Source organism: Henckelia pumila, chromosome 1 (genome assembly GCF_033568475.1).
Source record: "Henckelia pumila isolate YLH828 chromosome 1, ASM3356847v2, whole genome shotgun sequence".
NCBI lineage: Eukaryota > Viridiplantae > Streptophyta > Magnoliopsida > Lamiales > Gesneriaceae > Henckelia > Henckelia pumila.
Window position 1 is genome coordinate 102930946 of NC_133120.1, and position 72089 is coordinate 103003034.

Genomic DNA, 72089 nt, shown 5'->3' on the forward strand with positions numbered 1-72089 from the left:
TATAGTCACTGTATATTCTAAACTGTTCCTAGTCGATTGAGCCGTCCGATAATAAGGATAATGATCGCTCGAGTTTGAGACTAGCATTTGCGATGCAGAGTACCACGTTTCATGGTAGGGAACATGGAGATGTTCGAAGCATGCAAATGGATATTCATATGATGAATGATCGAACTACCCTATCCGGACTTTCCAAGTGGTTATCACTTATCGAGTGGATAAAGTCCGCGGTTTTGGTTGTACACCATTAGTCCTTACTACTTGAAACATCATGGAGACTCTATATGCTAGTACTGTGCTTTGACTCGTTTACCGACTCTATTGGGGTCATCAGGTGTCGGGATTGGGTGCAGTTACGACACATATAGGAGTCGATGCATTGTTGTCAAGGATTCACCACATACTTGCGAGTGTGGATATCCTATGCGATCTGAGGAGATATTAGTGTGACGAATCTCTGGCCAGAGTACTTGATGTGATTTAAGAAATGGTTTCTTAGTAGCACATGCGATGTCACTAATTTGATCTTCAAGATGTATTGCATAGTTATCGAATCTTGAGCGACTCTCGATATACCAATGGTTGTTGATTCGATCGGGATATATGGATGAAGGGACCGTACTGTACGCTAACCAAAATCTACTGGTTCTTGTAGGCACTATCAGTGATACCTAGGGAATCATGGGGCGATGTTGCTAGGCGCTCTACCATGATTTGATGGGCAAGTCGGAAATTGTTGTTCCGAGTCACAAAGAGTTGTGAGCCCACGGCTAGCTGTATCCCTGAACCATTGAGGGTCACACAGTGTAATGGATTTTTAATTCCCGTTGAGATAGTTAAATTTAAAGAGTTAAATTTAATGAACAAAGAAGTTGGACTTCTTAATTAAGAGTAAGGGAGTAGGATTTCCTAAAATGACATAGAGATGGACATTTTTGGAAACCACTGAATTCGGATTCAGAAAAATTTATCTTGACTTTAAAATGTGCAGAAATGGTTTCTGTGCACATTGGTGAAATCGGTTCATCAATCGAAGTCACGATGAATTTTATATTAATTTCTGAACATGCGGGCTTTGCTTGTCGGGCCTGAACTTATGACTAATGGGCCCTAAGCTGTTAGTGGCCTGCATTATAAATAAGTTATTGCAGTACAGAAATTAGACACAACAGGTCATAATTTGAGAGACTAAAATTTCAAAAACCCTAGCTCTCTCAACCAAGTGGCCGTCGCCCCCTTTCCCTTCTCTGCCTGAGTTTTTCCGGTCTGTGATTTTGAATTGCAGTCAGGATTAGCGAATCAAATTCGTTATTCTCTTCGCAGAAAACTTCTGATAGATTTTCTAGTGCAATCTATCAGAGGGATTAAACCTCTATTCGTGGACCTGATTGAAGGAAAGCTTGTTCATCAGTTCCACGGAGAGACAACAAGAGCAGAGAAATCTGTTGGTGTCCAGAATCTCGATTCGAGATTAAAGGTAAAAATTATATAATTGTTATTTAATTTTTACACACACAAATAATTTAATCGTAAAAGGTTTGATACCCACACTATGGAATCGTTCCATATTTAAAATTTTAAACTTCCGCTGCACCGGGTATCAATCCTGTTTGATCTGAACGCCGCGTGTTTTCCAACAGTGGTATCAAAGCCAGGTTGCTCAGATCAAACGATTAAATTAATCGATTGTACAAAAATTTTTTGAGTCTCGGTTTTTAAAACAAAATAAATATTTTTTAAAATAAAAAAAAAATTTCCGGGCAAAACCCGGGCAGCGATTGGATTGCTGCCCGGTGGGGCAGCGATGGTCGCTGCCCCGGGCGGCACACGGCGCCGCCCAGGGTGGCGCACAGCGCCGCCCACGACGGCGCACGTCGCCGCCTAGGGCAGCGATTGTCGCTGCCCTAGGGGGCAGTCGGGCTGCCCCGGCCCGACCCCACGGGGGTGCGGGCCGGCCCGGGAGTGTCCCGGGCGGCCCGCGGGAAAAATTATTTTTATTTTTAAAATTAATTTTAATATGTTAAAATTTTATTTTTGGTCCGATCGAAAATTGTTTTTGATTGGTTCACGAGGCATCGGATCGAATTGTTCGAGTCCGAAAATTTTAAAATTGATTTTTGGATAAATTTGAATTTTTTGGAAAATTTTAATATTTTATCCTTTAATTGAATTTTGAAATCAATTATTTTGGGTACAATTGATGATAAGATTTGATCTTATGGATATATTAAGTAAAATATGATTTTATCTATAAAATTGGATTCTGTAGATAAAATATGATTTTATTTGATAAAAAGGTAAAATATGATTTTATATGTAAAATAAGATTTTATATATAAAATATGATTTTATCCCTTTTAAATTTATATTGTCATATGCATGTTATCCAATAAATTAATTTTGAATTAAATGTTATTGGATAAGGATGATCGATTGTCATGACCAATTTTGTAGGTGTATGTTAGGAATTTACATTTGTTTTATTGTTGTTGGTTTTATTAATGGGCCTGGTTTATGGCCCAATATGAATGTCATATATAATAAAAGTGGGCTTGGTTTATGGCCCGTTCCCACCCCTAAAAAAAATGTATCCCCTACTTGTCATTGTGATTTATTGTAAATACATTAGATTTAGTGGGAGATCAAGATTTGAAGATGGTGGGCCCAGCAGACAATAAAAACAGAAGAAATGTAAATTGGAAGCTAATGTAATAGGATTGCATTGCATACTGCATATTACCTAGGATTGGACTAAGACTCGTGATTGGCAACCACGGGTCAATTAGAAATGGAATCGATCATCCTATATAATATATGATATTATGATTGTATGCATGTTTTAGACATAATAGTGTGAATCCGGCAAGCATGCAATAATTGAAAAATGATGAGACAAATTTTTATAATTAAAAATCCCTCATTTTAAATATGATTTAAAATTGATATCAAGATAAATAAAGGAAATTTAAATTTGTTTAAATGTTCCTACCTTCCATCAACGATCAATGTATGAGATGCTACCCGCGGATACGGTCTGGCTCATATTATTGGGGGGGCCCGTTCGTCGGAAAGCTGTACATTGGATCGACACATGTTGTAAGTTAGGTGGAACTCCCATGGGATCGGCTCATATTATTGGGGGATCCACATGGCGACCGTCCATCACAACTTAATATTGATGGGTCATTTTGACATGTCACTATAAACGGCGTCATATTATTGGGCCCTTATTGGACATGAGGTAAATACATGGAGGTTGCTTTGGAAGCAATTGGGCTCTACCTTTTGAGAATTATGGTTGGCTGATATTATTCGGGACCATAAGTTTGTCAATTGGACTCCATGTTCTCACTAAGGAAAAAGTTTCCCGTTTTCACTAGAGGGTAGTGAAATCGTTAAAATAGTGGGAGTGAGATTCATAAAATTAAATTTCGCCTATTTTATGTCTTAGTAAATTGCTTAAACATTCATTGATATATGTCTGTTTTTCTTTTCAGTATTTCATAAGATGAATTCGCGTAATCCATTATTCTCAATCCTCGAACAAAACAAGTTGACTGGCGCAAACTATACGGAATGGTTCCGGAAGTTGAAGATTGTCTTGACTTCGGAGAAGATGCTCTACGTGTTAGATAAATCTCCTCCGAAGGAAGCACCAGCTGACGTAAGTCCAGAGGAGTTGGCCAAACTTGATACATGGTGGGACCATGATATCAAGACCAAATTCTATATGCAAGCCTCGATGTCTGATGAACTTCAGAGGCGATTTGAGGACACCGTGAATGCTGCTGACATTCACGCTCAACTCAAGGAACTTTTTGGGGCTCAATCGAGGGCTGAAAGGTTCGCTACTGTCAAGGATCTAATGACGTTTCGCATGCGTGAAGGGACTTCGGTCCGTGATCATGGGGTACGATTGATTTGGCTCATACAGAAGTTGGTAACCCTTGATTTGGTGTTGGAGCATGAACTCAACGTGGACTTACTGCTTCTGTCTCTTCCTTCTTCGTTTGACGGATTTGTGGTAAATTTTAATATGAACAAGATAGAGGCCTCCCTTGAAGAGATGGTTAATATGCTTGTGACATATGAATCCACATTTAAGAAGGAGAAATCGGTTTACTTGGTGGGCTCCTCATCTTCTGCAAAGAAGGGGCCAAGTACGAAGGGTAAGAAACGTTCTGCCCCACCCAAGAAAATCGAACCCGAGAAGAAGCACAAGACAAAGGCTTCAAAAATGGAAAGATCCAAGGATGTTTGCCATTACTGTAAGAAGTCCGGTCATTGGAAGCGCAACTGCAAGGAATATCTAGAGCAGTTGGGAACTGCAAAGGGTATGTTCTATATTGAAATAAACATTTCACTTAATACTACTTCTTGGGTATTGGATATCGGATGTGGATCTTACATTTGAAATGATTTGCAGGTGATGACAAGAAGTCGCAGGCTTAGAATGGGTGAGACCCAGCTGAGGCTCGGGAATGGTTCCAGAGTTGAAGCTACAGCCATAGGAGATGTTTGTTTAATTTTGCAGCACGGTTTTAAGTTACTCTTAAGAGATGTTTTATTTGTTCCAGATTTAATTAAAAACATTATTTCTATTTCTATGCTTGATAGAGATGGTTATTCTTGCAATTTTGTGAATGGGATTTGCAATATTTACAAGAATGAATGTTTGATTGGAAATGGACAACTTGAAAACGATCTATACAGCTTAAAACTAAAAGACGTTCCAATAAATTATGTTGATAAACCGGCAACAACAAACAAAAGGAAAATCGATAGTCAAAACCCGGTGAACCTTTGGCATGCTAGGCTAGGTCATATTTCCTCAAGGAGGATGAACAAGCTAGTGGGAGAGGGCATGTTTGATATATCTGATATTAACTCTCTACCTACTTGTGAATCCTGCCTAAAAGGGAAAATGACTAAATCTCCTTTTAAGGGAAAGCCTGAGCGTAGTCAAAATCTGTTGGATTTGATCCATACAGATGTTTGTGGACCATTTAGAGTTGGGACTCAATATGACCACACCTACTTCATTACCTTTACTGACGATTATTCAAGGTATGGGTATTTATATTTAATGAAATATAAGTCTGAAGCATTTGAAAAGTTCAAAGAATTCAAGGCTGAAGTAGAAAACAAGCTAGGTAAAAGTATTAAAGCACTTCGATCGGATCGAGGTGGAGAATACTTGAGTACCGAGTTTTTGGACTATCTAAAAGAGAATGGGATTCTTTCTCAGTGGACTCCTCCTATGACACCACAGCTTAATGGTGTATCGGAGCGTCGTAATCGAACTTTGTTGGACATGGTTCGATCCATGATGAGCTTCACTAAGCTTCCACCTTCGTTTTGGGGCTATGCGCTTGAAACGGCGGTAATGTTGTTGAACAACGTCCACACTAAAGCAGTGGACAAAACACCATACGAGTTATGGAATGGCAAAGCTCCTAAGTATTCGTACTTAAGGATTTGGGGATGTCCTGCTTACGTGAAGCGGACAGTGGGAGATAAGTTGGATAGTCAATCCAGCTTATGTTATTTTGTAGGGTATCCGAAGAATTCAATCGAATATTATTTCTATTATCCTGCTGAAACAAAAGTGTTTGTTTCAAGGAATGCCACCTTCTTGGAGAAGGAGTTCTTATTGGATAAGAAAGGCGAGATGATGGAACTCGAAGAAATTCGAGAAGAACCCGAAATACAAAATAACGATCCTACACCTCAGGAACCATTGCTGGACACGCCTGTACCTAGAAGATCCGAGAGGACTTCTAGACCTCATATTCGATATGGTCTTCTTCTTGAAGGGGATCAAGATGAACCCGACATTGGATGTGATCCAAGAAACTTCAAGGAAGCAATTTCTGATGCGGATTCAAATTTATGGCTTGAGGCTATGCAGTCAGAATTAGATTCGATGCATACAAACCAAGTTTGGTCTTTAGTAGATCCTCCCGATGGAATTGTTCCAATAGGGTGTAAATGGATCTACAAGAGAAAGCTTGGGCCTGATGGTAAGGTATTGACCTATAAGGCGCGATTGGTGGCGAAAGGTTATACTCAAAGACAAGGAGTTGACTATGATGAAACCTTTTCACCAGTTGCAATGTTCAAGTCCATAAGAATCCTAATTGCTATAGCTGCATGGTATGACTATGAGATATGGCAAATGGATGTGAAGACTGCTTTTCTTAATGGAAACATTAAGGAAGAAATCTATATGAAGCAGCCTGAGGGGTTCACATCCATGGGAAGTGAGCATAAGGTATGCAAGCTTCAGAGATCAATTTATGGTCTAAAACAAGCATCAAGAAGTTGGAACCAGAAATTTGATGAAACAATAAAAGATTTTGGTTTCATCAAGAACCCGGAGGAACCATGCGTGTACAAGAAAGTAGTTAAGGATGCTGTGACATTCTTAGTACTTTATGTTGATGACATCCTACTCATTGGGAATGACGTAAGGATGTTGCAGTCAACAAAGATATGGTTATCAGGTAGATTTTCGATGAAGGATTTGGGTGAGACATCCTATATTCTAGGGATACAGATCTATAGAGATAGATCTAAGAGAATGATAGGACTCACACAATCAACCTACATCGACACCATATTGAAACGGTTTTCAATGGATGGGTCCAAGAGAGGACATCTACCCATGTGTCATGGAGTTTCTCTATCCAAGTCTATGTGTCCCAAGACTGATGAAGAGATAGAGAATATGACACATGTACCATATGCGTCAGCTATAGGTAGTATCATGTATGGGATGATATCTACCAGACCGGATGTAGCATTTGCTCTGAGTGTCACAAGCAGATATCAAGCTAATCCCGGTCAAATGCATTGGAAAGCCGTGAAGGAAATTCTTAAGTACTTACGAAGGACTAAGAATATGTTCATGGTATATGGAGGACGAGAACTGAAATTGGAAGGCTATACCGACTCTAGCTTCCAAAGTGACGTGGATGACTCGAAGTCAGCCTCTGGATTTGTGTTCATGCTCAATGGCGGTGCTGTCTCTTGGAAGAGTTTCAAGCAGGACACCACTGCGGATTCCACCACTGAGGCTGAATACATTGCAGCATCAGCTGCTGCTAAAGAGGCCGTTTGGATGAGGAATTTCGTCCAAGAGTTGGGCGTCATTCCTGAAGTTGTTGGTCCAGTCCCGGTGTACTGTGACAACACGGGTGCCGTTGCTCAAGCAAAGGAACCAAGGTCTCATCAAAGATCCAAACACGTACTGAGGAAATACCACATCATCCGGGAGATTGTGGAAAGAGGAGACATCACTGTCGAACGAGTGGCCACTGCAGACAATATCGCTGATCCACTTACTAAGCCCTTGCCAGGACCATTGTTTGACAAACATCGCAAAGCAATGGGTCTACGTAGTATGACTAGTTGGCTATAGGGCAAGTGGGAGATTGAAAGAGTGGGTGCCCAGTGAGCCAACTTGTGGCTATGGGCTTTGATGACTCTTTGTATAAACAATCTTTTGTTTAATATAATTTACACTTTTATTAAAGGCAATGATTTTATCTTTCTTCATATTGTTATATTATGATATACTATTGTTGTTTTGATAAAGACCTTGAATATACTATAGTGTATGTAAGATGTGGTAGAACATGGGGATGTCTATCATGAAACGCATCTTACAGTCACTGTATATTCTAAACTGTTCCTAGTCGATTGAGCCGTCCGATAATAAGGATAAGGATCGCTCGAGTTTGAGACTAGCATTTGCGATGCAGAGTACCACGTTTCATTGGTAGGGAACATGGAGATGTTCGAAGCATGCAAATGGATATTCATATGATGAATGATCGAACTACCCTATCCGGACTTTCCAAGTGGTTATCACTTATCGAGTGGATGAAGTCCGCGGTTTTGGTTGTACACCATTAGTCCTTACTACTTGAAACATCATGGAGACTCTATATGCTAGTACTGTGCTTTGACTCATTTACCGACTCTATTGGGGTCATCAGGTGTCGGGATTGGGTGCAGTTACGACACATATAGGAGTCGATGCATTGTTGTCAAGGATTCACCACATACTTGCGAGTGTGGATATCCTATGCGATCTGAGGAGATATTAGTGTGACGAATCTCTGGCCAGAGTACTTGATGTGATTTAAGAAATGGTTTCTTAGTAGCACATGCGATGTCACTAATTTGATCTTCAAGATGTATTGCATAGTTATCGAATCTTGAGCGACTCTCGATATACCAATGGTTATTGATTCGATCGGGATATATGGATGAAGGGACCGTACTGTACGCTAACCAAAATCTACTGGTTCTTGTAGGCACTATCAGTGATACCTAGGGAATCATGGGGCGATGTTGCTAGGCGCTCTACCATGATTCGATGGGCAAGTCGGAAATTGTTGTTCCGAGTCACAAGGAGTTGTGAGCCCACGACTAGCTGTATCCCTGAACCATTGAGGGTCACACAGTGTAATGGATTTTTAATCCCCGTTGAGATAGTTAAATTTAAAGAGTTAAATTTAATGAACAAAGAAGTTGGACTTCTTAATTAAGAGTAAGGGAGTAGGATTTCCTAAAATGACATAGGGATGGACATTTTTGGAAACCACTGAATTCGGATTCAGAAAAATTTATCTTGACTTTAAAATGTGCAGAAATGGTTTCTGTGCACATTGGTGAAATCGGTTCATCAATCGGAGTCACGATGAATTTTATATTAATTTCTGAACATGCGGGCTTTGCTTGTCGGGCCTGAACTTATGACTAATGGGCCCTAAGCTGTTAGTGGCCTGCATTATAAATAAGTTATTGCAGTACAGAAATTAGACACAACAGGTCATAATTTGAGAGACTAAAATTTCAAAAACCCTAGCTCTCTCAACCAAGTGGCCGTCGCCCCCTTTCCCTTCTCTGCCTGAGTTTTTCCGGTCTGTGATTTTGAATTGCAGTCAGGATTAGCGAATCAAATTCGTTATTCTCTTCGCAGAAAACTTCTGATAGATTTTCTAGTGCAATCTATCAGAGGGATTAAACCTCTATTCGTGGACCTGATTGAAGGAAAGCTTGTTCATCAGTTCCACGGAGAGACAACAAGAGCAGAGAAATCTGTTGGTGTCCAGAATCTCGATTCGAGATTAAAGGTAAAAATTATATAATTGTTATTTAATTTTTACACACACAAATAATTTAATCGTAAAAGGTTTGATACCCACACTATGGAATCGTTCCATATTTAAAATTTTAAACTTCCGCTGCACCGGGTATCAATCCTGTTTGATCTGAACGCCGCGTGTTTTCCAACAGTGTTTAGAAGTCGATTATGTAATCGAACTCGTTTTGTAATTGTATTGGAACCTAGAATCGATGCATGTACTTCTGTTGAGTTTTGATCAATCTTAGAACTTCATGTATTGTATTGAATAAACTAGACTGAAGCATGTTCCACTAGTTGAGATTGTACAACTCTAGATCGACCTTGTACTCTTTATGCATGTTTTATGAGTTTATAGCATTGTGGAATGAATGTTTTGGACTTGAGCTTTGGCAAGATTTTTGTTGTTTTTCAGCTCTGTGCTGTCATCGCTCGATCGGTAGAGTTTGACCTATCGAGCGATGAACTTTGTGTCAAGTTTCTGTTTTGAAAAATGCTTGCCCGCTCGATCGGTTGAATCTTACCGATCGAGCGGCGATGGTTTCCTCGGGCAGTAAGTTTTCAATTTCTTTCTCGCTCGATTGGTTGAAGTCTACCGATTGAGCGAGGCTCTGTTCATTTCAAAAAAAAAATTCTTTTATTGCTTTTAATCTTGGATCTTGTATGCTTAATTATTGTTTTATTCGAGATTAGATGTTTAGAATCAAGGTCTCACAATGTTAATGGCTCCTTTTGCAGGAGGGGGCGGTCCTTAAGTGTTTTCGGGCTGATTATGCATGGTTCGGGCGTTCAAACTTCCCTCGCAGCGGGTCAGGCCTCCCCTTTTGCTCTGAATGATCGTGACCATCCCGACCCCTTTTAGTTGACCGATATCCTCTTTTTGTCGCACTAGTATATATGTAATCCTTGGGTTTTACTAAATTATTCTCTCTATCTCTTGCTCCAATTGTCGACATTCTGGTAATGTGCCCACATTCCTTGTGAAAGTCACAATGCTTATCTGATTTTGGATTTCGGGGTCTGTGTTCAGTCCATGGAGGTTTCTGTGTAAGTTGTTTATCATTACAGATTTCAAGGAAATTGCCTCAGTAGCTCGGATCGAGGAGGTGGTCCACTTCTCTGAGGCATGACGGCGGGCCTGGCGTTCTTCTGGCTATGGGCTGATCCTTCCTCTTATTAGATCAAGAGGTTTGTATTTATTATAATCACGTATTTTCAGCACGAGCTAGTAACTCGACGTACGTGACGGGTGGTTTTTTGATCAACGATTTGAGAAAATCCTCCGTAGTAAGTCCTTAGATAAAGGCGCTGATGAGTAAATAAGGTGTGGCAACCGGTACCTCGAGGGTCAAAGCACTGAACCTTCAGATATATGCTCGTATACCCTCTTGCTCTCGTTCCTCACAAAACCGTGGCTAATTTAACCACGATTTTATTAAAACCGTGGTTAATCAATCACGGTTTTAATAAAACCGTGGTTAAATTATCCACGATTTGAAAAAACCGTGGTTAATTTTAGCCACGGTTTTCACAAAACCGTGGCTAATCAATCACGATTTTAATAAAATCGTGGTTAAATTAGCCACGGTTTTTTAAAACCGTGATTAAAAACAAGTTGTTCAAAAAAAAATACTTATCGAATATATTATTGTTATTGAGCAATTATTTTATATAATTATTGTCAAAATTATTATTACAAACATTAAATTATTATTATTATTCCTAATTTATTTAATGAAAATGCATGTATCAAAATGTGAAAAATCTTATTAATGAATGTTCCACTGTATTTATTATTTTACGAACATAAAAAATGTTATTCAGACACGTTTTCGCCGTTTACATTAATTAATCTTGTTAAGATCCAATGTTAATTACTCTATCAGTTAACTAGATTTATTAATAATTATTTTAAAGTATTGAATTAAAATATTTAAACCAAATAATTAAATAATGTTTTAAAACATGTATTTGTTATTTCTTCACGTTCTCCAAATTAGTGGGAACAAGGGAATTTTTCATTTTAGTTGGTCAATTTTGTATTAGCAGACATTACTATTTTTTAATAAATATGCAAGATTCATCCCTAAAAAAAACATGTATTTGAAAATATAGATATATAGACAATATTAAAATATATAATTAATTTTTTTGCCCTTTTTATAACACACAAAAATTTATATAAATTGACATTTTCAAATTTCAAACCCAATTAAATAACAAATACAAATACATCATTTCTCCCTCGTTCCCCACCCTCATCTCGCGTCCCTTTTCTCCTTTTTTCTTTTGCATTTTTCGTTCCTTTCACCGCCAATAGCTTCTCCGCTGGTCGTCTGATTTCAAATCCGAGAGTAGTTTTGGAATCCTCGCGACGAAAGCTAGCTATTGGTACCGATTTTTCAAGGTTTTGAGCTCGTTTCTCCGAACCCATTTTCGGCAGCCGTGTCGTTCGTCGCCCCTCACCGCCGCCGTGCGTCGCCTGGGCTTAGGGGAAGGTTTTTCAGGTAATTTGGAACTCTATTTCGTAGCTTTGATGTATATTTCGAATTAGGGTTCGTATTTGGGAATTTTTTGTTGAATTTGAATCTATATAATTGATATGTGATTATTTGTTGGTTGTAGGTGTTATATTTGAACCTATTGGAGATATCGATCTATTTTTTTATTTTTCTGGAATTAATTTCGAAATTTCAGAATATTTATATATAGGATTTTTGAAATTTGGAGCTGAATTATCAATGGTTTGGTATTGGAATGCCTTCGAATTTGCATATAATAGTTCTGGAAATTATTTGTATTTTTCGGAAAATTCAGAATTAAGATTTGAGCATTTTCGAACCTAGGATTGAATATTGGTGGTAATTATTGGTGCCTTATTGCTGCTAGTCGTGCTCTTTAACTTCTGCACTCCAAGTGCTTGTTTATTTACTTCTATTGCGCTTCTGTGTTTTAGGTAAGTTGTGGTTGTGCTAGGAATGGTTGTATATTGTTTTTACATCGTTTGTGAATTGTTTGAAGTGATTCGGGCACTTGTTTGGCTGCTGGATTCTTTAGGACGTGGGCAGACTTTCTGCTCATCAAGTGTTTGTTGTTTTGTTTATGCCAATTCCAGTCTTTCATCATTTGAATCCCTCATTCTTGGACATAGCAGTGATGAGGTACACATATTTTTTTATGTTATAGATGACCTTAATGCGGAGTTCAGACATGGTAGATTGCTCGACGAAATAATCAACTTTGTTCAATCTCTTCAAAGACAATTTAAGGTAAATTTGCTAAGCTAAACTTATAGGCAATAATAACTGTTTTAAAAGCATGTTTCAACACAACTACCAACACTGGATTTTGAGGTCGAGAATCTCCTACCTAAAAAGGCAATACTTGGTGTACTTATATTGTATTTGATGGCAAGAGTTAAGAGTTGGTGAGCATTTGGATTCTATTCCTTAATTACCCTGGTGCGTGCATCACTAATTTAGTCAAGGGACAAAGAAATTAAAGAATGTTCAAGTGAAGTACATTAATTACTTTTTATCAAATGCTGAGGCTCATGCAACTTAAACATGACACAATAATATAAATTTTTCTTTATTTGTACACGTATATATATGCTCATTATCCATTCTTTTTCATTTTTCTTGCTCCAAAATAGTCAACTTTCTGTGCACTACTACTCTCTCTCAACACTTTGACATTCACAGTAAACTTTATTCAGCAAAAGCAGACAAAATGGGAGCTGCTTTTCTTTAACAAAGAAGGCGCCTTATGGTCAAATGGGATTCCTTTTTCGTAAGTTGGTAATAAACATATTTCGATACACGAGCATGTGAATGCAAATATCAAACTACAGGTTTTCCCTTCATTTTTAAGTGGGCATTTTCATTAAAGTCTCGATGCATGTTAGATAAATATGTCGATCTGTTATTTTCTTTCTTGCTGAACTTTTGTATTGTGTTTGCGTTTTTAGGAACAATTGCATGAGATGGAACAGAAGATACGTGAGTTGGAGAGAAAGATAGAAGAAAAGGAAAGAGAGCTGCATGCTATGAGATTGGATAATGAAGCGGTTAGTTTGATAGTTTTATATATATTTCTAAACTTTGATGATCTTTTATGCTGCTGATGCCCGATGCTTGTTTTGTTTAGATTAAGTTCTCTATATCTTCTTGCATGCCTTCATATATTTGTTGAATTAGTTTATTAAGACGATGATTGCTATTTATTGGTATTTTATTGAGTTGGTGCAGCATATGCTTTTGCAATTTTATCACATTATTCTTGAAATGTTATTTTTTATTTTCATTTAAGCATGTCTTTACTGTAAAGTAAATAAACTAGTTAGAAAAGTTTTAATTGTTTCTAAAAATTTTTATTTGTTCCTATTTCTTTCTCCTGCATTTCTGGCCTTGTCTTTGGGTTTTTATGGCTATCATACAATAACATGCATCTTTTTCCAGGAGGGAGAGAGATAATTTCGAGGCTGAAAGGGTGCAACATATCAAACAATTGCATGATCTTCAGCCACGGTTAATTTTGCCATGGTTTCAAAAAACTGTGGCTAAAATAACCACGGTTTTTTTTAAAACCGTGGCTATTTTAAGCACGGTTTATTTAAAACCGTGGCTAATTTAACCACGGTTTTTTTAAAAACCGTTGTTAATGGGTTCGGCCCAGTGGGCTCAACAGTTAGAAGTTAAGCATGTCTATTACTTTTTTGCATTGGTTGGTCCTTTATTAAGCTTGGACTTTGACATATAATAGGGCTTAGTGCATTTTTAGGACACTTTTCTAAATATCGATTATCGGGTTCAGGTTAGACCATGCCAATATATTTTTTGAGAGTATCATTTTTTTTTTCTTTTGGTTACCAATGAACGATACCTTAATTCTAGTCTTCTATTATGAAGATTAATTATATAATTTATATGGATACGAGCAAGTTGAGAATTTTTTTTTGTGTACAATCACCAGATAACTATAATACTAGAACGAAAACAAAATTGAGGGAGGATGGCAAATGAGTATTTCTTGCAATACATTGTTGCCGATAATTAATGCTTTTGAAACTCTTTATATTTCAATTTTTAGGACCTCGTTAATCATATTATGTCCTCATGGAGTTTCTTCATTTTTCTCTGCTAATTTGCCTCTGATCATGTCATTGTTTTCTTTGCTATTCCACCGTCACGCAATCATATTTTCAAGTCAAGTTTCCTTTAAATTAACTATAAATAAGCTTAAAGATAGATACATTAATGTCATGCCCATGCATGCATCTTAAATCGGATTGTGAGAGTATTTGAATTTAATAATAATACAAGACTCTTGTAAATTTTTTAACTATTTTCCTAAAATGGAGAAGGATACAAATTAAAGTAGTTACTACGAGACTAGAGCTTGTTGTCCAATTATGCTTCACTACAAAAAAAAAGGAAACGACAACGGATATAATCCGTTGTCGTAGGGGTCATAAAATCGTTGTACTTTTAGGTGTTGTCGAAAGTATAACATACGACAACGGTTTATAACCGTTGTGGATTCCAACATATCACAACGGATATGCAACAGTAAATATTTGTTGTCGTACACACTATTTGACCACGGTTTATAACCGTTGTCTTAAGTTGCCTTTTACAATAGTTATAAACCGTTGTCTATGTTGGCATACGACAACAGATTTGCATCACTTTAAATCCGTTGTCTTTGGAGACATACGACAACGGTTTTGCAACAGGTTAAATCCGTTGTCATTTCTCAAATAAAAAAATAATAATAATATACAAATTTTTAATATTATAAATCAATCAAATTTATAGTTTTAAAAATAAAATTTAATATACAATTTTTCAATATTACAAATCACTCAAAATTTGAATTCGAATTCAATGCATATTAGAAAATAGAGCTATGAACTAATTTTGATAAATTTGGAATCCTCATTTTACAATCTTCAATTTTGCTACCTTGCTGATATTCCGAATGGTGAGGGAGCAGCCTTGAAAATAGCTTGTTCATTGCAACACCAATGCATCATCAACGGAATAAAGTCCATATTTCTCCATATTTCTTCGATTTCAGCAAACAATCTCAGCCGATAAACATACAAATCGAGAAAGGAAAAAAAAATCCATCAGATCAATAACTAAAAATCATAAGCATAACAACTAATCAACAAAAATGCTAAAAAAATATATCTTAGATTCAATGTCACGTGAAAACCACCTTAACAATACACCGAGGTGCACAATTATCGGTAATAACTTGAAAAGAAATGGCGTAGTTACCTGCAAAATTATATTTGCACGACTTATTACTATATATCGAGGAATCAAATTCTTTTGGGTTCAACTAATCACATTAAAATGAAATTGCATACAAGCAACACATAAATACTACAAGGTTAATTATAAATTCATGTATAAGAACCTGAAGGGCAGAGCTGAACATTCTATAAAAGATTTCCATTTCACGTATTCCAAGCCCAAAAACATCACATTGCTTCATGTTCAATTCATCGATTATGTATCTCATAAACAAGTTAAAAAAAGATGACAATAACCACTGGCCAAGGGAAATCATGAAAAACACAATTAGAAAAAAAAAAAAAAAAAACATGTACAGTACAAGACATTATCTATTGAAATTTTAATACCAGTACCTTTTGCCAAGAAGTAAAATATGAGCCATGCCTTCTTTCAGCAGAACAACAGCAAGGTCCGCACAATTAAGGCACTAATTGGGATCACACAGGATGCATATCTGCAACCCAAGAAGGGAAAATAAGAAGACAGGAAGAAATATTTGTTGGAACAGAACTCAGAAGATTAATATAGAAAAAAATCATAATAAAAATTAAGTGGAATAACCCTCTTACATGCAGAAAGTCATTTTAACTAGAGAAACGACCTGCACAAAATTCGAACTCCACAGCTCTAGCCAACTGGTCACATTTAAAGGAACATATTTTAAAAATTGATAATGTTTTGCCCAATATAATCATGTTTGATGCAGTAAATCCATATAATCATGTTTGATGAATTTCAATTTTATCCCACATAATATCTTATTAAATCCATGGATCATTCAAAAAAACCTATAAGCTTTCCTCGAAAATGTCATCTAGAGTAAAGCCTATTTCCCTCTTTTACATGAAGGTCAAATATTGTTATCCACAACAAGATTATTAGCTAGAAATTGAATCACCATGTCCAGCACCAACTGTAACAGTTTAACTAGATAAAATAATTTAAGTATATAAACCTGAAAGGCTCAAGTTACATAGTAGATACCCAATTTTTCAAAACTCGATCAATTTTTTTCAGCTCAAGAAATCAAAGAACAATACAATTTAATTAGAATTCTTTAAAATCAAAGCACATGTTGGGTTAATGCAATTACCAATCAAGTACAAATATGGGGAAAAAGATTTTTTCTCTCCTCTAACAAGAACCTCAGAACTAAGGTAACTGATCTAATTAGGGAAAAAGGCCCGAAATTCTAGCTAAAATTCACATGCATATGGTGCGTGCTTAACTTAATAATTTATAATTAAGGGGTATTTATATCGACTGAAAATGCAAGATCTCAAAGCTGTGGAACTAGATAAATAGCCTTTTTCTCAACCATTGTACTTCCGTTTGCAAAGCAGATAGATACAAAGTGTTCAGATGAGAAGAAAGATAAATTCTGGAAAGAACAAAAAATCAGTTCATCGCAACAATCCACAAATCATCTAAATAATGATAATTCTCAAAATATCACACTAAACTAATCTAAAAAAATATAGGTTCGTTGATATACCTTGAACTCGTCCGACGATTGAACCTACAATAAACTGATTAGCTCAAAACATCAGGACCATTTATAAGATATACACCATTTAGGTGTTGTGTTTCAACATCAACAAAATAATCTTGACTATTTAAAATATTTCATAAAAAAACCTACATACATACGCATTAGAGAAATTTTGCTCTAACTTTGTACACACACAGAGCTTTACTTGTTTCTTCACATTAAAAAAAACAGTAGCTGAACAAAATCTTGGAAACCAAACATAAAATAAGAGTGAGCCAAAATTAGATAACTAAGGTAGCAACAATTCAATTTACAAACCAGTTTGAAATTCATAGGATTTCAGTCCCATGTTAACTGGACTAGGAACTTGGTGATTATGATATAATTGAGAATTTGATCATTTTTAGTAGAATAACCATTTGAATTCAAATGATAAGGCTCCCATAAGTGATGATGCTCAAGATATTCCAGTAAATTGAGACAAAATCTCCAGGAAATTTGATCATTGTTTATTGAGTTGAAACTGTTTATTTTTATCTTTCATTTTATTGAGAGTGCTACTTAGTAGAATATAATAAAAATTCGATGACAGGTACATGAAAAAAGAAAATATAGAAGATGCATAAAATATCCTCAAGATCAAACCTGAAAAGATGGATAAATTTTCATGATATTAAGGCCCCTCACGATTTGAAGGAAGGTTCATTAGTTCATGTATGCTTCTGAGATAGCTTGAGTTGAAATAGCCGATGTGAGAAATGAACCACAAAAACCTTTATCCTTGTATTTCTCAGCCACTTTTCAGTCAATTCCACCTTTAAAAAAAAGAGAAGAAGAACAAGACATGTTTAATTAATTAATCAACAAAAGGGTTCAATTTTCTTTTATGCTTGTAAGCTTTTAAATATTGTAAACTTACTTGAAATCGCTTGTTTCTGGCATATTATTCCAGTCCATTAAACTTGTCACCGCTAAATTGAAAAATATGTAAATTTCAAAAGTAAACTCATGAGTTATGAATAAAATGAAAGCTAAGTTAACAATGAAATCGCAGAAAACTCGCCTGCAAATCGTCTATCCAGGGAGTCATATACAATCTGCTGGATGAAACAGTTATGACTCGAGCATCGGGTGCAGCTTTCTCCAGGACTGGCAACATCAGCTCGGTCATGGTGTAAGTTCCCAACCATAACTTCTTCTAATAAATTTTGGGCCAGACCATTATAACAAGAAACCAGTAACAGTCCAATGAAAACTCATAAACAATCCTAGCTGGAAAAAAAATCTAACAAAACCACGCATTCAGCCAAAAAACAATAGAATCAGGTAAAACACATCCAAACCGGAAAAAAAAAACCATCAAGCACATTATTAATTCCAAACAAACAAGAAAATCACCATCGAAGACCAATGCTAACCCATTGCTGTAGCTCTAAACTAATGCTATAAACCCCTGCAGACACACCCAAAACAACAAGATCATAAGCGTAAAAATCATTAAATCTGTAGAACAAATAACGATATTTGAAATGAATTATAAAACAAAAATCATTAAATCTTTAGCACAAATAACGTTAAGCTTGAAGAACTCTATCGTATCGCGTACTTCATGAGTTGTTGATCCTTCGAGAAAAATAAAAGGATAAAAATATAAATCATACTATCGCTGCTGGCGAGTGGTGTGAAAATCTCTCTAGGGCTTGAAAAATTGAGGTAAATCAAAGGGAAATCAAAGCATAGATTCGAAGAAAACAGATGAGCTCAAGAAGGAACCCGAAAAAAAAAAGAACAAAAAACAAAGTCTCCGATTTTTAACACATTTTCTCGGCATTCACTGAAAACCCAAACAATAAATCTAGACCTCAACATCTACTAAAATACCACGAAGAAAGAGAACGAATCAAGAGAAGAAATCAACAAAACTTACACAGTGATAGTCGCGACAGTGCAGTCCCGTTCCAAGCAGTAAACTCGCGATTGAAGTCACGATTGGCGTTGCTAAGGCTTGGGCTAGCTGCAACGAGGTCGGACGACATTTTACGGCAATAGATCGGAGCCGGAGGTGAACGGGTTCGACTAGGGATTGAAGGGGGCGACGAGTTCGGCTAGGTTTCTCTCGTTTCTTCACTTAAGCCTCAAAGCGTGTAGTATAGGCTATTATGTATTGTATATATTTTTTTTTAAAAAAAAAAATAAAAAAAAAATCCTTTCAAAAAAAAAAATAAATAAATAACAACGACAACGGATTACAAAATATGTTGTCTTAAACCTTCAAAAACACGCACATAGACAACGGTTAATTAAAACCGTTGTCGTAGGCAATAAAAAACCCGCTCATAGACAACAGTTTTTAAAAACTATTGTATTTGACATATATAAGACAACGGTTTTAAGAAATACATTGTCGTTTTTAATAAAAATATGGCCAACAACAACGGTTTTTGTAAAAACCGTTGTTAAAAACTAAAAAAACTAACAGTTTAGTTATATAACCGTTGTCTTTTTAGTGTTGTTAATTAATATATTTGTTGTAGTATAGCTTGTACGAACCTAGGCTTGGCCGCTCGGATCATCTTGAACCTCCTTCATGTTTATGGGCTGTCTTCATTAACTCCATTGAACTTGTTGGTTCCGAAGTTCTGTGGCACCTCGCTAGTTTGGACTTGGCAACATTAATTTTTAGTGGTATAAACACGAGTCATTTATATTAATCTTACGCAGCTTTATGTATTTGACGGTCACATCTCATTTTTATCAAGTGTAAATATTATAATATGAAAAGGACGAAAATGTCAAAAAGAAGAAGTATAGGGATGAATGCAAATTACGCGTATAAACACACATTGATGTACTAAATTTTATTATCTTTATTTTACGATGCATTATATTTGAGCCAGCTTATACGCTTTAATTTTATGAGTGTACTAATTCAAAATTATCATATATAGCCGTAGATGAAGAAGTTAGCTTGTTGAAGAAATTGGAAAATCAAATTTCTGTAACTTTAATGATAAAAGATGGGGGTAAGGAATCTTGCCACATAAAGTGGAGTAAAGCAAAAGTTTCTTTTTTCTCGACTTATTATTTCTATGTAGATATTACTCATTTAAGTCCCGGGGTGTCACAGGTTGTACAGAGGAAAGCATTGCCCACACTTTTTTTGGCCCTTTTTTTTTGGGTAATTTTTAAAAAAAACCCTTAAATTATTCCAAATGTTTATAATAATAATAATAAATAATAATAATAATAATAATAATAATAATAATAATAATAATAATAATAATAATAATAATAATAATAATAATAATAATAATAATAATAATAATAATAGCTGTTAAAATTTGGTACCTTCCCCATGATAATTTGTTGACCATATTTTTTTAAGATCTCCAATGCCTATATATTAAGCATGGTGATCCGTGATCCAATGGGTACATCTCAACGAAAACCGGAATTGATTTATTGATATTAGCACAGTATTTTGGATTAAAAACAATTTATAAGGACTGATTTTCAAACTTGATTTAATAGGCGATTTGAAATTTATTTGTACTGTTATTAATTATTAATATTTCATAACTCGGAAGCTGATTATTTAATGTTTGATTATTATTCGCTTTTTTTTTCTGAGGTTAACAAATCACCTACTTTTATTGATGTAAGCGTACAAATCAATTTCAATTCATGTCTGTCACATTCTTTTTAGAGTACTTATCAATCATGCATTAAGATTCCTTTCAAAAAAAATCATGCATTAAGATAAATATTCCGATGTAACATTAGCACTAAGGTGACCAAAACCGAATTAGTTCTGATAATCGAAATTCAAATCCGACCAATTTTGGTTTTGGAAAATTTCTAACCAAATCAATCATTAATAATTTAAAACCAAACCTAGGTTTTCAGGAAATTTCAACCTACTTGATACCCCGATAAGATAGTTCAGGTTATCTTAAAGACCCGGAAGATCATTGAAGCTCGGGTAAAAACATGGTGGCATATTTAGGGGAAGTCAAGGAATCGGTCATTTGTCTAATAATCCGGGTCAGGGGAAGAGGCCCGGGGATCGGAAAGGTAAGAAAGCTCGGCTTGACAGCAGGACCCGGGGCTTTTATATTTTCAGGGGCTGAGAAGAGGCCACGTCTACTTTACGTGTGTTAACTTTTTCTACGGAAAAGAGAGTTAGTAATCACGTTGCAACGGCATGGATTTCTCAAGAATTACGGAAAACATCTAGTCGCATTTAATGCTCTCCCATCACATTTACAGTGTGTTTGGTTCCATGGATTTCATGGAATTTGGTGGGATTTGGATTTTCAAATCCCATTTTGACCGTTTGGTGTAATAGAATTTTAAAATGGGATTGGTGTTTGGTAGGGTTTGATGGGATTTGATATAACTAAATGAAATCTTGGAAAAAATGAAAAGATTTCATGGGGATTTGGGTTATACACACAAAATAATTTTTTTTTTCTTTTCAAACCAACTAAAAATATCATGTCCTCAAAAAACAATACATTTAATTCATAAATATTTTATCATACAATTGAAAAAATTATTTCGAAGCCATTTTAAAATATTTGTATATTTTAAAAATTATGTAGATTTTTTTTAACAATGAACTTCAATTATTTTTAATGCTAAAAACTTAATTTATCATTATTTGATGACTTTATCTCAATTTTCTTTTGATGAAATTTTTTTCATTATCACAAAATTTATTTACGAAAAATAAATATTTTTTTAATATTTATAAATTATTTTATTAAATACCACGTATAAAAAATATATATGTGACTATTAAATATTATTAATAAGAAAGATATTTTATGATCTTCGCATCACTATTTGTACTGACATTGCTCTAACGGTGCATCTAAAAGTAAAAAATTATCAATATATGTGAGGTCACTAAAAAATAGTAGGCCTCACATGTATTGATAAATCTTCATGATGTTCTTTGGTTTGGTTCGCTTTGATTTGAATGATCATTTAAATTTTAATTAGTTCAAATAAATTTTTTTGACTATTTTTATACATGATCTAAATTTTCTAAACTAGCTATTATAAATAGATCAATACCAATACACATATTAAATAATTTAACCCTATAATGTATGATGATCAAGATATTACAAATTTCATCTCGAAATAAATATAAATTCTTTAAATATATTATATCTGAAAAAAATCATAATCATCCACATCACACTTCAAAAGGAGAAACATTTATAATTAAAATCGTGCATATTTTATACATAACAAGCTTAACACATGCACGCGATAATTTGCGCACGTAGATTTTTAACATAATTAATTGTATCAAAATTTTTTATAGTTATTGATTATAGTCAGCAAAAAAAATTAATTATTTTGGAATTCACTAAAATAGGTTTAACAATAATTTTTATCGAATAAAAAAGTTTATTTTGTCTATTTATTAAAATAATCAAGTTTTTTATTATAATAAGTTAATAAATTATTATTATTATTATTATTATTATTATTATTATTATTATTATTATTATTATTAAAATTTATTAAAACAATTTCTTACAATAGTTTCTATTAAATGAAAGAAATATCTATAAATTTAGAATTGACGATTTATCCCATCATATACTAAGGAAATTACCTTAGTATTTAATTCAATGATATAGTTGAATCACATATGATTTTTCACATGTAATAATGTTGTTCAATACATTGTCTGATCCAGTGAAAAATCATATATAACTCCATGATCGTAAATTGTTAATATCATAGTTAGTCACTTATTGAAATTAAAGAAATCTAGGCTCTACCATAATAATAATTATTATTATTTTTATTTTGAATTGGACGAGAGGTTTGAAACCGAGACCTCATCTCAAACTTATGTCATTGGTATTAGATGGACCATCAACCATACACGACTCTATCATTATTCTAAATATTTTTCAATATTCATCGTTCTTTAAAATATAGTATTTTTGGTACTATATGTTTTTTCTGACGATTTTAGTCTTGTATTGTACAATTGGCAATCTCAGTCGTCTTTTTTCATTGGATGCTGATATGACACCATACACATCGGCACCGTATTGGTATCACATCAATGCTACGTCGAAAAAAAAAACTAAAAAAATTACCCAAAAAACAAAGTTATGTAGTGAATTAAAATTCAAATTGAACGACATAAAAGCAAATATACTTTCCCTTTTTAAAATGGAAACTATTTCTCCTGACCCGCCCATGGTTTTTCCCCAATTATTTGGAGTTTTCTACCTAAATCGTTTGTGATTTATATTCTGTGTCATATCACTTAATTATTGCGGAATTTCCTTTTAAAGTTGGTGTCCATTATCCGCCTCACACATAAATAAGAACAAACTTAGTTTTCAATATATATTACAACCTCAAAAAAAAAAATTTAATAAAAAGCACAAGAATTGCAGTAATACAACAAGAGAGAAATAAAAGCCACACTGCCTTCTACAACAAAATTATAGGAACCAGTATGTTTTTTCTCCCTTTATTTGGCACGCAGGAAACCACCAAATGCTATGTGGGATGAGATACACTCCATAAACCAGCTACCGTCGTTTCTTGCAACCATAAACAAACCCGTACAAGATTTATATTATTTTTAATTATCAACGTAACGATAATTATTAGTTCATGAAATGTCGATCCACGTCCATATAGCATAGAACCACTTTAAAATAAAAAAAATAAATAAAAAAAAACGAAATCGAAAGCAATTAATAGCAACCCTCCATGCACGAACTAATTAACTGGCGAATCAAGAAGAGATTTTTTAAGCACATTGGAAGCCTGGTGGAACTTTTTTGGAGCAGACATTAAGAAGCAAGCTAAGGGAGACTGGGATATTAAGGTTGATGCCCAAAATATTGGCTTTAATGGCTGTGCAGAGGCACGCGGCCGCCTCGAGATCGGCTAAGCCTTCGAGTAAGGTGCAACAGGGAGTTTTCGGTGGAGTGCCGATGGTAACACTGATCAATCCGCCCAGCAAATCGGCACATGCAGCTAGTTTTAGGGTGTCTCTGGGGCAGGTGGCGGGGACAGGGGCACTCGGGGGACATGGTAGAGGCTTCGGTTTCGGTTTCGGCTTCGGCTTAGGGGTAGGGCAAGTGTCGCATGCGGTGGAGAAAGTGAAGAATAGAAGGTTTAGGACTAAAAAGAGGGTAATAATATTGGATGTGCTTTTCTTGGAAGCCATAGTTTGCTCAAGCTTTACTTGATGCTTGTGTGCAATGGAAGGATTTGCCCAAGGGGAGTGCATTTTATAGGAGGAAAAAGAGAGTGATCATATGAGCTGCAAACTCATACAAACTCCTTTACGACCGTCTTACATGCTAATTTCATATCATACTTGTCAACCAGTTTAATATTTGCAGCGAAAAATAATGTTTTTGACACACAAATTCATATTTTGTCGCCTTGTTTTGTGGAATTTTTTTTTTAAAAAAAATCTAAATATCTTGTTAAAAATAATACAAAATTAAATTTGAAAAAATTAATATTATTTAAATTTTTCTAATTTTTAGTTTTTATAATGTTTATTCTAAATATTTCGAATGAGGATGTGATTCTCTGTCTGATAAAGAATTGAGTGTTTTGACATTCTTAAGATTATTAATTCTCGTGAACACACAAGATTCATGATATTAACTCCCTTGCAGCTATTTTTGAAAATTTTATTTGGAATGACACGGGTGTGAGAGGTTTAATAGAAATCCTTCGTTGATATGAGGTCGATATTAAAGTAAGCTTTATAATAATTTAAAAATGGTTTTTTGGTTTCACAGGTCAAGGGGAACTCGTCGGATAAGCATAAAATTCATCACATTTTCTCGACATGAAAAAAAATATCTAATTCGAAAATACTAAATACATTTTTTTGAAAATAAAATAATACATATTTTTGTGAATGAAGTCTGTAGAGTCATGGGTCTACTAGTGATTTTAGCTGGCATCAATAGAATAGATTGGGCAAACTTTTGGATGCATGTGAAGTAGGATAGCAAATTGCCATGTTACATTGCTAAAATCTAAATCTATTGATTTATATATCATATCTTTTTTGATTTTTTTGAGCTATGTTCTCATCAACTTAAGATTATAATGAAAATATATTCATTCTTCTTGATTAGGTATTAATATATTCCATTACGGAGATATATTTGTGAGAGGGTCGATTCGATCTTTATGAAAAATAATATTTTTTTGTTGGTCGGGTCGAAAATGATCCATATCACAAAATTAACTTGTGAGGTTGTCTCGTAGAAGTTTTTGTGTTACATTTATTATATATATATATATATATATATATATATATATATATATATATGTAACATTTTCTACACAATTCATATCTTATGCAATTTGAAAATTGAGCATCAATCTTTATCGGCAAATTAAATTTCTATATACTACTTGACAACGTGATTTAGTACGTAATTTTTGTTAAGGTCTCGCGTATTTGGAGTCGACCTATCGATTATATTCGATCGATTTGTTCACACAAACAACTAAATTAGGTTCTACACTTCTACTAAATTACACTTATGTCAAAGGCGTTATCATTTATTTATTTATTGAAAAAAGAATCAATGATATGATTGTTATAAATTATTATCAGATTGAATTTCCCAAACACAATTTTCTATAGTTGGTAATATAATTAATCAGATAAATTTCAAAATTATTAAATTATTAAAAACATATATATAGATCGATGCGTTACATTTCTAGATATGTTTTAAATTTATATGCATATGACGTGACTTTAAATATGTAAGTATATCTCTCTTAGAAATATGTATCTGGATTTTTCTCAACTAATCTTGAGGAGAATTAAGTAACAACCTTTGGTCTAAACTCTATATAATGTGTATTTCAGTTTTGAAAAGCAATAATATTGCAAATAATGTTTTTTTGCTAGCAAGGAAATAATGTCATATCCATCCAAAAGATTGTATGTTATATTATATCACGCCCACACAACGTTGAGGAATATTAATATACGTCTTTCATTGCACATATTCGTAGATCGTGTTTGTAAGAGTTTATTTTGAGACACTGTTTGAGATTGCTTGCGAAAAACTTTCAGCTTCTACATACAATTTCTAAACATTTCATTAGCCAGAGAAAAAATGTTTTAATTGGGGGATATCCTAAAAAAAATTAATGAAGCCTATTACAAATGGACACCTATATATGTAGAAATGACAGCTAACAAGCATTGCAAGTGTCTCGAAGGAGACCATTGATATGCCTTATCTCTACTTGTGTGTTGTATAATTGTGGGACAGAATAAAATCTATTTTCATTTACAATACTCAGCCCTTTGTGCAGAATTCAAGAGCTATTTGTGTTGTGTGTAGGATGTATATGTTACCCCCACGCTCGTTAGGTCTATTGTAAGGGGCCAAAATCCCTTTAATTTGGCCATTGTCTTCATGTAATTTAAAGCCTCCTTCTAGTCCCTATCCAACAACAACTATTGCTATGCAGTTTTCTTTCTCCTTTCCCACTTAAAGGATAACCAAATTTCCTTGATGTTGATTAATTAATGAGGCATAAACACATATATGAGGCATAGCTAATTGCTTCTATACATTCACATCCTTGCTTTTAATTGAGAAAAATCGAAAAAGATGCGAGATTTTCGCGATTGTACGTACATGTATATATCCAAATTAAATCACATAGGAAGATATCCTTTTCTGAAATTGATTTGGTTTGTACGTATTTAACATCGCGGTCATTCGAGCTACTACGAATAGACATTAATGCAAAATTTTGGAAATTTGTGTCTATGTTTCATGTTTGATACACGCGTAACCAAGAACGATCACTGATTGGAATGTTTTCATCATGATAGATATTTATAATTTTCCTCTCCTTTTCTATCACAAAACAACTCACCCTTTCCCTCTACATTTGTGGGGTTGTTTGTCCAAAAACAATTAAAATGCATATGTACATATACAAATTTGTGTGCGTGTATGTTTCACTACAAATTCAATACATACATACAATTTAATTTATTAGGTTATATTCTTACTACAAATTTGTAAATATTTCTTTGCGCATATATATATATATATATATATATATATATATATATATATATCATTAATTCCTTTCTCGATTATATTTGAGAAACATTTATCTTTAACCTAGCTAGGGCTGCATCTTCGTCGACCAATCGGGAACATACACGTGGCGATCTGGTTAGCTAGCTTGTCAGTTAATTGCGTACCTACAACTTGCTGGTGCAACTAACTGTATTGTTGTGTCAATTTACAAATAACTGCTTTGTTAGGTCAATTTTATAATTGATCGGATGCATTAAAGATCTATTTATGTTGGATTGTTTGCATTAGGATATATATATGGTATGAGGCATATCATGCAGGTAGCAGAAAATGCGTAGATAGATATAATATTCCGTGTTTGGATGGGTCCATAATATTGATGTGTGATACTGATGATCAGACGATTTCACATCGAGCATTTCAATTTCATAGGTTTGAAATTTTAGTTTTATTAGATTTTTTTTTGGATGGATTGTGGATACACGTTTCAAATAGGTTTTAAATCCCATTAAGTTAAAACTTGTATATTGGCTATTTGGGTGTATTAAAATAAGGAGAAACTATAATTTTGGTCATTTATATTTGTCACTTTGTGATTTCGGTTTTCTATGTTTTCATATTTCAGTTTTAGACTTTTAGTCCTGCATGTTTCGATTTTTGGCAATTTTAATTTTTTTTATTCGAAAATGCTTACGTGGCACTATACACGTCAACTCCACATCAGCATTGCATTAGTGCAACATCAGCGCCGCATCAGAAAAAAAGACTAAAATTATCAAAAAAAATAAAGATATATAAATGACCAAAATCTCAAAATGACAACATGTTACATACACGACTAAAAAAAATAATTTTTCCTTAAAATAAGTATCAAGTTCATAAGCTCATGTGATTTGGCCCAAGGAGAAAGTTCATATATTTGGAGGGCCCATGACCCATTTACAAAAGAAACTCTATATAAGTAGAAGACTTCTCCCTATTTTTCAAGGTACAAAATCTCATTCTCTCAGTTTATGCTCTAAAAGTTTTCTAGTTTTTGTGTGCAAATATTTTTAGTGGATCGGTGACTTGAGCGTCGGAGAATTTTCGACGGGCATCCCCGGCTCCTCTAACATCATTTCGTGACGCAAGTGACGACCCTAATTTTGCTGAATTAGATACGCAAGGAGTACTCAGTTTCCTAAAGATGTTGATCATTTTAATTGATTGAACACATAAGACCCTCTTCAAGGTAACAAGGTTTCGTACAACATCAAATCATTTTTTTTATCACCATTTATATTTTTTATTTTCGTTTAAAAAATGAGTTATGTAAGCACGTAATCCGTACATCTAAATACTATACTATTTTTTTTACGCAATACTAGTATACTAATTATATGGCCGTCATGGTGAAATTTTGAAGTTGTGTTAATCCACATTTCATCTTATCAAACAAACTACCTGGTTTAATTTTAATATGTTACTAGCGCTTTGCACACGCAATGTGTTTGTTTATCAAATTATCATATTAAAAAAAATTATGATAAATTTGTATTTTTTAAAAAAAAAATTAAAAATCAATTATGTCATGTCGGGAATATACTTGAGAGTTAGTTTTTGAAAATTAAAATTAAAATATGTCACACGTGAAGTATAAAATGGTAGAAAATTTGTATGAAAATAAATTAAAAATGTTAAATAGTATATTTATTTATTGGATACGGTTATTTTTTAAATTTCATTTGAAAATATCAAAAGTTAGTTACTCTAACATTCTCTTGCTTTATTAATAGTAATAGATGATTATAATTTTTATATTTTATTTTTCTCTTCTATCATTTCACTTTTTAAAATTCATAATTTTTATTTAAAACTTTTTAAAATACTTAATTCTTATTATTATTATTATTATTATTATTATTATTATTATTATTATTATTATTATTATTATTATTATATAATGCACACATCACTCGTGCCACGATTATCTAGTTATGATAATAGAGTAACCATGACTGACTCAAGAAAATATAGATGTAAATTTTTATTTGTATTAACTTGGATGAAATAAATTTTCAAGAACTCTAATTAAAGACGAATATAAAAAAATTTCTGATGGAGAATATCCAAAACAAAAATTTTAAAAAATAAAAAATGCCACGTATATCGTTAAAATTTTTTTTTTTGGAAATGGTATTTTTAAATTTATTTAAAATTTAACGTGCATATATATATATATACATATATATATATACACTAATTTTTTTAAAAAAAATTAATTAGTCCACTTATTGCTAAATAAACATATAGCTATAGAAACAAACCCTATGAGATGTAATATAAAACTAGTACAATATGTTGCATGTATATATAGGCATAATTTGTTTATATATTACATATATATTAATGCAACATAGATATATTTTGAAGTTTTTGTTTTGAATTATTTAATTATTTTTGTGTTTTAAATATTAAATAAGTTTAAATATATATCTTTTAATATTATATATGCCTAATTAAGTTCAAATTTTCATTCTGCAACGCTACCTTAGATTATTTTATTTTCCAAAGATATTCATAATGGGGTCATATTTTTAATTTTTTTTTTGAAACTGGGTCGTATTTAATTTAATTATATATAGTCTTATTAGCTTACCCAAATCGGGTCTAGACCGAAACCCATGCACTGCCTTTGATAAGTGTGGCCCAAATATATTATGAACAATTCAATTCCAATTCTTCATGATCGGAAAGTTCTAATTGGGCCCTCCATTAGGCCCAAAAATACAACCGTATCATTAGAATGTCAGAAGACAAAAGTAACTAATAACAGGCTGTCGGGCTCCTTGATGGATCAAAAAAAGAAATTACAAAACGGATATTATTGAATGAATTATGTATATTTATTAATTATTATATTTATATTCTTGATCAAGGAATCTTAATCAGCTAACACACGCATAATAGCCCCGAAAGAGGCGGTTTGAATTAAAAGCATATACTTTTAGTGTACGCTTTTTTAAAAATTATTTTTAACCACGTGTAAATTTGTAACTACTATCTTTCAATGTATATTAAACTCGAAATTAATGCAATAGACTATAAATTAAACTATCCAAATAGATTTCACTGAGCAAGTCTCGCGTGACAAACTCATCCGAGTAGGTTTTAGTAGGAAAATCGAATTCTGACCAATTTTCAAAAGCTTACGTATCCCATCAACCCAGATTTCTCTTTAGAAGCTTGTGTGTGTGTTTTTTTTAAAAAAAAAAAAATTATCCTGCTATACAGATATGAACATTGATTTGGTTGAATCAAATTAGTTTGGAAATTCGGTTTGATTGGCTCATAAATTCAGTTAAAATTTTAATAAATTTGGTTAAATCGGTTTGATTTAGATTTTTGAAATTTATAAAATCGGTAAACAGTGTTTTTTTTATAATAACAATTTTATATACGAATAAATAACATTTATAACATCCATATTTCTTCAAAAAGAAAAATCGATTAATTCAACCGACCTAATTAACCGAACTTGTATAGGTTCGTTACTTCGATATCAAATTTTGGTTCGATTTTTTTAAAAAAAAAAATGGGTTAGATAAATAACCGATCGACTCCATACACTGCAAATACACCATGAACACAATGGTATTAATGAAGGGAAAAAAGGTCATTCAAATAAGAGACGGAGCAAGAAAAGTCAATTAAGAGAGAAAAACTTATTATGGAAATAATTCAAAAAACATTTTTCAATCCTAGTAAGAGAAAAAAGGGTTAAGGATTTAACCGTTAATAAGATCTCACATTGTTCGAGAAACTCTCGATGTTGTTAGAGTAAAAAATCGTTAAAAAAGATGTTCTAATGCGTTGTAAATTCTTATCAGTGTTATAATTTTTTTTAGAATAACAATTTTTAAGTACAATATATCATAGATAAAACAAAGTTGAGGGACAGAAACGATCATCGAGATTCGACCCCTTTGACGTGATCCATCCCTTGATGAAATGAGTGAGCTTCAAGTCTTCAACTTGACCGGACATTAAATGAGACCCTAAAGTAAATGCATCCAATGAACATTAATGCATATCTCAATCACTTGTATTTCATGTCGTCAAACCGAGTCCCTCATCAAAGTCTTTTGCCTCCGAACTGTCTCGACTCGTCCACTTGCAAGCTGAAAAATCTAATTAATTTCAACAAGCAATTTGAATGTGGGCTTACCTTAAATTCAATTAAATATTATATTAATCATCTTATCAAATATTTGATTTCTTGTTTTAAAAGCAAATATTATTTCATTGACAATTTGCAATATATAAAAGTATTAGTTTCGAGAGGGAAAATTTTTATATTTTAAGTTACATATTATATTTGTTCAAATCATATTATGTGTTCCCACAACTAAATTTAAAATGGTGGATCGATGTTTTTATAAGTACGTACCTGCACAAATAATTTCCCTGTTTTGTGTAATTGAAAATTAATATAATAAAATGATATATAGGTAATATCTTAATTTGATATAAAAAAAATTATTGAAAATTAAAATAACGTTATTAATTAGTCATGCAAGAAGGTTTATTGAAAATTAATTATTTAATATATATAAATAATCAAATTAAAACAGTTGCAAAATTTCACGCACGATTTTTCGAAAAATAAAAAACAAGATCACGCACTATATATATTTCAATACTCCCTATGTTAATTTTATTTCCTAAATCATATTTAATTACGTTGTTACTTTCTCCGATCCTTTCCATTTATTTAGCTTCATTTTCTTTTTCAGTTGAACTGGACAACTTACATTTTGTGTTTACATAATTACATGTTCGTTTTTCTTCGAATATACTATTGATTATTTTCAATTTTTTAGGCATTGAGCCCGGATTCTATATATAGGGTGCACCTAATAGCTACGGTTGTGGATCTTTCATGACCGTAGAAACGATGTTGATAAAGGAAGAACGACTCTTTAAAGATACCAAGTGATTTTTTTTTCAAGAAAAAAAAGGGAAAAAAATCATTGTAATAAGCGTTGTTCCTAATCGGAGCTTTCAATTATATATTTCATTTTTTTATATTTATAAGTATATTTTTTTTATTAATATAACTGTATTAACTAAATGTTGAAAGTGTTCAATCATTTTTTGAATAAATTAAATAAAGATAAAATAAAAAGTTTGTTTGTAAATGTAGTTTTTTCAAGGATTTTTTAGTTAGTGTGAGAAATCAAACAAGTCTATATATTTAAGAATTAAGACTTGATTTTAAAAAAAAAATGAATTAAGACTTATCTACCGAAAAAAAAAAGAGAATTATTAAGACTTATATGTGTTTCTAAAATTTCATATGATATATGTCGATTAAAGGTACACGTGTTTTTTATATTCACGACATATATAAGCTGCCATAGAATGGAAGTCAACTAAAAGATATATTATTTGATAAATATGATATAAATTGAATCCATAAAGTTATATAAGAGAAAATGAATGGGGGGAAAATGTGGAAGAATCAAACATGTTGAAATCCCACAATTGCTTTTTGATAGAAAAATAGTGCGGAAATTATTATTAAATAAAACAAAATGGCCGACACATTCCAATCCCCTTGGCCGCAGGAGTGGAGAATTATAGGTGAGTGTATTATATTCCTGAGAAATACTCGAATTCAAAAGAGAGTTGATTATTTATTTATTTATTTATTTATTCTTACTTCTTTGGTGTTCAATAATTATTTTTGTATATAAAAAGAATTAAGCTTGACCTCCACCAGCTAAAACCTTTTCAAAATAGATCCTCCATTGAAAACTCCATTTTCACACCAGATAGTTTCTATTTTATGTGTTTTTCAAACACTTGTATTACATAGTCAATATTTCCTATATTTTTGCATAATATATAATAAAGTGCATATTGAATGGTTCATAACATATTTATTAACACAAAAGCTTCAGTGATACGATCTCATGAGATATTTTTGTGAAACATATATTTTATTTGGACACATGAAAAACTAATATTTTTAATGTAAAATATATTATTTTTTATTGTAAAAATGAGCAGGATTAACTCGTTTCATGGATAAATATATTCGTGAAACCGTCTCACGAGAGACGACTACATGATTATTAAATCATGATAATGACTTAAAGTCACCGATTTTCGGGGTCAATTAAATGAGTGGCCAATTACATATATACTCAAGTTAAAGTCATAAAGAAATTAATACAGATTAAGTGAAGTATTTACTTCCATAAAAGTTAAGCAATATTGGGAATAATTTGCGATCAAGTAGCTTAATTAGGTCGTTTGAGTCATTAAATTATGGTTATTTAAAGCAATTAATGATGTAGTGGAGATAAGTGGCTCAATTTAGTGAATTACTTAACCAATAACCTCCCAATAAACCCATGTTTTCAAAATCGTGACCGAACCGGTCGGTTCGACCGGAACCGGTCACTGGTTCGGTTCGAAATACTCCAAATAACCGTTTTATCGATCAAAACCGGTAGAACCGACTAAGAATCGATCTCAAGAGCCGGCCAAAACCGGTTAAACCGGAATTTTGAATTTTATTTATTTTTTAAAAAAATAGTTTTTTTTAATTTAAAATTTTATTATATATATATACATGATTAATTGAAATTTGTACATTTTTTAAAATATTATTTCGCTATTATTAGAGTTTTTTCATTTAATTTATTTACTTTTAAAATTATATAACTATAATTAATATTTTGAATATATTTATATCGTTATTTATTTTTAAAACTAGGATAAATATATATTTGTTTATTTATAAACATCTTTTAGGTTTTAAAATTTTAAAATATATTATTAATTATATTATATTAATATAAACGGTTTTCCGGTTCGACCTACCGATTGAATAATTTTTCAAGGTAAATCGGTTCGATTACCGGTCCGATTATAAAAATATTGCAATAAACCACATAAACTAAGATGATGATGTGGCATCCTGCTCTGTTGCTAACGATTATTATTTATTAATAATGTGGGTCGATAAGGCTTACACGTTATATACATGCTGATGATTAGAGCACACAACGAGTGTTGTTCACTTTTTATAACTGAAAATAAAAATAAAAATAATAAACAGTGAAATAAAAAAATTATATTTTTATAAATAAATATTCATAAAAAGACAAAAAAAAATTATAGTGAAAGTGATATTTTCTTAAATAATTATTTATAAATGGGCAAAATAAAATGACATTTTGATAATTAAATATATAATAAAGGGTAAACAAATAAATTGTTTGGTCATACCAACATACCAACCCTTCAATTTTAATAGAATAATATAGTATAGATAGTATAGATATATGAGAAAAAAAAAAAAAAAAGCACAATTGACTCGTATGTTATTTGAAATTATTTCAAAAAACTTATGGATAAGTGATTAATTTTCTTTAATTAATATCGAATCGAAATGAATTTGGAAAATTGGTTTTTTAAGGTGGAATTTTCATTAATATTAATGAAATAAAAATTTTGTAAATCTATATTAGCTAAATTAAAAGTTTTTTTTGACAAACCGGGTATTGTAAATGAGAGTTTGCACAATTTTATGTAATAAAATAACGTTAAAAAACAAACTGAAAATAATTACAGTTCATGCGAGTAGGGGTGGGATCGGGTCGGGATCCGTCTCGTAACCCCGGCCTTACCCGATTCCCATCCCGATAAGAATTGAGATTTTTTTTTTCCGATCCCGCACCCGAGAAGTGTCGGGATCCGAATGTTCGGGATCTCGTCGGATCGGGAGAGAGTAATCCCGAACAATATTTTTTTTAAAAAAAATTCTATTTAGGAAAAAACTCAAAGAATTTCTTAGTACATTATAAATAAATTAAAATTTTTTTGTATATAATCATTAAAAACTAAAACATCTTCTTAGTACATAACAAATAAACTAAAACAACTACTTGATTAATACAATAAAAACATATAATTATTCATAATAATAAAAAAAACAAAATAAAAATTTATAAATCAATTTTAATATTAAAAAATATAAATATAAATATTAAAAAATAATTATATGGTAGATAATTATAAAACATTAATAATAAAACTGAAAATTATAAAAAAAAATCTATTTTTTTAATTAAAAATATTATTAATATATTCGGATCGGGTTGGAAATCCCGTCGGGTAAAGTTGTCTATCCCGATCCCAGTCTCGAAATTGATCGGGTCGGAAAAAATCCTTACTACTCGGACAAAAAAAGTTCGGAACGGAAAAAATTCAAGACGGAAACGGATTGAGAATCGAAAAAAGTCGAAAATTTTTAGAATTTTGTCAGCCCTACATGCGAGTGAGGTTTCACTCCTGTTGCTACAACAATCTTCCACTATTTGTGAGACACTCTCACCAATTAAACATATATTCCGGAATATTAATTTTTATTATTTGAAAAACAAGGAGCGTAATTTTTGGATAAGTGTGAGGTTTAATATATTTGATATGCAATATTATATTAAGTTATAAATTTGAAGAAAACGACTAGATTTCAATTCCATAAACTGATTTTGATTTTTGTAAAAACTCGATTGAAAGGATAACGCGCTATGAATTCTAAAGTAATCAACTTATCTAGTCATTAGTGTTTTGGTTAAAATTTTAAATATAGTAAAATAATTGTATGAGTGATGTAAGCAACTCAAATTAAACGTACGGAGACTGTCCAAATGGGTTTAGTACGTGAATTTCTCTTCACAAAAAATAAAATTAAAATATTCACCTGGTAAATTGTGAAATGTTGAATACTTGAATTCACATGATTTCGGCTAGGAGAGTACTTGAACATAAAATTTTTGTTTTGAAAAACTAGTTTTCGAAGAAAATAAAATATTTTTCAAAAAATTATGCATCAGATCGGATCGAGGAGTTACTTTAAAATAATGCTCAATAACTAACGAGCCGGGACGATGAATTTTTAGAGTTTTTCTGTATTGTTCAACTCAAATTTTAAAAGTCGACAAGAGCGTTAACATCATGTTTAGTTCACTTTCTCTCATAATAATTACATTTTTTTGCAACTCATGAGAATTGAACGTGTGATATTAGCTTTATAATTGTAATCTCGATCGAGTGATCCACGGTTTACCAGTAATTTTAGCTGATAACAACAAATATACAATTAAAATATTTTAAACAATACAACAATTAGCTCAAATGTTACACGTTTCGATCAATCTTTATTATTGATTAGGGGTGTAATAGGGTCAGGATCCGTCTCATAAACCCCTTACCCAACTTCCGTCCCGAAAAAAATCGGGAAACTTTTTTTCTCCCGATCCCGTACCCAAAATATTTCGGGACCCGATTATTCGGGATCTCGAATGTTCAGGATCCCGTCGGATAGGGAGAGAAAATCCCGAATTTTTTTTCATGTTCAAGATTTCGTTCAAAAAATAAAAATAATGTGATAATTTTATTAAATATACTATTTTGAAAATTATATTAATAAATAAAAATAAATATTCAACTTAAACATATAATTAAAATATTCCAGATAATATTTCAAAGTTTTGTTTAGAGAAAAAATGTATCGGATAATTAATAATAAAATGTTCAGATACAATTACTAAATAAATTTTGTTAAATAGATTGTCAAATTAATCTCTTAAGTCTTGTTCTACATATTTGTTCTAATTAGATAATTATAAATATGAATTAATTAAATTATTAATTTAATTTTTAAAAAATACACAAAAATAAAATGGCATTTCGTGATTTTCCAATTTGATCGTCCCAACAATAAAAAATATGCGAATTAAGTCCACAATTAAGTGTTATATGAGTTGAAACCTAATAATATTTAGCTTATTATATTAATAAAGTTATTAATAAAATATATTATTATATTATTTCGGGACGGGTCGGGAATCCCGTCGGGATAAGATTTTATTCCCTATCCCGCTCCCGATATTAATTGGGATGGGAAAAATCCCGAAATTTCGGGTCGAAAAAATTTCGGGTTGAGATTTTTTCGGAACGAGAATGGGATGGGATTCGGAAAGGGTCGGGATTTCAGGGAATTTTTGCCACCCCTATTATTGATAATTGTTTTTCATAAAATATGTAAAATAAAGATGTGCTTAGTGAAATATATTTTTAAGTTAAAATATATGCCTTAAATTTGTATGTAAAATCACTACTACAAATTTTGGTTTCAACAACACTTAAAAAACAATGGATTTTCAAAAAATCGTTGTATTTGAGCATCACATTTAACAACACAGCATTTAAAAACAGTTTTTTATGGTTTTTAACAACTGATAAAAACTATTGTTGTTTTGCATTTTTCTTGTAGTGAATCTGAAGGTCGTTGCAATGCATGGTCTCATTTAAGATTATAATTAGGACAGCATTTACGGATGATTTTGTAAATGTTGTACAATGAACCCTTCACTAATTAATACCATGATATGTCACAACACAAGTACTCGATATACAAGTTAATACATTTTATTAGATTAATCAATGCATATGGTTCGTTAGGAAGTTATAATTAATTTAATGAATGAATGTAAAGGCACCTCCCTTATTTGGTCATTCAAATTTGCCAGGCCAAACTATGAATGATTTAAATAGATCAGAAGTAGAGATGTAAATGAGACAAACAGTTTGCGAACTGTTTGGGTCTCGGCTCGTTAAAAGCTCGTTCGAGCTCGTTTAATGAGGCTCGTTAAGGCAAACGAATCAAGCTCGAACTTTATAATATTCGGCTCGTTAGCTCGTGAACATGCTCGTTAACAGGCTGGTTAACAAGCTCGTAAGTCATCTCTTAGACGAAAAAATAATAGTATTGATATTTAATTTATAAATTTACACTTTACTTATAAAAAATATTGAAAAATCTATAAAAATTAATTTATTAGAATAAAATTACAAATTTTAATAATAATATTATATTTTTTCAAATACATAATTTAGTTTTTAATTAATTTAATAAATATTTAAATTTATAGTTTAAATATATTAAGCTTGTTTAGGCTCGATAAAATCTCGAATAAGCTCGTGAGCCATGAATATATTTGTTAAATAAGCTCGGGCTCGGCTCGTTTATAAATGAACCGAGCTTGAACATTCAAAAGCTTGGTTCGACTCGGCTCGGCTCTCCTCGTTTACATTCCTAATCAGAAGGGGAAAGAAATTAAACCCAAAAAAAAAAAGGAAGGAAAAAGCTGGAAAAAGGAAAAAAAAAAAGTTGTATTAAATCGAAGAATGATAAGGCTTTACGTACGTGGAAATTGACTGATTCTTGGTTACGTTATGTGGCCCTTAAACATATGATGACATACTTTGTAGTATAAAATAATTCTACATTCTAAATTAAACTAACAAGTCGACCCATAACAATTAAATTTTTTTTTTAAAAAAAATGTCATTAGCCACCTGTTTTTGCAAATTAATGCTAGCTCGTAATATAAAATGGTCAAGTTTTTTTATATAAGCTATATATCAGTCGATAAATAGAAAATATTTTTAATAACTGATAAATCTTTGATATAACACCTCCATGCATTGAAATTTCACACCACCTGTAAAATTGTTCTATTAAATATGTAAATCTGTATACGCGGACTACTTTATGAATGTGGTGGATACATTTTTAGATACAATTTTACAATAATTTAAAATGAAATATAAAATCAATGCAAAAAATAATCCTCAATCAAAAATTAAAAAAAAGAGAAAAATAAGAGTATGAAAATAAAAAAAAGGGATTTACCAAATTAATTAATTCTTTAAAAATGGTTCACGAATCACGATAGTCAACCTTGTCTCTCTCTTCAATTATTGTTATTATTTTTGTACAAGCACATTAAAAAAAGAAAATAATTAAAAAAAATAGAAAAAGAATCAAAGGGCCAAATTATTGGGGATATCCCTGAATTTGCAAAGCAAAGGGGGAATATTATTTAAAAAGTTGTCCCCGATCTCCATTTGTCACGTCATGCCTGGGTCCTGGCTTTTGGATATACCGAAAGATTGCAAACAAATATATTTTAAGTCACGACTTGATTCTAAAAATGTGACATCTACCAATGATTCCTAATTTATTATTACTTTGAAAATTTTGAACTTGGATTTGGAATCTAGTTACTACTGCTTGGGACCATGTTCTTGCATGGAAATGGAAAATTATAATGGAAAGTCGCCAAACCCTAGTTGACCCTTAGTCTCTATCAAAATTTGAACTCTCTTATGCGTTTCGATCGCTCCCACTTTGTGTTTCCATTCCGCCCTTTTACACATCTACCGTAGAATATTTTGTTGGACATTATTGAAATCTTGAATGTATCTCTATGATAGAGTCGATTCATGTCCGAATTTGATGTTCTGTATGGTTATGGAAAGACTGGGCTAAGATTCCTTGGACGCAGCCTCGTTTGATTTTAATTGTTTATTTCTTTGGATAAGCTGTTTAATTGTTTATTAACATATTTGTAACCATTGGAATCAATGAAACGTTATGTGATATTGCAATTGGAAGGATGTTGAAAATCGGGGGTGGATGATTTGGAGTAAAATATTGGGTCCCTGTACCGACCATGAAATTCATAATTGAGCCCCAATGTCAATATTTGTGTGTTGATCTCTATTAAATATTATAATTATTGAGGCAGGTCAGCTTAATTCCTAGCCTTTTTTGCGAAAACCATGCACTCTGCTAGCTTTTATTTGATTTTATAAACTTTTATCGAATACCCGTATAGTATTTGTTTTTTTCAAAAGAACAAAAAAAACATTTGTAAGACGTTTCCACGAGTTATTTTTGTGAGATTGATTTTTTTATTTATTTGATTGAGTTGATACGTCTCACAGATATAAGTATGAGATTGCTTCACGAGGGACTTATTAATTACATACATTTTATTAAGTAACAGTGATCTAGGTCTATCTTAAAAAACAAACAAATCAAACAATATTTTTTTATGATGATGGAATATGAAATCGCTATCTTGTTGTACGCAATTGATAACTTCCGATCGAGTTGATACGATAGTATGAAAATTATGTTAGTCATGTAAGCCACAATAAGAAAATTTTATATAGAACATGTTCGCCTGAAAAAAAATTGATGAGGAGAATATAATTCATGACCATTGATCAAACTCTCACTTAATGCTCAACTCGAACCATCCAAGAGACCAAATTAAAAAAAAAAATCACGATAATTTTAGTGTACTTCATGTTTGATGGTTTCCCAATAAAATTGAGAATTACGTGCGTTAATTCGATTCCTACTAACCATGTCGATTTATAAGATAAGAACAATTATTCCTAATTAATAAATGTTTCCAAAAGTGTTGCAAATTTACGCAGCTTCGATTAAAAAATTTTGAAATGATTTGGCAGATTAGATAGTCTATACCCAAACTCCGCGCATGCACCTCTTCAAAATGTTTTTAATTAGAACTCGATATTTGACCAAGATTTTATATGGGAAAACAGAAGGGAATTTGATTAGGAACATGTATGGTAACTGGTATCGACTTATTTTCCTTCTCAAAAAAAAAAAAGTAGAAGAAAAAGAAAAAATTAAAAAATATTTGAACAATTTTTTATTGCTATGACAAATATTGAAGAATCAAATGAATATTCATATTTAAATTATGTGGGGTGTGCGGACAATTTTTACACTTAACGTGCTTTTTAAAATCCTAAAATGTAACTTGACCAAGTGGTCATCGGACAAAATCACTTATAAACTAATAAACATGATATGACTCCAGTATTCCCACTTGTGCATAATCGAGACATTAATTAATAATTGGTCCACATCAATTAATTAAGTTACTAATTTGCAATTAATTAATTTGCTCGATGAGAAGTACCATAAATTACACAAGTTGCTGAATCACGAGACGCTATCTATACACACGTCCTAGTTAAAAAACAAACAATATAATAGATTTTTGTAGGGTTCTTTTGCATCTAGTTGGTTAATTAAGATTTAATACTAACCGGTTAAATTCAACCAATGTCTGTTTGCCCCAACAGGAAAAACTTTCCCTTTGAATTGAAAAGATAAAGGTATCATGAAAATCTCCATCATATTAGATCCAACCCGACTCGAAACTTTTTTACTTATTTTCTTTTTACCATGCTTTGTCTTTAGATGATATTTTTCACTGATTATTTTTCACGAAAACTATTATAAGACAATCTCAATCAGTTTTATTCATTTGTTTTTTCTTCCTTTAGTTGTAGATATTTTTATTTCCATGGACATGGTGCATTTTCAGAATGACAACAAAAAGAAGAAAGACTTTAAAAACGAGGGGAGGAAAAAAAAAATAAAGGAAAGAGAAAAGAAATATGAAGTGAAAATAGACCCCTCAAAGTGGAGGGCCGGGCAGGCACGTTTTGAAAACAAAACGTTTACCACCATAAGCTTCGAGTCAAACCATACATACAAATTAGACTCGATTCGATCCGAAGCAAATTTATATTTTTATCACGTAACTGCTATGTTTTTTTTTTTTTTTTCCTTTTAAGTTCGTTTTGATTGTGTTGTTGGTTAATTCACAATGATATTTACATTTTTTTTTCAATTTTTGTCTGTTTTCACTAGAGTACTGACGTAACATTAAACAATAATGATATGTTACATTTGAAATATTGCTGACGTTACACGAAACAATATTGCTGAAATATTTGAAATCATATCAGCAATATGATAAAAATGACTAAAATTAGAGAAAAATACAAGTTAGAACAGTACTAAAGCCTATATTGATAACCAACACGGCAAAACATGTGATTTCTCCGACTTTCTTGTTATCTCCTATTTTTTAAATCTCATAAGAGAAATATAGGCATTTTTCTATAGACACGTCTGAGTATATATCATATACTTTTTATGAACACATATAATTCTAAATTTAAAATTGGTAACTATAATATCATATACATATATATATATAAATTTTAATCTGTTTTATGATATATAGTTAGGGGTGGGTACCGTACCGGAAAAATCGGTATGGTCTATACCGTACCTTATATCGAATATACCGAATTTTCGGTATACAGAACTTTCGTTATGGCGAAAATTTATACCGTGTACCGATATCGAATTCAAAAAAAAATTGGTATACCGAAAAATTGTCGGTATACCGCAAAAAATTCGGTATACCAACAAATTAAAAAGTCGGTATACCGAAAATTTTCATATATATATTTTTTTAAAAAATTATTTTTCGGTATTTCGGTATATTCCGGTATACCTAAAAAAAAATTATCATAGCGATACCGATACCGAAAAATTTCGGTACAATATGAATACCGATTTTTTTGATAATTTTTTCGGTACGATTTTCCGGTATTTTGGTATTTTTTTCCCACCTCTATATATAGCTAAGATGATGTTGATATGTACACTGCTACACCAACATTCCCTAAGAAAAAGTCTACAATTTCAAATTTAATATCATTATTTTGATTTAAAACAAGGAACAAATATAACCCAAAATTATAATTTCTCCCAAAACATATATTTGAGAGGATATTTATTTAGAGCTAGGGAATTGGAAGACCTAGTTTGACTTGTTTCTTCCCGTATTTGAAACAAATGTCAATTCTATTGAGTTGCTATATTAATTAGTAGCCAGACACGTATACATTACTCAAGGAGCAATTTGTGATGATGATTACTAACACGGTTTTGATCACTCCCCACCTTCCATTGTTTGCACTTGAAAATCCCGATACTTATCAAGAATTTTAAAAAAATAAAAATAAAAATTGAAGGATCGCATGAATCTAACGGTAGTGTTGATGCTACCTTTGGGGTAGCTATCCCAAAAAACATTGAACGTGAAAGAGTGGGTGTCCGGTGAGCCAACTTGTGGCTAAGGGCTTTTATAACTCTATGTATAAACAATCTTTTGTTTAATATAATTTACACTTTTATAATGGCATTTACTTTATCTTTTATCATATTATTATGTTATGACATACTATAAGATGTTTAGATGAAGACCTTGAATATACTATAGTGTATGTAAGATGTGATGGCACATGGGGATGGCTATCATGAAACACATCTTATAGTCACTGTATATTTTAAACAGTTCCTAGTCGATTGAGCCGTCCGTTAATAAGGATAATGATCGCTCGAGATTGAGACTAGCATTTGCGATGCCGAGTACCACGTTTCATTGGTATGGAACATAGAGATGTTCAAAGCATGCAAATGGATATTCATACGATGAATGATCGAACTACTCTATCCGGACTTTCCAAGTGGTTATCACTTATCGAGTGGATAAAGTCCGCGGTTTTGGTTGTACACCATTAGTCCTTACTACTTGAAACATCATTGAGACTCTATATGCTAGTACTGTGCTTTGACTCGTTTACCGACTCTATTGGGGTCATCAGGTGTCGGGATTGGGTACAGTTACGACACATATAGGAGTCGATACTTTGTTGTCAAGGATTCACCACATACTTGCTAGTGTGGATATCCTATGCAATCTGAGGAGATATTAGTGTGACGAATCTCTGGCCAGAGTACATAATGTGTTTTAAGAAATGGTTTCTTAGTAGCACATGCGATGTCACTATTTGATCTTCAAGATGCATTGCATAGTTATCGAATCTCGAACGACTCTCGATTTACCAATGGTTGTTGATTCGATCAGAATATATGGATGAAGGGACCGTAATGTACGCTAACCAAAATCTATTGGTTCTTGCAGGCACTATCAGTGATACCTAGGGAATCATGGGGCGATGTTGCTAGGCGCTCTTACCATGATTCGATGGGCAAGTCAAAAATTGTTGTTCCGAGTCACAAGGAGTTGTGAGCCCACGACTAGCTGTATCCCTGAACCATTGAGGGTCACACAAGTAATGGATTTTTAATCCCCGTTGAGATAGTTAAATTTAAAGAGTTAAATTTAATGAACAAAGAAGTAGGACTTCTTATATCAGAGTAGAGGAGTAAGATTTCTTAAAATGACATAGGGATGGGCATTTTTGGAAATCACTGAATTCGAATTCAGAAAATTTATCTTGACTTTAAAAGATGCAGAAATGGTTTCTGTGCACATTGGTGAAATTGGTTTATCAATCTGAGTCATGATGAATTTTATATTAATTTTTGAACATGCGGGCTTTGCTTGTCAGGCTTGAACTTATGACTAATGGGCCCTAAGTTGTTAGCAGCCCACATTATAAATAAGTTATTGCAGTACAGAAATTACATAACAGAGGTCATAATTTTTTAAAACCCTAGCTGTGTTTTTTTAAAGTGGCCGCCCCCCCTTCTCCCCTCTCTGCTCGAAAAATTCCAGCCTGTGAATTTTGAATTTGTAATCTGGTTTAACGGATCAAATTCGTTAATTCTCTTCGTAGAAACTTCTGATAGATTTTCTAGTGCAATCTATCAGAGGGATTAAACATCTGTTCGTGGACCTGATTGAAGAATTGTTCGTCCATCAGTTCCTGGGATATACAACAAGAGCAGAGTAATCTGTTGGTGTCCATAATATCGTTTTGAGATTGGAGGTAAAAATTTAATTGTTATTTAATTTTTACACGCACAATTTAATCGTAAAGTTTTGATACCCATTATGGAATCGTTCCATATAAAATTTTAAAACTTCCGCTGCACCGGATATCAATTCTGATTGATCTGATCACCATTTTCCAACAGTGGTATCAGAGCCAGGTTGCTCAGATCAAGCGATTAAATTAATCGATTGTACAAAATTTTTTTTAAGCCTCGGTTTTTGAAACAAAATTAAAATTAAAATTTTTTTGACGGGCAAAAACACGGGCAGCGATGGTCGCTGCCCAGGGCAGCGATCGTCGCAGCCCGACCCGAGCCCCTTTTGGGGCGCGGGCTGCCCGGGATCGTCCCGGGCGGCCCGGGAAAATTAATTTTTTATTTTAATTAAAATTTTAATATGTTAAAATTCTATTTTTGGTCCGATCGAAAATTGTTTTTGATTGGTCCACGAGGCGTCGGATCGAATTGTTCGAGTCCGAAAATTTTAAAATTGATTTTTGGATAAATTTGAATTTTTGGAAAATTTATAGATTTTATCCGTTAAATCAGATTTTATGAAATTAATTATTTTTGGTACAATTGATGATAAGATATGATCTTATGGAAATATTGAGTAAAATATGATTTATGTATAAAATTAGATTTTATATGTAAAATATGATTTTATTTGATAAAAAGATAAAATATGATTTTGTATGTAAAATAAGATTTTATATATGAAATATGATTTTATTCTTTTAATTTAAATTGTCATTGCATGTTATCCAATAAATTAATTTTGAATTAAATATTATTGGATAAGGATGATCGATTGCCATGACCAATTTTGTAGGTGTATGTTAGGGAATTTACATTTGTTTTTTATTGTTGTTGGATTTATTAATGGGCCTGGTTTATGGCCCAATATGAATTGTCATATGTAATAAAAGTGGGCCTGGTTTATGGCCCGTTCCCACCCCTTAAAATGTATCCCCTACTTGTCATTGTTATTTATTGTAAATACATTAGACTTAGTGGGAGATGAAGTTTTGAAGACGGAGGTGGGCCCAGCAGACAATAAAGACTGAAGAAATGTAAATTGGAAGCTTAATGTAATAGGATTGCATTGCATACCTGCATATTACCTAGGATTGGACTTAGACTCGTGATTGGCAACCACGGGTCGATTAGAAATGGAATCGATCATCCTATATAATATATGATATTATCGTTGTATGCATGTTTTAGACTAAATTGTATGAATCCCGCAAGCATACCAATTTTAAATGATGAGACAAATTTTCAAAATTAAAATCCCTCATTTTAAATATGATTTAAAATTGATATCAAGATAAATAAAGGAAATTTAAATATTGTTTAAATGTTCCTACCTTCCATCAACGATCAATGTATGAGATGCTACCCGCGGATACGGTCCGGCTCATATTATTGGGGGGGCCCGTTCGTCGGAAAGCTGTACATTGGATCAACACATGTTGTAAGTTGGGTGGAACTCCCATGGGATCGGCTCATATTATTGGGGGATCCACATGGCGACCGTCCATCACAACTTAATATTGATGGGTCATCTTGACATGTCACAATAAACGGTGTCATATTATTGTGCCCTTATTGGACATGAGGTAAAAATGTGGAGGTTGCTTTGGAAGCAATTGGGCTCTACCTTTTGAAAATTATGGTTGACTGATATTCTTCGGGACCATAGTTTGTCAATTGGACTCCATGTTCCCACTAAGGAAAACAGTTTCCCGTTTTCACTAGAGGGTAGTGAAATCGTTAAAATAGTGGGAGAGTGAGATTCATAAAATAAATTTCGCCTATTTTATGTCTTAGTAAATTAATTAAGCAATCACTGATTATTGTCTGTTTCTTTTCAGTATTTCATTAAGATGAATTCGCGCAATCCACTATTCTCTATTCTCGAACAAAATAAACTGACTGGCGCAAACTATACGGAATGGTTCCGTAAGTTGAAGATTGTCTTGACCTCGGAGAAGATGCTCTACGTGTTAGAAAAATCTCCTCCGAAGGAAGCACCAGCTGACATAAGTCCGGAAGAGTTGGCCAAACTTGATACATGGTGGGACCATGATATCAAGGCCAAATGCTATATGCAAGCTTCGATGTTTGATGAACTCCAGAGGCGATTTGAGGATACCGTGAATGCTGCTGACATTCACGTACAACTCAAGGAACTTTTTGGGGCTCAATCGAGAGCTGAAAGGTTCGCTACTGTAAAAGAGCTAATGACGTGTCGCATGCGTGAAGGAACTTTGGTTCGTGATCATGGGGTACGAGTGATTTGGCTCATTCAGAAGTTGGTAACGCTTGATTTGGTGTTGGAGCATGAACTCAATGTGGACTTATTACTTCTCTCTCTTCCTTTTTCGTTTGACGGATTTGTGGTGAATTTCAATATGAACAAGATAGAGGCCTCCCTTGAAGAGATGGTCAATATGCTTGTAACATATGAAGCCACTTTAAAGAAGGATAAATCAGTTCTCTTGGTGGGCTCGTCTTCTTCAGCTAAGAAGGGGCCAAGTACAAAGGGTAAGAAACGTTCTGCCCCACCCAAGAAAACCGGACCCGAGAAGAAGAACAAGACAAAGGCTTCAAACATGGAAAAGTCCAAGGATGTTTGCCATCACTGCAAGAAACTCGGTCATTGGAAACGTAACTGCAAGGAATATCTAGAGCAGTTGCGAACTGCGAAGGGTATGTTCTATATTGAAATAAATGTTTCACTTAATACTACTTCTTGGGTATTGGATACCGGATGTGGATCTCACATTTGCAATGATTTGCATGTGATGACAAGAAGTCACAAGCTTAGAATGGGCGAGACCCAGCTGAGGCTTGGAAATGGTTCTAGAGTTCAAGCCAAAGATGTGGGAGATGTTTATTTAATTTTGCAGAACGATTTTAAGTTACTTTTGAGAGATGTTTTATTTGTTTCAGATTTGATTAAAAACATTATTTCTGTTTCTATGCTTGATAGAGATGGTTTTTCTTGCAATTTTGTGAATGAGATTTGCAATATTTACAAGAATGAATGTTTGATTGGAAATGGACAACTTGAAAACGATCTATATAACTTAAAATTAAAAGACGTTCCAATAAATTATGTTGATAAACCGGTAACAACGAACAAAAGGAAAATCGATAGTCAAAACCCGGCAAACCTTTGGCATGCTAGGCTAGGTCATATTTCCTCAAGGAGGATGAACAAGCTAGTGGGAGAGGGCATGTTTGATATGTCTGATATTAACTCTCTACCTACTTGTGAGTCCTGCCTGAAAGGAAAAATGACTAAATCTCCTTTTAAGGGAAAACCTGAGCGTAGTCAAAATCTGTTGGATTTGATCTATACAGATTTTTGCAGTCCATTTAGAATTGGTACTCAATTTAGCCACACCTAATTCATTACCTTTACTGATGATTATTTTAGGTATGGGTATTTATATTTAATGAAATATAAGTCTGAAGCATTTGAAAAGTTCAAAGAATTCAAGGCTGAAGTAGAAAACAAGCTAGGTAAAAGTATTAAAGCACTTCGATCGGATCGAGGTGGAGAATACTTAAGTACCGAGTTTTTGGACTATCTGAAAGAGAATGAGATTCTCTCTCAATGGACTCCTCCTATGACACCTCAGCTGAATGGTGTATCGGAGCGTCGTAATCGAACTTTGTAGGACATGGTTCGATCCATGATAAGCTTCACTGAGCTTCCACCTTCGTTTCTGGGCTACGCGCTTGAAACGGCGATATTGTTGTTGAACAACGTCCACACCAAAGCTGTGGACAAAACACCATACGAGTTATGGAATGGCAAAGCTCCTAAGTATTCGTACTTGAGGATTTGGGGATGTCCTGCTTACGTGAAGCAGACAGTGGGAGATAAGTTGGATAGTCGATCCACCTTATGTTATTTTGTAGGGTATCCAAAGAATTCAATCGGATATTATTTCTATCATCCTACTGAAACAAAAGTGTTTGTTTCAAGGAATGCCACCTTCTTGAAAAAGGAGTTTTTATTGGATAAGAAAGGCGAGATGATGGAACTCGAAGAAATTCGAGAAGAACCCGAAATACAAAATAATGATCCTACACCTCAGGAACCATTGATGGACATGCCTATAACTAAAAGATTCGAGAGGACTTCTAGACCTCCTATTCGATATGGTCTTCTTCTTGAAGGGGATCAAGATGAACCCGACGTTGGATGTGATCCAAGAAACTTCAAGGAAGCAATTTCTGATGCGGATTCAAATTTATGGCTTGAAGCTATGCAGTCGGAAATAGATTCGATGCATACAAACCAAGTTTGGACTTTAGTAGATCCTCCCGATGGAATTGTTCCAATAGGGTGTAAATGGATCTATAAGAGAAAGCTTGGGCCTGATGGTAAGGTATTGACCTACAAGGCACGATTGGTGGCGAAATGTTATACTCAAAGACAAGGAGTTGACTATGATGAAACCTTTTCACCAGTTGCAATGTTCAAGTCCATAAGAATCCTTATTGTCATAGCTGCTTGGTATGACTATGAGATATGACAAATGGATGTGAAGACTGCATTTCTTAATGGAAACATTAAGGAAGAGATCTATATGACGCAGCCTGAGGGATACACATCCATAGGAAGCGAGCATAAGGTATGCAAGCTTCAGAGATCTATCTATGGTCTCAAACAAGTATCAAGAAGTTGGAACCAGAAATTTGATGAAACAATAAAGGATTTTGGTTTCATCAAGAACCCGGAGGAACCGTGCGTGTACAAAAAAGTAGTTAAGGATGCTGTGACATTCTTAGTACTTTATGTTGATGACATCTTACTCATTGGAAATGATGTAGGGATGTTGCAGTCAACAAAGATATGGTTATCAGGTAGATTTTCGATGAAGGATTTGGGTGAGGCATCCTATATTCTAGGAATACAGATCTATAGAGATGGATCTAAGAAAATGATAGGACTCACTCAAGCAACCTACATCGACACCATATTGAAAATGTTTTCAATGGATGGGTCCAAGAGAGGACATCTACCTATGTGTCATGGAGTTTCTCTATCCAAGTCCATGTGTCCCAAGACTGATGAAGAGATAGAGAAAATGACACATGTACCATATGCGTCAGCCATAGGTAGTATCATGTATGGGATGATATCTACCAGACCGGATGTAGCATTTGCTCTGAGTGTCACGAGCAGATATCAAGATAATCCCGGTCAAATGCATTGGAAAGCCGTGAAGGTCATTCTTAAGTACTTACGAAGAACTAAGAATATGTTCATGGTATATGGAGGAAGAGAACTGAAATTGGAAGGCTATACCAACTCTAGCTTCCAAAGTGACGTGGATGACTCGAAGTCAACCTCTGGATTTGTGTTCATGCTCAATGGCGGTGCTGTCTCTTGGAAGAGTTTCAAGCAGGACACCACAGCGGATTCCACCACTGAGGCAGAATACATCGCGGCATCAGCTGCTGTTAAAGAGGCCGTTTGGATGAGGAATTTCGTCCAAGAGTTGGGTGTCATTCCTGAAGTTGTTGGTCCAGTCCCGGTGTACTGTGACAACACGGGTGCCGTTGCTCAGGCAAAGGAACCAAGGTCTCATCAAAGATCCAAACACGTACTGAGGAAATACCACATCATCCAGGAGATCGTGGAAAGAGGAGACATCAGTGTCGAGAGAGTGGCCTCTGCAGACAATATCGCTGATCCACTTACTAAGCCCTTGACAGGACCATTATTTGACAAACATCGCGAAGCAATGGGACTGCGTAGTATGACTAGTTGGCTTTAGGGAAAGTGGGAGATTGAAAGAGTGGGTGCCCGGTGAGCCAACTTGTGGCTAAGGTCTTTTATGACTCTATGTATAAACAATCTTTTGTTTAATATAATTTACACTTTTATAATGACATTTACTTTATCTTTTATCATATTATTATGTTGTGACATACTATAAGATGTTTAGATGAAGACCTTGAATATACTATAGTGTATGTAAGATGTGGTGGCACATGGGGATGGCTATCATGAAACACATCTTATAGTCACTGTATATTCTAAACAGTTCCTAGTCGATTGAGCCGTCCGTTAATAAGGATAATGATCGCTCGAGATTGAGACTAGCATTTGCGATGCCGAGTACCACGTTTCATTGGTATGGAACATAGAGATGTTCAAAGCATGCAAATGGATATTCATACGATGAATGATCGAACTACCCTATCCGGACTTTCCAAGTGGTTATCACTTATCGAGTGGATAAAGTCCGCGGTTTTGGTTGTACACCATTAGTCCTTACTACTTGAAACATCATTGAGACTCTATATGCTAGTACTGTGCTTTGACTCGTTTACCGACTCTATTGGGGTCATCAGGTGTCGGGATTGGGTACAGTTACGACACATATAGGAGTCGATGCTTTGTTGTCAAGGATTCACCACATACTTGCTAGTGTGGATATCCTATGCAATCTGAGGAGATATTAGTATGACGAATCTCTGGCAAGAGTACATGATGTGTTTTAAGAAATGGTTTCTTAGTAGCACATGCGAGGTCACTATTTGATCTTCAAGATGCATTGCATAGTTATCGAATCTCGAACGACTCTCGATTTACCAATGGTTGTTGATTCGATCGGGATATATGGATGAAGGGACCGTAATGTACGCTAACCAAAATCTATTGGTTCTTGCAGGCACTATCAGTGATACCTAGGGAATCATGGGGTGATGTTGCTAGGCGCTCTTACCATGATTCGATGGGCAAGTCGAAAATTGTTGTTCCGAGTCACAAGGAGTTGTGAGCCCACAGTTAGCTGTATCCCTGAACCATTGAGGGTCACACAAGTAATGGATTTTTAATCCCCGTTGAGATAGTTAAATTTAAAGAGTTAAATTTAATAAACAAAGAAGTAGGACTTCTTATATCAGAGTAGAGGAGTAAGATTTCCTAAAATGACATAGGGATGGGCATTTTTGGAAATCACTGAATTCGGATTCAGAAAATTTATCTTGACTTTAAAAGATGCAGAAATGGTTTCTGTGCACATTGGTGAAATTGGTTTATCAATCTGAGTCACGATGAATTTTATATTAATTTCTGAACATGCGGGCTTTGCTTGTCAGGCTTGAACTTATGACTAATGGGCCCTAAGCTGTTAGCAGCCCACATATTAAATAAGTTATTGCAGTACAGAAATTACATAACAGAGGTCATAATTTTTGAAAACCCTAGCTGTGTTTTTTTAAAGTGGCCGCCCCCCCTTCTCCCCTCTCTGCTCGAAAAATTCCAGCCTGTGAATTTTGAATTTGCAGTCTGGTTTAACGGATCAAATTCGTTAATTCTCTTCGTAGAAACTTTTGATAGATTTTCTAGTGCAATCTATCAGAGGGATTAAACTTCTGTTCGTGGACCTGATTGAAGAATTGTTCGTCCATCAGTTCCTGGGATATACAACAAGAGCAGAGTAATCTGTTGGTGTTCATAATCTCGTTTCGAGATTGGAGGTAAAAATTTAATTGTTATTTAATTTTTACACGCACAATTTAATCGTAAAGTTTTGATACCCATTATGGAAATGTTCCATATAAAATTTTAAAACTTTCGCTGCACCGGGTATCAATTCTGATTGATCTGATCACCGTTTTTCAACAGAATGATCCAGATCAAATCATTTGTGGTGCAAATATGATCTGGTCCACTCAATCATCCTTGAGGATAGCTATCTCAAGGGTAGCATGAACGTCACCGAATTCACCGAATCTAACATTGTTATGCGACCTCTAATTAGGCCTGATTCTGAACAAGACATCTCCACCATTTATTTTGTCATCATTGTTATCTCAAATTAAATTAAATTTTGGAATTCGTCAATGACTTTTACAACTTTATTTCTTATATTACGAGTGGAATTTTCTACACCGCCTCTTCGATATTGATCACTTTAATATGCTTTATGAACCATCATAAACTCATAATCGAGTGGCCTTTTTGTGTTTCGACGTTTCTAACGATTTCGTGGGGTAAAAAATTAGTGACTGCATGGAACACGTGATTTGATATTTATATATTTCTATGCATATATAAACTCGATAAAGTGCGCCATTTTTTGTTCATTTTAATGAACCATGTTATTATGTTATTTTTTTAGTTTTAAAATTCCAGTTTAATTTGGGGTTAGATTCTATCACTATGGGTATTATCTCAAAAAATATTTAAAAGATGGAGATTTATAATATATTTGAGGTTTATTATTTTTTCGTTGGACCTTGCTTATATATATTAATAAAATTTCACTTTTAAATGCATTATTAGGACAATGCATATACAATTGTAGATTGAAATTTTTCCATTTTGTGAATATAAAAGCAAGCACGTCTGCACGTGGTAAATATGTATATATCACAAAAGTATATGAATGATTCAAGTTTCGCTATTAGTGTGAAATAGGGGGGTTTTACCTCGTTTATGCTTGTATAACACGTTTTAAATTCTGCAGCAAAGCAATTGATCATCTAAATATTCGAGAAAATTATTAATATTTTATATCAAAACCCACACAAAATATATTGATATATTTCACATTTTCATAACTACATATGTGTGTCTGTCTTTCCGTATCCTCAACCCTAGGTAGATAGATATAGCACCTGCACCACCAATAACCAATATTAATTGTGGTCATCTCTATATCGATTGATGAAATGTTGGTATAAATGTATGGTTTCATCGTCTAATTGGAACGTCTTACGAAGGCGCTTAGCACACAACCTTGACATTTTGGGCAGAGGTGCAAACGAATTAAACTTGTTTGTGAATTTTTCGAGCCGACTCGATAAATATTTGATTTATATTCAAACTTATCGAACTCAAGCCGAATTCAAATATGTTCGTACTTTTTTTCGAGTCAAGCTCGAGCCAAAATTATTTTATTCGATAGTTCGCGAATATAGTTCGCGAGCCTTAATATATATTTAATTAATATAATATAATTATATAATAAATATATTTCGAACATTTTCGAATATTTCGAGCTTTTCGAACCATAATATCCGAGCAATACTTCACGAATAAGTTATAATATTTTGAGCCGAGCTCGAACTCGAATTTTATTTCGAGCCGAACTCGAGCCAAAATATTTAAAATTATCAAATTTCAAATCGAGCTCGAACTCGAATATACTTATATCGAGCAGTGTTCTAAAAATTCCCGCCTAGGCGGTGGGCGGAGGTCTGCCGCCTCGATTAGTGGCTGAGCGACGCCTCTAGGCGTCGCCCGATTAACTGGCCGCCTAGGCGGCTGCCATTAACAATATTAAAAAAAACTTTTAATTTTTTTTTAAAATAATAAAGCAAACTTAAAAAGAAGAGAAAAGACTACAAACCCACAATTAAGAGAGAGAAAAAACAAAACAAAAAAATGGAAGAAAACAGAGAAAATCTGTCATCAACTTGTCTTCAATCTTCAACCTTCTTGTTGTCTCCCCAACTATTGAGTATTGACTATATTAGTATATATATTTTACTATATTATTAAAATTTTAAAATAATTTTATACAAAATACTGAAAAAACATAAGACATAAAAATTATGTGTCATAGTAATACTCATAAATATTCCAAAATTTTAATTTTTTAGGTAATAAAAAAATAGGCCCCGCCTAGGCGGCCAGGCGCTAGGTGGTGGGTCGTCTCCCGCCTACCGCCTAGCGCTTTTTAGAACATTGATATCGAGACGAATTCGAGCCTTAAAATTTTATTATTATTCGGCTCGATTCGATATGTTTGCACCCTTAGTCTCGAGGGTACCAAAACCAAACAAAGATGAATTCATCACAGTCCAATTTAATTTCGTTATATATATTCCATATATTTTTATAATCTTTTATGTCTAAATCAATTTTGAATTATTGAATAACATTATGATATTACCCTCATTCTAGCATAAACTCAACCGTACCCTCTGAACCTTATTTCCGGTCCAAAATATTAACGTGCTACGTTAAATATTCAATCAAATAGATTATGGTAGAATAAGGATAATAGAAAATTTGAAACGAGGATAAAGTATTTTTACTTTGCTAAAAATCCCTATTTCAAGTGCCTACCAAATATAAAAAAGTTTACTAATTGGTTGAAATTTAAATTCTATGGTTCCGTTTGAAGTTGAAGATAAGATAAATAATATAGAGATAAGTAATATATTGTAATAAAAAATAAATAAGAAATGATAGTTAATATAATATTTGATTTTATTGATAAATTATAGTTTGTTTGATTTGATTGATTATATATTATATGAAAATAGTAAATTACTATTTTATCCTTTTAATAATTAATAAAAAAATAAATAATATTATTTATAAAGGGTAATATAGTAAGTTAAATTCAATGATTTGATTGATGTAAGATAAATAATTTATAATTTGATTGATGTGAGATAAATAATTGAAAAATGTATAAATAATATGACAAAAAAATATGAGATATATAAGATAATTTATATGTAGATTAGTTATACATAATTTCAAACACTCCCTATATTGATAGAATGTTTTATTGACCGATTTGAATATATATAAGTCGAAAACAATATATCATTAATATTCAGATCTAGTTTGGCCCCATAAGACTTTGATTCCGATAAATATTTCTTGTCTTCTTGATAATTAACTTTTTCATGTCATCAATATTAATATGATTAATCACAGAATAATATTTTTATATGGACATTATAGTATTCTTTTTACATTTCGATACAAGCACTTGATTATTCACAATTTCACAAATAATTTGTTTGTTTTTATTTTAAGATGCTCGGACGATCCTCGTGTATAATTAAAAAAATTCATAGATGACCCGAATTCGAATATGAATGTACATAAATATTCTAGTTTTGAATTCAGTCGATGTTGTACCATCCAAATAATGCTCGAGTGGAGATCCAACGAATCCGAACACATGCAAATCAATTGATTTGACCTATTGACGTGCCCGAGTCCGTTGAATTACCTTTGGAATAGCCCCAATTACAGCATCCATCCTTCTCTAGTTTTGATTGGGTCCCGTCAAATCATAATTATGTTTTTTGGGGGCAAAATTTCTAGTTCAGTCATTTTTTTACATTGATGAATAGGGCAAAAGTGTAATTTACACCTGGTAGTAAATGTTTTTTTTGGGTGCGATTTGAGGGAGGTCTAAATGCCAATTTGGACGTATTCCTCTTTTTACTATGGAGAAATATTTATTATTATATTGATATTATGTGACGAGCATTTCCAGCAAATACTTTTGAAATTTGAAACACAAAAATCAAGATTTTTAATATTTTTTTTGGTTCGGGAGGGCTTATTATGATAAATGAGGTTTTGTGAATTTTAATAAGAGAAAATATATATACTCATCAATTACGACAAATGAATATGAATAAAAATACATATCAAGCAACTAAATGGAGTATATTATTCAATTTCTTGTTTTTACTTGTAAAGGACAACGAAAAGGATAGAAAATTTTTTTTAATCAAAATGAAACTCATAAGAAACTTTTTCTTGCTGTTTTATTTTTCAATAGAAAAAAATTTATTTATTTATTTAATTTATTTTGTGGAACGAATAGAAAAGATGAATTTGATGCGAAAAACCCGTGGTGGTACTTTCTTGCCAGTTGCACCTAAGCAGCTTATGCCGTATCGTAAGTTCCCAAAACAATGTATTGTAAAATTGGCGACATTAAATGTCCTGTTACTGTTAGGTCGATCAGAGAATGCATGGACATCCAAATCCCACTTTTAAATATATATTATAATATAATATTTAGCACATCCAAGTTCATTATTTTAAATATAAATATTACTTTTTGTAAAAACGAGAAAAATAGTTATTAGACACGTAGTAAATTAATCATCAGCACATATAATAAACATGACCAAATATACAATGTAATGAGTATTGCTGGAAAATTCCAAATATCAACAATGTAATATATATATGTGCTAGCTAGCTGTAAAAGAAGAGGTAACACAATTATTTATGATAAAAAATAAGACAATGTCTTTTCGTTAATTTACGTTATTTGTAGTTTTTTTTTAACCCAACTTTATGTGTAGTTAATGTAATTAAGCACACACATATTTTCTATGAATATATATTTAAGTACCTACATTGATTTGTCCATAAGATTGAAAGTATTTGGTCCTTATTTGTCGATAACTTAAATACATATTTTTTACGATTTTTTTTTAATCGTCCCTACCGTATTAAACGATCGAAAGTTTAAAAACAAATTCATGGCCTGCTATAAGTCGTTCAAAACTATGGCTAATCGAAATATTACACCCAAGAAATAAGATACAGCTAGCTGGGATGTCACTATTCTCCATTCTTTCTTAATTTCTTTTCTTTTTCTTTCTTTTTTTTTAAATATATATATATATATATATATATATATATATATATATATATATATATATATATATTCTTCATTCTTTTGGCTTTTTGCCTGATCATGTAAATTTTTATTTATGTGGTCTCTAATATAGTCGCGTGTGTGCGCCATAAATATTTAATTTTTTGTCTGATTGTTGTCATTTATTTGTTATTGTTATAGATCATGTAAACAAAAAAAATTGTAGAATTCGTAGCTCATAAACTTGCACTTTAACTCCTATTCAAAAGTCAATTACAAAAAAAGGATTATCCAAGTTCATATATCGCAACAAAAACGTTGAATTACAACGAATTTGAATAATGATATGTACAAAATTAAAATAAAATAAACTCCAACTCAAATTCATAATTAAAAAGAATAGATGTAGAGAGGTGAATTATAAATAAAATGTTTAAACATATAAAATATAAAAAAATAATAATAATAATAATAAGTACTAAATGCATCTTGTGTAGTCCTGAAATGCCACATCAGATAGAGAGCTACTGCTATAAAAAGACCACGAAACCCCCCCTCAGAGCTCATAATCTTCCACAAAAGCTAAAAGCTAGCTTTGCATTGCATTGCCCCACTCTTTTTTGCTCTCTTTCCTGAAACTCATTAAGAGCAGCAACACATTGATTGTCCCAAACCCAAAAGCCTTTTATTCTTCAATTCATATCACAAACTACATTTCACGGGCCATCATATATATCATAATCATAATAATAAACCTAATTGAACCTGACAAATGGCACTCCCACAAACTCAACAGGAGGCTGAAACTCTCCCCGACGCCTGGGATTTCAAGGGCCGTCCCGCCGTCAGATCCAAGTCCGGCGGATGGGCCAGCGCCGCCATGATTCTAGGTCCTTTTTTTCTTTTCCATCGGAAACTCATCACCATTTGTTTTTTAAGTATTAATATTAATTACTATCATACACAATATAACAGATAGCATATATGTTTCGGAAGAGCCATTTGTTGAATTTTTGAGTGGTTTTTTGCGAGTACAGGAGTTGAAGCGTGTGAGAGATTTACTACGCTGGGAATAGCGGTGAATTTGGTGACATATCTGACAGGGACCATGCACTTGGGCAATGCTGCCGCAGCCAATAATGTTACTAATTTTCTTGGAACTTCATTTATGCTGTGTTTGCTTGGAGGGTTCATAGCAGATACTTTCTTGGGGAGGTGAGTTTCTTTTCTTTTCTTTTATGGCGGTAGCTAGCTATAATATTATATATTATAATTGTTGACATTCTTCGATAAGGTTCCAATTTTTTTTTTTTTTTTTTGTATTTGTTTGCAGGTACCTGACCATAGCCATTTTCGCCATCGTTCAAGCAATGGTAATTACACGGAGACTTGTATTAGTTGTATATTCCAAGAATATAATTTCTTGTTTCCCAAAAAAGATACACGTATAATTTGTGTGAAAAAAAAATTATTAAATTTGTGATCATTTCTTGATTTCGTCGCCTGATGAAATTCTAATACCTTTTTTCATCCTTTTGTGTGTAAGAAGAAGATTTGTAAAAGTTTTCCTATTTATAAACTGACGACGGTTACAACATGAAACTTTGGTACTGTATAAATTTTTGTGTCATGTATGTGATGAGGAAAATAGAAAAAAGAGTACTACTTGAGAATAAAATTTTCCCTTTGAATCATTCATCCTAGTATTTATAATTCCTTCCTTGAAATTTGGATTGTGAAGAGGAAAACTGAAAGAGAGAATTAGCTAGGTAAACGATCAAGAATAAATAAACAACTATAATACTTTGGTTAAAAAAAGAATAATTGATTAATATTTATATATATATATATTTTTAATTATCAGGGCGTCACAATTCTGACAATATCAACCATAGTCCCGAGTCTCCGGCCACCGAAGTGCGCCGCCGGCAGCCCATCATGCATTCCGGCGAGCGGAAGTCAGCTCTCAGTCCTCTACCTGGCCCTCTACCTGACGGCTCTCGGCACCGGCGGCCTCAAATCCAGCGTCTCTGGCTTGGGATCCGATCAATTCGACGAATCCGACAAGAAGGAGAGGCAACAAATGACCAAATTCTTCAGCTGGTTCTTCTTTCTCATAATGATCGGGGCACTGGCAGCAGTCACGGTATTTGTTTACGTTCAAGATAATCTTGGAAGAAACTGGGGATATGGGATTTGCACCTGCATAATCATCATGGGGTGGATGGTGTTCTTGTCGGGGACCAAACGGTACCGTATCAAGAAACTCGTGGGCAGTCCGTTGACACAGATCGCCTCCGTCTTCATGGCGGCGTGGCGGAAGAGACACATGGAACTGCCGTCGGACCCTTCTCTTTTGTTCAATGAAGATGATGAAGGCTACGGTAGCAAGAAGAAGCAACAGCTACCACACAGCAAGGAGTACCGGTGAGTTTTCTTAAACAACTTTTTTTTTTTTTTTAACTGTATTAACTGCCAACCCCATTTTAATTACTTATCAATTCTTTGATATTTCTTTTTACTTTTTTTTCATATTCTTAAGAAGTGATCATAAAAAATATTTTATTATAATATTTGAAAACACTCAAATATTGCAAGGAAATAACTTAGACATAAATGCTTAATATGATTATAGGGGAAAAAAATGGTGAAGTATAGGGGGTGATGCATTATTGGCGAAATGAAATTATATGGGAAAGGTTGAATTTAGGTCATTTATGGTCCAAGCTGGAAACGAATCATAGAGTGGCCCATCCCTTATAATTTGATTGCAATATTTCAACCAAATAGCAAGTACTATTCTATGTATTATCACCCCATTGGCTCAAAAACAGAGTGGGGCATTTGCAGCTAGCTACTAGATATGTAAGGTAATTTTGACTTTTGTGTCCTCTAGCTTGATCGAGGTAGAAAGGAAACATTTTAAAATTTACTTTGTAATTGAACATTCATTCTTCTTAAGCTGGATTCAAGTATTTATCAGTCCTCAATTTAATGATATAAATATCTCTTTTGGTTAAGTTGCATGGAGTTCTTGGAAACAAAGCGATAGCTAGCTAGCCTATCATTTCTCATAATTTGTTTTCTGTTTTTTTCCCTGAATATTGACAAAATTCTGATTCATGAATATCTTCTTGAAAGCAAACAATGTTCTCTCTCTCTCTCTCCCTTGGAAAGTATACACCACAATATATATACTTCCATAATAAAGAAACCAATTGGCAGAAATAATACTATGGGCAAGTGCTGCTAAATGACAAGTAAATGTCACTCCATGTGGGCTAGTTATAATTTAATTCTTGGTTGAGTATGTTTTTGGTTTTCAACGATATCTTGCTTCGATTTTTACTACCTACACAATAAATAATGTATACCTCACATTATTGAGATATATATGCATGAACGTACAACTTGTTATTTATTTATAACCCGAGCCTCATATTTAAACAGTGAGGAATTCAAGACCACAAGAAGGTAGACTGTCAAGTCTCATGTCTAATGCATGCATCATCTATCTACTCCAAGAATATATATATGTCAATTCTTTAACTATATAATATTTAAGTTTAATAGACATGAACATATATCATTCGAGACTTATAACATCTTCGGTTATTGCATTTTAAAAGGATACGTACGTAGATGTCACTTTAACAAGTTCATTGTGAAATTTAAACATGCGTATATATTTATTCGACATGGATCGATGCTTGGTTAATGTTGTCATATGTGGTCTTATCAGAGATTGTTTTGGTTTGTAGTTTTCTGGACAAGGCAGCAATCAACGAACCCCAAAGTGGCGTCAAAGTGGCAAACAAATGGTACCTCAATACATTAACCGATGTGGAAGAAGTGAAGTTAGTGATCAGAATGCTGCCTACTTGGGCCACGACCATAATGTTTTGGACTGTATACGCTCAAATGACCACATTTTCAGTTCAACAAGCCACCACCTTGAACCGCCACATCGGCAAACACTTCCAGATCCCGGCCGCGTCCCTAACCGTCTTCTTCGTGGGTAGCATCCTCTTGACCGTGCCTATCTACGATCGCCTCATCGTCCCTGTATGCAGGCGGGTTCTAAAGAATCCAAATGGCCTCACTCCTCTACAAAAGATTTTCGTGGGGCTAGTCTTGTCAATCGTTGGCATGGTAGCTGCAGCACTCACAGAAATCGATAGACTAAAAGTAGCCCGATCACACGGCCTTACGCACAACCCCGAGGCCACACTACCGCTAACTGTCTTTTGTTTGGTGCCACAATTCCTCTTGGTAGGGGCGGGCGAGGCGTTCACGTACATCGGACAACTCGATTTCTTCCTGAGGGAGTGCCCCAAGGGGATGAAGACGATGAGCACGGGCTTGTTTCTAAGCACGATATCGCTAGGGTTCTTCTTGAGCTCGATATTGGTGACGGTGGTTCATCAAGTAACCGGTCAGAGAAAGCCGTGGTTGGCGGATAATCTCAACGAAGGGAGGCTTTACAACTTCTATTGGTTGTTGGGGATTTTGAGTGTTTTGAACATGTGTGTGTTCTTGGCTTGTTCGAGAACTTATGTGTACAAGGAAAAGAGGCTGGCCGATGAGGGGATTGAATTGGAGGATGCCGGGCCTATTTGCCATTGAATGAGACATTTTGTTGCATTTTCAGCTTCACAGCTTGTATAAAATGTTGTAACCTATTTTGTTTTTACAAAATTGCTGGAAGAGTCGAGCTAGGCATGCATGGAGAGCGACTCTTTTTCTCATCTTCCTTTTTGTTTTGTTTAATTTCCTTTTTCTTCTTCTTTGTTTGTTTTGTAATTTTAGGTGTAACATATATATGGAGTCTTATTTTGCTACCACAATAAAGAGAGTTGTGCATGGCTAATAAGAATGAAATTGGTTGCAACTTAATTGCAAACAATTGTTTGGCATTCACCATTATTATTGGTGTTTCTTGATCTTGTAATCACTTCATGCATGATGTGTACATGGAAGTATTGTTGCTCTTTCTTACGCATCAATCCCGGCGTTTATTGTCATGGTTTATCTGATTAATATCTTGTGTGAATAATATGTCTAATTATTTGCATGATTGTTTCTCTATCTTAATATTGAAAATAGATACCATCAAAAGAAAATACGAAAATAAATGGTATATTGAGTATAAATGGCTTCATATATATAACACCATATATATAAGATCTGCTAGAAACTAGCTAGCTTCGAGTGAAAACCACAAATTCATGAATCTTTGATGGGTTTGTCTTTAATCAAGCCAAATCTTTTAAGTATAGTTGTGTGAGTAAGCTAGGCGGTTGAAATAATTATCTAAATTTGATAATTTTTTTTATTTCAAATCAAATATTTTTGTATAATTTTTTAATAGGAGTGATATCTAAAAATTTAATATTAGATATGTAGATAAAATATGTTAGGTATAAATAACTAAATAAGTTACAAGTTTACTAAGTTTTTAAAATATTTTTTACAATATATATATGTATTCAATTATAAGTTATAGTAATAAGACGGTCTGATAGAAGTTTCTAAAAGCAAAGCACAGATTTTGTCCATTGACCATAATTTTCCGTCAAGAAAAAAAAACTCTATCATTAAATCACTAATGACGACTTGTATTAATGAGATGTATTCTACTTTTAATGACATCGTTAATCCCATCTTTTGACCACAAACTTTCGTTACGATATTTGACTCCCATAATTCATTTCATTTTATTATTATATATATTTTTTGGGAAAATTGTACATTTAGTCCGATATATTTGTCATTTTGCGATTTTGGTCCTTTATGTTTCATATTTCAGTTTAGTCCTGCATGTTTTGATTTTTGGCAATTTCGGTCTTTTTTAATTGAAAATGCTTATGTGGCACTGTACACGTCAGCTCCACATCAACACTGAATTGGTGTCACGTCAGCACCACGTCGGAAAAAGGACTAAAATTGCCAAAAAAATAAAAATAGCGGACTAAAACTGAAATCTGAAAATATAAAGGACTGAAATCGCAAAGTGACAAACATACCGGACCAAAAAAACAATTTTCCCATATTTTTTTCATGAGATTTGTGTGTGTCTGGATCGATCGCCAGGTTGATAAATTGAAATACATGTAACATATGATGCCAAATAAAAATATGGAACACTTCATCGATCGATTACTTTCCACCTTGATCATAATTTTGCTTTTCGCAAGTCTCCAAACAATTACTCACATGTCACCGTCCTACCTATAATACAACTTGTACGAGCCAGAGAATAAAATTGTTCTTCGGATTTCCTCGTCAGACTCAGATATCACACCCGTGAGGCCTAAATTCATTCTACGTGAACATATATTATTTCTTATATCTTCCTCGATTCATAGGGTCAGTCTATGCTACATCGAGAGTGTTTCTTCCCCTATTTCAATATCATTAGATCATGTGTGACCCATATATTTTTATGAAAATTGACATATGTCTTGATGATCCAATGATTGATATTTGACCATATTATGGGGGGAGAAGTACTCCAGGTATAGCATAGAATAATCCTCGATTCATCAAAAATATATATATACTTAAATAGGTTAATTAAGTTCAAACTACGTACTTCAAAAATATATTCTCAACATTTGATTTAATGAATCATGTTTTCTCACATAAATACTATCAACCATGAGATATAGACTCATGGATACACGATTACAATTTTTATCCTGAAGGTAGCATCTACATCTCATGTGACTGTGAGTTATATGTGTGTGTAAGGTCGATATTAATTGGAATATATAATCATGAAAGATATATATGGACGTACGTACAAACTTAATTCGACATATTATTTAGGGAGTGTTTGTAATCACTAAAAAAAGTGATTGTTAGCTTTTGGCTTAAAAAAATCATTTTTGTGTGTTTCTTAAACCTAGATTATGTGTTAGCTTATACTTAACTTAATTGAAATCCAAAAGCTAGTCATGTGGTGATTATGATTCTCCAAAAGTGATTCTAATAAGAAGGTCATTGTTAAAATTATTTTAATCACTTATTTATCAAACACTACCAAACTTTGATTTTTAGATTTTCACATTTGTTTTCAAACACTACCAACTTTTAATTTTTTTTAACTTTTTTATAATTTATAAATTAATCACTTCTACAAAAGTATAATCTATTGCAAACACTCCCTTAATTTCTTGTTGCTAAATGATATTTTGCGCACACATTTTTAGTGAAATTAGTTCATTCACGAGATAATCAAGAATTTGAAATCGATCGAGCTTATTTATTTTGTAAAATTAAATGAGGATAAAAGAGGGCCACCCCTTGGAAGTATGTCACTAAAAAAGGACAACTTGCTAGCTAAGAGTACGACGTGCATTCTATCTTCCCAAAAGATTAATTAAATTAAAAACTATTGAATAGTTTTGGAGGACTACTAGATTCCTTAATATGCATTAATTATGTGACTTTAATTTGCCGTCAATTGTATGATATAAATTTCTTTTAAAAAAAAATGTGCTATGATATAACTTGTTTGAACGTATTGCAACTAAATCGTTCTATCTCCCAATTTATAATCATGATTCATGCGTTCACACTTCGTTTACACTAGCCAAAATTAATTAAAATGAAAATTGGAAAGTTTCTGGATTTTAATAAGTTTTTTAGATTTTGCATAAAGTTAATTTAAATGAAAAATAGAGGCTAAAAAGAATGTATTTTCGAGAGCATTATTTTCGCATTTAGAAATAATGTTGGTTTTTTTTTTTAATTTGATAATTTTGTAGGTTTGTTTTATAATTTAAAATTTGTCATACCAAGAGACCTATATGTATCTCGCTTACATAATTAATATGTTGGATAGATAAAACATTAAATAAATTTTTATGGATTTATGCAGAAAGTATCTTTTTAAAATATTATTTATGAGATTGAGACAAATATAATATTCACCATGATATTTTTTTGCCCCATAAATAATAAGTAGACTAAAATAAATAATTAAGTTGCAGACGCTAGCAAATGGGAAACTTTATTTTTATTTTTTCCAATAAGGCGCTTATGTTATGCCTGATTTTAAGAAACGAGTAAATTTTTATTGGAAACCACGCACCTCACTTCACACTGGCATTCCTAAATTGAAAAAAAAAAGAAAAAGTTGAGAAATTATTGAAATCTTCGTTGAATAAAATTAGAGCCGTCATAACAAGCTGATGAATAAGGTACGACGACCTACATCTCGCCACAATCTGACATCTAGCCGGACAGACCAAAGTGGACCATTACCAACCATACTTTACTTGACCATCTTTTAGTTATATTAGGTGGAACGAAGCTGTTTGACCCACAACCAACCACAACTCACCAGAGTTGTCGTGTCATTTAAACGAGCTGAGAAATTATCAATCCAACCCACCTCCAACCTATTTACCAATGAGGGGCGGGTCGACAAGCTCAGTCCATTTCACAGCTCTAAACAAAATGTTGTGTCAATGAAGTGGCTACACTGAGCTGCAACGTATCATTTGGTTCCTCTACAACATCTACCATCGAACTAAAAGATGATAGCTATACAACTTTTTCCTTATTCGGAGCGCTACTCCAAAATAATAAGATCTTACAACAATTGCTTGATTTGCAACTAGTAAGCTGCAAACTAGAATAAATTTTCAAGAGACAAAAAACTGGTCCGGTGAGGGAGGAAATAATTTGGATCGCGAGGATCGAATTTCCGGCGATTTGAAATTCTGAAATCGAAGAAGTATTGATGCTGAATTTAATTTGCCAAATCTTGGCTACAGTGGGGTCGTCATTTTCCTAAAAGAAAATATTTTCATTAGTACTCAGGCCATGCGCCCTAAATGTGTCTCAAAATCATAAAACATTTTAGAGGCTAAAACAATTTAAGAAGAGTCCGTGTTTTTTGAGACTGAACAAAGCATTCATAATGACATGAATCACGCACAAAAACCTGAAAAATCATATGTGTACCTTTTCAAGGAATCATGAACCTTTAAACGAATCAACGAGGCTTTCGTTAATTTCACCAAAAATGTTGGGGCATCCATCCCACTTCCCCAACTCTCGAGCTTCCCAGTACCCTCCCACGAATCGGAAGGTGCCTTCACCGTCTCTTTGAAACCATCTCGGCTTCCAACCGTGTTCTTGCAACTTCCTCGACTGCAGAAAAAGATGTATTGATGCGTATATACAATTTTCTTCCACCGTTGTCAAATGTAGGGGAGGGCAGATAAGACTTTATTCGTTTTTTCTAGATATTTGGGACCCGGAAGTGTTTGATTCGACCACCGATGAATCAAAGAAAAGACGATCATTTTAGAACAAAAAGTAGATTCATGTGAAGTGTCCATGGATTGTGAAATCTTTAAACATATGCTAATTTATAGAAGTCCAGCAGAACTAAAGCACCTTTGTTATAAGAGAATAAGAAGTTATTAAATGTGTAAGTTTGCGGTCATGATCATAATCCAAGATTCAACAAAATTTGGTCGCGGTCATGATCATAATCCAAGATACAACAAAATTTGGTCAAGAAAACAGAATTACACATACCATTCTTTGTCTCATCTCCAGTCGAAGCTTCTCAGTGTTTGCTTTGTCGTATTCTCCATTCTCAAGATGTCGCTGGTCCGGTCTCAGTCTCGAATCTGTTGGTGGGAGCTTCTCCTTCATCCATGATGAAAATAGACGACATCAGATAAAACTATAAAAGAATATTTGATGTAACAGACGTGTAACATGACATAAGTGGATGTTTTATCAAATAGCCAAAAAAATCTCCATTTATACAAGTTCACTATCTAACAAACAATTAAAACAATAAACAAAATTTTGCCCATAAATTATTATCAGGTTCACCAAGCTGAAGGATTTCATCCATAATTATAAAACAGGCATAACAAACTGTAGCAATAAACAAGCATGATAAATAGTTTAAACTTGTAGCAGTTATAGATCCTGAACTAAGATTTTTAGCAATAAATTATGCTTTACATATGTTACCAATGAATATTCACACCTAAAATCAAATTTTAAGCCAATAAACCCCTAAAATCAAATTTTAAGCCAATAAAATAAAATAATTCGAAGAAGGGCATATGAAAAGTAACTAATAAATTTCGCTGACAAGTAGTAGATTTATATACAAAGATTTACTAGAAATACAAATTAAATTAAATCAAAAAGCAAAAAAAAAAAACCTAAAAATGCCATAGAAAAAAATACAAATTATCAGCACCGCTACCCTGAGTGTTTGTTATTGCATGTAGGTTGGGCTTTGATCGAAACTTGATAATACAAAACCTAGGCATATTATACACATCAACAGAACCATGAAGGGGAAGAACGCACAGACCCATTGCAAGCCTGGCCCTTGTCTTTATGAATGGCGTGCCTATGCAATGCCAGTGCTCCTGGAAAGTCCTAGGAGCACCGACTACTCTGCCCGACAGAAGAAAAACAGAAGGACAATAAACTATCTAGTAGGCCATCAATACCTTCAGACCCGCCATCAATTCGTTGAGTGTGATTGCAAAAGAAGTAAGGTTGTAGCGTGTCATGTTCAGAGGCCGGTCATTCTTTTTCCACAACAAAGATGACTCCGACCAATCTTTCGAGTTCGCGGTTCCATCTCCAGTTTTAAAGTAAAGGCTTTCATCCCACTTCCCAAATAAGCTGGCAACCTTTCTCCCCATTGCATCTTCAACAAATCCATGAACCTATTGAGATAGTATAGTGGTTTACTTGAAAAATCTTCGAAGTTCGAAGAAATCTTATTTGCATGGAGAAGCTCTTTCAAAATAACACCTTTTGATCTTAATATAATGTGTTTAATTGAACTTTCACTTCTAAAACCGCATTTAAAAAAAGACAAAATGTGGCTTTAAGGCTCAATTTCAGCAAACAGAACGAACGTTCTGTTAAGTATCAATTTGTTGGCTTCAAAGAATAAAGTCGACCAAAGGTGCATATAGGAAATGTACTTACCTGGTGAGGATTCCGCTCAAGAATAGATCGCTCCTTGAACTTGAGTTTGCATGAGTATTGGCGATTACCTTGTATATTCATGGTCCCATGGTGATCACAGTATATATTACCTAGAATTAGATTATATATGCTTGTTGTCACCTGAGAAAAAGTAATACGAAGATTTAACTATATGTATACAATCAACCCTGGAATGCAGCCAAATATACAAGGCTATTCTGCACCTTGCTCCACTGGAAGATTTCCCCATCATCAAACTCCAAAGTAAGAGTTCCAACGGGATCAAGTTGAATCGATCTTCCCCAAAATTTAGATTTAAGGTTAGTGTCCCCCCAGAATTTCCAGCCTCTACCTTCACAGTGACAAGCAATGAGAGTGGGGTGGTGACTCACCTATTTCAAGAAAATTCAAGGTAAAAGTATAATTGTTAATCCTTCAGCAATTGAAAAAATAACTTGACAACAGGTGATCAGGTCAATATGCTTGCGTATGACAATTTGCTAATTGGGCAAGAAAAGTTTAGCTCATCTCAAAATGGGTCAATTAAAATGGAGATATTATTCTTTGCACAATCACCTTCTCAGAGAAGAATCGAATTCCTTTATCTGGATAATCGGCTTCATAAGTTTCACCAAGTAAAGGGTTGAAGGGTTTACAGAGTCGCCCTTCTGATGAAGCATATCCAGAAACAGCAAAAGCAGCAACATTCAAAATTCTCAACAGGCTGTTCCCCTGGTGGAACATCATATTTGTTCATTACAGGCATGAAGCTTTAATGTATCATTCACAATCTAGTTATTCGAAAGATTCAAATTAGTCGGGAAATATAATGTCTATAAGTAGGATTGAGTATTTCTTGCTGCACCAAAATTTGTTGTTGGTAACGATATAATTCAAATCTTTTAACCTGTAAGAGTAATGAAGTGCCACATTTTCATAATCGTGCCATACAGGCAGCTTCACAAACAGTAGTGGTGATCATTATTACTGCTCATAATCTCTTCATGTAACAACGATTATAGCTTCAAAAATACCAGAATCGTCTAAGAGGCAATAGATTTAGGATATTTATTTGAAGAATCTGACTGATCACACTCAACACAGTCAAATACTTGGAAATATTGCTCATTTAAGAAATAAATTTCAAAAATGATAGCAATCCAAAAGAGAAATTGAAAAGTTAAAAGTGGACTATTGCAGTCTTTTTTTCACAATTTTGATCCGGTAATTGACCCAAAATGATTACCAAAATTGAAGTGCCTCATTTATAACTAATCTGCAATTTGAAAGAAGTGATTAAGAAATGGAAGGTTGGTGCATTATTATCATAAAGATGCAAAAAGAAACACGATTTGTAAACTAAATAGACCTTACCGCTTTACCATGTTCATATGCTTGATCCAAAAGATGAGAATATTCTAGGTCTTCAAAGCACTTTTGCAAAGATGATATCGGCTCATTAAAGTATACAGGGAGACAGACACGAGCCAAATCCTTTCCAATGTTGTCCTTGATCATAGACCATAAGCTGACGCCTTTCTCCGTTTCAATTGGATCAGGTAGCTTCTTTCTTCTTTCCACGTATGGGTATCTACAATTTACTGTTTTATCAACATTGTCAGCAGTAGAGTCAGTTGGATTTTCAAACGTCAGAAAACCATCCATGTGATTTATTGGTTCAGAAAAAAACTCATTTGTGTCAAAGAAATGAGTTTCCTCCTCGTCTGATGCTTCCTCGAGATCTTGCTTTTCAATATCATCAGATGACTCTGTAGTGCTCCATTCTGTTATCAAACCAAGATGTTAGGAAGAATTTTCATCAATTGAGGATCTTTAAAAGGAAAATAACTATTTTTTTGGTTGCTTCAAGTACAAGAAATATTTAGCAATATGCTACATATTCACACACATTGGCATTAAATTCTGTGATCCAAGTTAACAACAAAGAGACGTCAATAATTCTTGATTCTTTACGAATGGCTTTTCTCTTTGACAAAGTTTCTAACAATTATCAGGCCTTGTAAGTTACTTGCAAGAAGTTTCTCATTTGCACCAAACGTTTTATTAATAACGTGCAATCCAAATCTTTCTAACCTATCTAGCAGCTATATATGCAACAGTGGCAGTAGTTCATTCGAATAATTATACTGACTTGCAAATTAAGATAACAAAATAAGTGATTTACCGATTGTTGGCCTGAATATCATATGTTGTTATACCAAAAAATTAGAGCTAGTGGTTATGTAGCAACTTAATTTTTTTTTAAAATAGTCGTAGACTAAACCAGGTACCATGTTTCAATTTCTGGCTACACCGACGCCCACACGAGGCTTAGGCTTCAATTAATGGAAGCAACGATGTATGGACAAATAGGAAAATAGAATTTATATCAGAAGGATATAGAAATAGCACACAAAAAAATATAATCTAAAACTTCTAAACAAATGCATGTTCCGCCAACACACAGGGATCGATCAAACCAAAGATAGCCCACATTAGGAAGATAAGAACAAGAATAAAAGAGAAATTATATTGTGATACATCTAATTCTGTACATTAAGAAGGCTTCACGAAACTAAAATGAAAAATTAGAAAATTTGACGTGTCAAGGATTATCATTGATACTTAAGGGGTTGAAATAAGGGTAAAGAAATACCACTATATTTTCCTCGGGCCACATTAGTATAGTCGTGCTTCATTGAGTGGAATTCTCCATCATTTAGTCCAGAAGCTTCAGCTTCAATATTTGCTGCCTGAAAAAGCAAAATGAAATTCACATGTTTTCCTATTCAAACACATGCATGATGCTACAGAAGCAGACTGTATTGGATTTGGAGAACTTTATAGGCAATCCCTAATAAAGAAGAAACTACCAAAATAAATACACGCTCGAGAAAATCATGATAATGGCAAACAAAACTCCGTGCCAACCAAATATGACGATGGGGTCTTCATCAGCAGGTTATAGCCTTTGTAAATAGATAATAAGAAACAAGTTTAGTGGTATTAAAAACTCTTAGTTTCAAATCTAGAAAAAAAGGTTCTTTGTTTCATGAGACATGTCTTATGAGATTCATGAATTGATTCCCCCTAATGATGCAAAAAATCCAATATTTAAATGAAACGAGTTATCAACTCAGAATAAATGCGAAAATGCAGCTGTGAATTAATTTTATTATTTCATATCACTAAGGGGAACAATTGGCTGATTATGATTTACTCAATGGTGACAAAACTACATTAACTTCTTGATAAGATGTAAAATACAAACTACAATCGTTAACCCTCAAGCAAAAAAACTATATGGAAGCAGTAAAGAGAAAAAGTAAAAAAGTTGATCTCTTTACTAAGTTAACCATAACAACTAGGAAAAATCATACCTCCAATTGTCTCAACGTGTCAAGTAAATTGGAACGTTCCTTGAAAAGAGCTTGAAACTGTCCTTGTATGCCTGAAAATTCGGAGAGCATGATCTGCTCACAGTCTTCGACAAGCCCCTCAGCAATCCCCTCCTCGAGCAATCGATCCTTAAGCCTTTCGGTTGATATTGTCAAAGATCTAGTTAAAAGGGGGATGCTATCGTTCTGCGGTCTCAATGAAAAAAGGCTTCTCGTAGAAATCAAAGCCTGTATCCACTCCACTCTCTCTTTCTTAGAATTGGTCCTTAAATGAAGTGTTTTCGTTGCGGTAAACACATAAAACCTCCTGTCGTCAGATTTACTCTCGCGAAAAGATGAAACCTAGAAACACACAAATTCGTTACACACAACAGCAATCTGCATTTCCTAACCATAAACCAACAAAGGGTACTATGACTGAGTTGGCTGGGGAAAACATGGAACCGGATAGAACTTATGTGAATCTTAAATGGACTTCATCCTTTACTTTCAAACCTCGCAGGAGTGCAACCCAAGAAAAGTTTATTCCCACCTAAATTAAAACTTTAATATAAAAACTGGGAATATGCGAATCAAATGGCAATTTGCAGCAGTAAACTTGTATCGATTCGAAATGGGAACACCATACAAAAACATTACCTTTCAACAAGAAGAAAACCCATATATCCTTAG

The 72089-nt window shown here is 33.3% G+C and overlaps 4 protein-coding genes and 2 long non-coding RNA genes across 10 annotated transcripts in view; 2 read left to right on the forward strand and 4 right to left on the reverse strand.

Annotated features, from left to right (window-relative positions):
• The first annotated feature begins 11387 nt into the window (after positions 1–11387).
• LOC140875711 (uncharacterized) lies at positions 11388–18889 on the forward strand. 4 transcript variants are annotated; one of them, XR_012148574.1, is made up of 5 exons: positions 11388–11664; positions 12344–12426; positions 12876–13010; positions 13128–13226; positions 13618–14100. It is a non-coding gene; the product is annotated as an uncharacterized lncRNA (long non-coding RNA). The 4 variants fall into 4 exon arrangements; XR_012148573.1 differs by lacking the exon at positions 13618–14100 and adding an exon at positions 18012–18889 and having other exon boundaries at positions 12876–13226; XR_012148572.1 differs by lacking the exon at positions 13618–14100 and adding an exon at positions 17550–17743 and having other exon boundaries at positions 12876–13226.
• LOC140875712 (uncharacterized) lies at positions 15077–17537 on the reverse strand. The gene is made up of 3 exons (XR_012148575.1): positions 15819–17537; positions 15383–15444; positions 15077–15246 (listed from the first exon to the last, which is right to left on the reverse strand). It is a non-coding gene; the product is annotated as an uncharacterized lncRNA (long non-coding RNA).
• LOC140875710 (uncharacterized) lies at positions 17633–19024 on the reverse strand. 2 transcript variants are annotated; one of them, XR_012148570.1, is made up of 5 exons: positions 18885–19024; positions 18356–18410; positions 18021–18155; positions 17877–17928; positions 17633–17772 (listed from the first exon to the last, which is right to left on the reverse strand). XR_012148570.1 is itself a non-coding variant. In XM_073279481.1 (5 exons), exons 1-5 carry the CDS (start codon positions 18991–18993, stop codon positions 17763–17765), a joined length of 312 nt encoding a protein of 103 aa, XP_073135582.1. In that variant the 5' UTR covers positions 18994–19018; the 3' UTR covers positions 17633–17762. The 2 variants fall into 2 exon arrangements, 1 of the variants encoding a protein (XP_073135582.1); XM_073279481.1 differs by having other exon boundaries at positions 18021–18106; positions 18885–19018.
• A 4297-nt stretch (positions 19025–23321) lies between these two features.
• Positions 23322–24201, reverse strand: LOC140887394 (lipid transfer protein EARLI 1-like). Its single transcript, XM_073294626.1, has one exon. The coding sequence runs from the start codon at positions 24177–24179 to the stop codon at positions 23757–23759; it is 423 nt and encodes a 140-aa protein (XP_073150727.1). The 5' UTR covers positions 24180–24201; the 3' UTR covers positions 23322–23756.
• Positions 24202–57611: 33410 nt separating this feature from the next.
• Positions 57612–62002, forward strand: LOC140874789 (protein NRT1/ PTR FAMILY 6.3). The gene is made up of 5 exons (XM_073278190.1): positions 57612–57917; positions 58065–58242; positions 58361–58400; positions 58892–59454; positions 60789–62002. Exons 1-5 carry the CDS (start codon positions 57800–57802, stop codon positions 61651–61653), a joined length of 1764 nt encoding a protein of 587 aa, XP_073134291.1. The 5' UTR covers positions 57612–57799; the 3' UTR covers positions 61654–62002.
• Positions 62003–65457: 3455 nt separating this feature from the next.
• The window catches only part of LOC140879164 (oxysterol-binding protein-related protein 2A), an 8273-nt gene continuing 1641 nt past the window's right edge, over positions 65458–72089 (reverse strand). The window contains exons 2-11 of the mRNA XM_073282828.1: positions 71400–71759; positions 70676–70772; positions 69394–69803; positions 68596–68751; positions 68244–68411; positions 68020–68160; positions 67530–67751; positions 66586–66699; positions 66004–66192; positions 65458–65829 (exon numbers count right to left, since the gene is read on the reverse strand). Of these exons, the coding sequence (XP_073138929.1) occupies positions 66016–66192; positions 66586–66699; positions 67530–67751; positions 68020–68160; positions 68244–68411; positions 68596–68751; positions 69394–69803; positions 70676–70772; positions 71400–71759 (1845 nt within the window). The 3' untranslated portion in view covers positions 65458–65829; positions 66004–66015. The remainder of the gene's footprint in view (positions 65830–66003; positions 66193–66585; positions 66700–67529; positions 67752–68019; positions 68161–68243; positions 68412–68595; positions 68752–69393; positions 69804–70675; positions 70773–71399; positions 71760–72089) is intronic.

What these genes read in the sequence shown, in the direction of transcription:
- LOC140875710 (XM_073279481.1), bottom strand. Translation starts at nt 18,993, where the DNA reads ATGTCGTCCGACCTCGTTGCAGCTAGCCCAAGCCTTAGCAACGCCAAT. An exon ending in GTTAGCATTGGTCTTCGATG is followed by an intron (nt 18,107 to 18,355) that starts GTGATTTTCTTG and finishes TGATGTTGCCAG; the next exon opens with TCCTGGAGAAAGCTGCACCC. An exon ending in CCTGGATAGACGATTTGCAG is followed by an intron (nt 17,929 to 18,020) that starts GCGAGTTTTCTG and finishes TTTTCAATTTAG; the next exon opens with CGGTGACAAGTTTAATGGAC.
- LOC140887394 (XM_073294626.1), bottom strand. Translation starts at nt 24,179, where the DNA reads ATGGCTTCCAAGAAAAGCACATCCAATATTATTACCCTCTTTTTAGTC.
- LOC140874789 (XM_073278190.1), top strand. Translation starts at nt 57,800, where the DNA reads ATGGCACTCCCACAAACTCAACAGGAGGCTGAAACTCTCCCCGACGCC. An exon ending in TCGCCATCGTTCAAGCAATG is followed by an intron (nt 58,401 to 58,891) that starts GTAATTACACGG and finishes TTTAATTATCAG; the next exon opens with GGCGTCACAATTCTGACAAT. An exon ending in CCACACAGCAAGGAGTACCG is followed by an intron (nt 59,455 to 60,788) that starts GTGAGTTTTCTT and finishes TTTGGTTTGTAG; the next exon opens with TTTTCTGGACAAGGCAGCAA.